The following is a 55840-nucleotide window of genomic DNA, read 5'->3' on the forward strand; positions in this document are numbered from 1 at the left end:
GAACTAAAGAGAAGACCTTGATGAATCTTGCACATACGTCATTCATCTGATGGAGATTGAGCGAGGTCTAAGAAAACTCATTGGCGGCCATATAAACGAAATGCCAAATTCCTACAAATTTTCTACCTGTGGAGAACTCAAATTATTCTTGCGTCAAAGGCACAATATTCTATATCCTACAATTTTGCGTTAGACCCTGTCAGAAACCAAAATTTCAGATTGGTACAAACTTTGCACTTTTTGTGGTAATTGGCGGAATGAGATATTCCCACCACTTTGTAAGTAAACAGCGACGCAGATGCGAAGTGCACAGTCTCCCCATCTTCTCTTCGTTTGTTAAGAGATGCAAGTAAGTAAGTAATTTATTTAATGTCAAATACACAGGGGGTGGTCTCCCAGACCCCCAAGCCACAGGCTCATGAAAAAAGGGTTTGACAATATAAAAAAGCTAATAGCTACTAATGAAATTAGTTGTTAACTTAGATATTTTCGCAAATTCAATAAGGATAAGTAGTACTTGTATTCTCGGTATTGAGCTTTAACTAACTTGCATACGAGGCTTAAGCGGAGAAACTTTTCATATGAAAATATATTTTTAAGATATTCCCAGCAAGAGCCTCCATTGCAAGCCAGGGCCACTGAATTCAATATGGTCTATTGGTAGCATTTGTCGTTACGGTAGATAAGCGGTGGTCAGGCGTCGTTTTCTCCCTAGCAAAAGTAGGCAGAAGCGCTTCCGCCGAATTTCGCTCGAAAATATTGATGACACCTGATCGCAAGCTGTTGTCTAGAGGACTGAGTAATAATGAATTATAATTAATCAACCCTATCCTTGGAGAAAGACCGGCGTGCAGTGTAAAAGCGTCGCTATTAAAGTTTCCATTAGGCCTCTACACACAAGCATTAGTGAGCCAAAATGCCCAGTGGCACTTAGTCTGCACTTCCTCCAAGTTACACTTTTTAACACTACACAGAAATAAAGACAAGGAAACATGACATATTAAAATTATAGAAAGTGTTCAAATCTTGACTATAACGTGAACTAGCAACAGCGCTTTGGTCGTGTTTTGCTGACTAAAGGTATCTTCCTATGCAACTTAATTTAATACATCCTCGCGGTGGTTGGTGGCGATGAAGGAAACCAAGTGATACAAACGAATTTTCATGGTGACGTTCATAGACGACGAAGTTTAGACTTGAAATTTGCGAGCAAAAAATCTCGTGGGTCGATTTTGAGGTCGAACGTTTTTGGTTCCCTGTATGATGAATTGAGAATTCGGAAAATTTTGGTCAAAATTTGTTTTGAAGGCGTCAAGTGCCCTTTTAACAGTGTTTAATATAAAACAAAAACGTAACTTTATACACTTGACTGAGCAGCCATTCGACCCAAAACTAACCCGCGAGGCACTTTATATTTTCGTTCCGCTTAGTAAACCTATCCCGCGGGAAACGCAAATTGAGTTATAGAGGGCATAAAACAAGAGGAAATGGGAGCGCTGCCAAAATAATGGCCCTGATCGTAGGTAACAACACCGGAACTGAGCATCAAAAACCGAAATATTAAATTTGGCAAGAAGACAAGTTTTCAACGATAATATTTTTTAAAAGTTGTTGAACGTAAGGAACACTTGGATTTCGCGATCGTAAAATGAGTGCGGTAAAAGTCGACGAAAAGACCCAGGGATTAAACAACGTTATCAAATTTCTAGGAAAGCGAGGAAAAGAATCTCAGAGATGGAAACAACATGAAGGAAATTTTTGGAACATCATGTTTAATCCATCCTTAGAGATTTGGAACGAAAAATCTGGAACTTGTGTAATATTTAGACCTTACGGAAGCGCAGCGGAGGATCTTAAATCCGAAGAAACCGGTGATGTCGGAGATCTGGATATCATGATCTTTCCATTTTCAGATAATTTGGTACTTTACGACGAAATGATCGAATATTTACCCGAGAATTCACTGCACGTCAGAATCAAGGCAGCCGATCATCCCTTGTTAAGGCTGTGCTGTGTGAAAGACACGGGCTACCTATCAACCGCAGCCTTGAAGAACGCCGATAAATTGATTTATGGAGATTTAAGCAATGCACTTCCCGTCGCATTTCAGATAATTTCACGCGAAAGGCCTTCGTTTACGCTACCTATCAATTGTCATTTGGTAAACAGCATCAGCAGTCCAGCTTTAAAAGCTAACTTTGATCTGCCTGCGGAGGGCTTAAACTCTATCGCACGTCAAAAATTTATGATAGAATGGCAACAGAATTCTCCATTCCAGGTCCAGGAGAACATTTTGCATAAGCACGTAAGTAAAGAACCCAAGAATGGTGGAGCCAGGAAGGAGGAGGAACAGAATAGAGGCTCTAGTGAGAACCAAACTGAATCCAAAGGGCAACTTGTGCCTCAAAAAATGGAGCTGACTCCTGAAGACTCAACACAAAGTCTTGAGGATGCAGAGGAAAATATAGAAAAGAGGCTGGAAAATGTTCGTCACGAAAAAGCAGTGGAGCACTTGTTGAAACAACTGTTTAGAAAGGAAAATAAAGAAGAGGAAGACCTCTTTCAGGAACAAACCTTGAAAGAAAGTGAGATCGACACAGTGCCATTTTGGCAAAATCAAGTTGTAGCTGGGATTGATTTTGTCCCTGCATTAAAATCCCGAGGATGGCCCAAGGTGGCGCAAGAATGGGCTACGCGACAGCGCAAATGGCCTTCATGTGAAATTGTCGACAATATTATTCAGGAGGGTATCCACTTGGTGGTGAAATCCCCAAAGAATGGTGGCAATCCCGATTTCGACTTCAGAATCTCATTTTCTCATGCAGAATACCTGTTAAGTCTACAGATGAATGACATTCAACGCGAGTGTTACCGCTGCTTTAAGAAATATCACCGAACCTACCTTTCAGGTCCAAAGGGTTTGGTGACATTTCATCTGAAGAACATTCTTCTAAAAACGATTGAGGAAACCGGTACCGATATATGGACCGAAAGCAACAGAAGCGAGTGCCTGATGAAACTCTTTGGGAGCCTTCGGGAAGCTCTTACAAAGAGGCATTTGTCACACTTTTTTGTGAGATCATACAACCTGTTTTCCATTGACTACATTGAAGACCCCGAGATTCTGGAGTCATTGGCTGCAACAGTCAAGCGGATTATGGAAAATACCTTGGAATTTGGCAGTAAGCTGATCCAGAACGGACGCTATTAAAACATAAGAGAAAAGGAGAAAATTGTTCTGGGCAATGAATTGGTTTTGTCTATCGAGGATGCTACTACTCATTGTAAAAGCCATACTAATGGAAAATCTGAACAGGCAGCAGCCCTAAAGCTACAGTGTTGTCTTTTAAAATATCAAGCAATAAGTTCACAATGACTGACTCTGTTATGATGATTGAGTCCAAGCCAGACAATAGCTATTATTGTATTGTATATATTGCTGATATCTGTCCCAGTTACGACTTAAAGGTGAAACGTTTCTAGGAACTTGAACTTTTGGTTTCCGAGGATTACTTTGAAGTGTTGTCACTCTGTTATGATAATTGAGTCCCAGTGAGACAATACCTATAATACCTATTTAAATTAACTCATATATTAGCTGATATCTGTCCCAGTTACGACTTAAAGGTGAAACGTTTCTAGGAACTTGAACTTTTGGTTTCCGAGGATGACTTTGAAGTGTTATCGAATGCTCTATCAATCAGACACACGATTGTCGACAAATGAGACAAGGCCGCAGTTTATTTAGGAAACGGAAATCAATTTTTTCTTTAGCGAAAGTCACTGAACTAAGGCAAAGAATCTCCAGAAATTTCAGTTTCTGAGACTGTCTTAAAGTTTACTTCCGCTCTGATTTTATAAACATCTCATGTTTCCGGCACGTGCTTCTCTCGTACATATGCTCTCGCAACACGGCATAAGCAACGGAAATCAGAGATTAAAATTCTTTTGGTTCTTTAACGACAATTTTTTTTCTCAACTTGTCATGGCTATGGTTGGTGATTTGACAAAAATAAAAATTTTATACACCTCATTAATTAGCACCGAGGAGACGCAATTAGCAAATCTCCTGTTTAACTCACCATCACTTCGGTCAGAACCTGATATCGTTATAAATTCTGGTAAAGATAAAGGTGAAAGAAGAAAACGTATATACGTAGCTTGTCACTGGGCTGATTGCAGCTGGACTAAAGGGAAAAATGTTCAGTCCCAGACTGTTGTTTGGAAGGTCTTTAACTGGTTCGTCTGCTGAGGGCACCTAGGAATTTTTCTTTCTCTTGTGAGATGCTTGGAAAAAGAACGGATCGCATCGTAAAAATGCAGCTTATTACTGTGAAGATTCTATTAAGCGCCCTGGGGCCCGTTTCCCGAAAGTCCCGGTAACTTACCGGGCCCGATAAGTATATATTTTTATTTTATTATTATTTTTTTTTGCCGATTACACAGTGATTACAGACATGGTTCTTGGCCAATGTTTTCATAGAATTATAAGATTTAAAAATTTAGTATTCAGAGTTAACAAAAATTGACTTATGCTAAAAAACTTTTATCACCAAAAACACTTACCGGGTGCGGTAAGTTACCGGGACTTTCGAGAAACAGGTCTCAGGGCTCTAATTTTATTTTGAGAGTTTAGGTTGCTTATAGGAGAAGCGATACCTATTTTAAAAGGAGAAGGTTCGTATCTCTGTTTTGATTTAAGAATCTGAAATTGTAAAAATAATTCATGAGTAATAACAGGAACTGTTTCAGAAAGAATAACGTGAAATAACGTGAAGGTTCATTAAAACCTCTGTACATGCGAAACGAATACCAAACTAAACGCCCAATCTACGTCAATAGTTTCGCTGTCATTCTCTTTAAACAGTAAGCCTCAGGATAGGAGCGCTTATTGAAATTCTAAGTGTCTACACCTGAAGATGCTTTTTGCTTTAAGTTTGGTGCTAAGTAGCCATAAATAACTATGGCGGCTAGAGGCGTAAATTAAAAATATTGCGTATTTGAAAAAGGGCACCAAATAGACCATTACGTTTTACATCCAAAGTCTAAACTGTTTTAAAGGGTACTTACAACTTTTATACAGAGATACCGTGGATTTCAAGCATTTAAACATCTAGTGTCATAATCACTTAACTGCGCAGAAATACAAATACATATTATTATCAAATTGAAGTTTATCTAGCTTGCTGTGTAACGTAGGGTCAGTGTTATAATGACACGGTTTGGTTTAAATCGAATTACTTCAAATAAACTTGGATCAGTTACACTGCATTTTCTGTCGGTTGTTGGTTAATCAGCACTGGATTTGCAGTGCCTTAGACTACTATTTTAGATTGCTGTATTTCACTGATCAAGGATCGATTAAGTAAATCGTAATACTTTGATCCTCAAAGTAATAATGGTAATTTATAACTATGAGATGCCAGTGCTGCATTCGCTTTCTTATGCAAACATTGTCTGAATTATCATTCTCCTGAACAACGGTCAGTCTAATGGGATCTCCGTGGTAACCTCCTCTGGTTGCACTGGGCTTGTCTGAGGACCGTTGAACAACCTGAGGATAAACTGGGTCCCTGCCCCAGCGGGCATTATGTGATTTATGTCAAAGGGATTTTCAGAGGTAGGATCAAGAGCTCTTCGAATTATAGCGTCTTCATTCCCTGCTGCAAAGTCGTCTTGCTTAAACACGTATTTGCAAAATTCAACTGCACAGTGGATCCCTTCAAGCACACGGCGCCTCACGTTAGGTTCAGTGCTGGTTAACATTCTGAGGTAGGCCAAGTTCCAACAAATGTCAAACATTCTAGGGAATTCTTCGACACGGATGATACCGGTGTTTTCAATTTCCTTGAGGCCATCCACCAACGACCTTTCCAAAGGTTCAAGAGCTTCAAGTCGGGAATCAGTCGCCTGGTCGCTAAACGCCATTGCGGTCAATTCTTTGCTTATGGAGAAGTAGATATCTTTCATGTCATGGTATCGAAAACGTGATCCGAGAGAATTTCTTTCTTGACGAACCGATTCTTTTCGCTTACATTGGGTGTCAGTGCTGCCTCTAGGTGGAGATTCTGTAGCTTCTCCACCCGTAAACTCCTCTGTTTTAAGAATGTTTCTGGACAGAGTTGCCTGGCTGCTTTGAATGCGTTCTTTTCCTTTAGATGCTGTTTTCTCTTTGCAGTCTACGTTCTGAATCAACGGTGTTGCAAAATAAAATGGATTGTTCCTGATTTGTGCAGCTTTTTCAGCCAAGCATTCCAGAGTTTTGGAATTCTCTATGTAATTTGCACCGAAGATGTTATATGATCTCACAAAGAAATGGCGTAAATCCTTCCTCCTGAGAGCTTCCAAAAGTTTACCGAGGAGTCTCATTACGCAGTCCGCTCTGTTGCTGTCGGTCCACATATCAGCACCGGTTTCTTCAATCGTTTGCAGAAGAATGTTCTTCAGATGAAACGTTACCAAACCTTTTGGGTCTTTAGAAAGATAAGCTCGATGAAATTTCTTCAGACAGCGGTAACACTCGCGCTGGATGTCATTCATCTCTTGGCTTAACAGGTATACTGCATGAGAAAATGAGATTCTGAAGTCACGGTCTGGTTTGCCACTATTCTTTGGAGACTTTGCCACCAAGTGAAACCCCTCTTGAGTAACCCTGTTCACCATGTGAGGTGACGGCCACTTACGCTTCCTTGTGATCCATTCCCGCGCAACTTCGGGCCATCCCGAGGCTCTAAAGGCAGGCACAAAATCGAATCCTCCTACACGCTGTGGTCCTTTTTTGTCTTTAAAATTCGTTCCTGTTGAAGAATCTCTTTGGGCTTCGGTTATTGCTCCAAACATGTGATCGTAGATGCGGTTTTGTGTTCGTCTGTCAAATTCTCTCTTTTCCTCTTGTTCATTGCCATTTCGGAATCGACTCATACGCGGTAGATCAGCGGAGGTGAATTCTTCTTTGTTCCCTATGGACCGCTGTTCTGCGTTTGGTTTATTTACTACCTTCTCAGTGACGTCTTCGTTTGGTTTCGTTTCGCTCTTTTTGTTCATAGCGTTGGTTTCAAAGATCTCTTTAGATACGTTTGTTAGAAGGAACTGGTCAGAGGTACCTGGTGGGTATGTCACTGTTGGTCTGTGAGATACAGAGTCCAAGCCTTCAAGAGACAACTTTTCCCCATTACCACTTGTGGCACATTGGTCTTTCAACCAATATTCCTTGCTCGATTCACTCTTGTACTCCTCACAAAATGATGACGTATCGAATTGATGTTCTTTCTTTTGGCCACTTACGTCTTCCACTAATTCTGTTTCTCTACGGTTCCCGTTTTGGTCTGGATTCTCAACATCGTGCATTCGGTCTCGTAGGTGTTTAGCTCGGTCGCTATTATAAAACTCTAATAGAGCTGGCAGTATTTCAGCAGGACTGTTAAGATTTTTTGTTTGACAAACCATTCCAATCTCGTTCATTAACTGTGTAACGCTTTCGAGGTCTTTGGCGTTGTCTCTCGTATGTGGTATTCCCATTTTCCTTTTCAGAAGAACCACCAACCATTCCCATTCCGCCGTGCAGATATCCGGCGCCTCTTTCAGATGATTTGTATCCTCCAAGTGCCTAGGCTGCGAAAAGTTTAGAGTTATAGCCGGGCTATTGGGGTTATTCCTCATTTGGGTAGTACTTTGCAGAATGGGTGAAAAATCGTCTGGAGACAATATCAGCTGCTGCATCGCACGTGTAATATCATCAGCTATTCCAGGGGCTGATTTCCCATAAATTGCAGGATGAAAATTCTTCAAGGACGAAGTGGCCACGTACTCCGTGCCTTCAACGAGGCAGGACTTTAGCACCGGATGATGGACTCCTTTGATTCTTACGTGCCGGGGATTTTCTGGTAAGTGTTCAATCATTTCGTTGTCGATCATCAGATTTCGTGAATTTGGGAAGATCATGACATCCACATCTCCAACATCATCAGGTTCTACGAGTTTTAAGTCCTCAGCCGCGCTACCAGTTGGTTGAAACATAATGCGATGGTCAGAATGTTTGTCTAAAAGCTCGGAAAGTTGCTGTAAAATGGAAAACAGCACCATTTTGGTGTGTTGTTTCCATTTTTCACCATCCTCTCCTCGCTTTCCCAGAGACTTAAAGACAAAGTTCAGCTCTTGGATTTCCTCGTCATCTACTCCCGAAGACATTTTTGCAAATTCAAATGTGTACTAAAGATTACATATTTATGTCTCTAACGCATTGAAATTGGATGCTTCGAAGAAATACGTCACTTCAATTTCCAAAACTTTGTTTGGGTTGTTATGGAATATTTGTGTAGTACGTCTGAAACCCTTTTCGTTTTCCAAATGTTTTGTAAAATTAATTCTTGTGGTCACTTTTACGAGAAACCGTATATTTGGAAGGCCCCCGAACGTTGAAACGGAAGAAAACGTTATGCAACTAGTAAGTATGGCACTTTTTAACTCGATATTTGTGTCGGATTCCCAGAACATTTTGATGATATTATCGAATTCTTTGCTAATCACTGGTGTGATAGAATCAAGGAAACTGAAACATCACAACATGTCAGTAATATTTTGCCCTGGGGATGACGCATCCTATTCCCATATCATATATGGATTAATAAACAAACTCAAAATGTCATGACTGTCAAGTTCACACAGATCGACCATGCAAGTATTTTACAATAACTATCAGAAGTCTCGCGCAGTGAATTACTCGTCTGACTCGTAGCTGTTGTCTTTAAGAGTACAGACAATAAGAATGACGTCAGATGTAATGGAAACTGAAACATCAGTGGTGCTGTGACCGTGCACAATCCTTTGTTTTAACGTTCACACTACGGTTGAAAATCTTAACAGGAACGCTTCGATTGGTCAGTTCCTCAGACATAGTTCTAAATCTATTCTAGTTTGTACACGGTCAACTGAGGCCAAACACGCGAACATTGAACGTTGCCTCTTGGCAACTATAAGGAAAGAAAGCACGGTGCAAGACTCGGGGATACTTTCTTTCAGTAATAAATAATGATGGTCAGAAAATTACGCATCCTATCACCAATGAAATCTCTCTTTTTATAAGGGAAGCTTGACATTAAAAAAGTGAGAACACTTCACCTCACTGTTTCTTCATCCGCATAATTTATTAGGGACCGTTTGACAAACGGCAGAATTAACCACGTCATCATTTTTATCCTACATTTGTCGCCATTTGCTGTTTTCAGTTTCTCGATAAAATTGAGTAGTTTTGCGTTAACAACAAAGGCCAGAATAAGTTTGCACTATTCTTGTCTATCTACTCATTTTATCAAGAAAACATCTCACGTTTGTCGTTTGCCATATACGCAATTCTAGATCTCTTTAAAATTAAATACAGCCATTCAAAAGTTTATATAAATAAAGTTATATCAAGCAAACTTGAAATGTCTTTTCTCGATCGAGAGGATAAAAGTTTCAGATGCATTGAGAGGTCTTCTTAGCTGATGTGTCCGCTTTTTTCTATTCAGCGGACTTCGAATGACAGTGCGTTTATCCTATTATCTAGAAATACGGCCGAGGAACACTAGGAACGAGCATCCGAGTCGACTGATTGTCGGAAATGCTTGACAACTCCAGTATGGCGGAACGTTTCTTTTACAAGATGTGTGTTCATAAAGAGGAAAAGCAGAGCCTCCTTTCAGTATTTTTGTATTTCAAATCTGTCTTTCCGTTATTGATCTTAAAAATAATGGAATAAAGTTGTTTTATACGCAGCTTTTCACTTTCACCTTTTGAGCAGCCAAGTTAATCTGCACCCTCCTGCTGTGGTACAAAGTTAACTGTTTCGATGCTTCCGTGCAGATGTGACAGGCGCTAATTGTTTGAACGTAAAAGAGCGCTGGGGATTGGGGCTTAGTATAAAGTTGTTCCATCTTCCTTTGCTTTCTCTCGTACAGACGTGAAAGGAGCGTAAGTAAATTTTATTTTATTTTAATTTTTTTTTTGGCATTGGCGCCAACTCAACTTATTTTACGAAAATGAAATTTTTATGGTTGCAAACAAGTAAAGAGTCTTTTTTGGGCGGTTGGGTCTTATTACGTTGCATTTTCGGAGGATGACTTTAGACACTTATCAAGTGTTGGAACTTGGAAACCGAAGGTGAAATCCTGACGTTTTCCGTCAACATAATGAGTTATTATTTTGACTCGTTCACCTGAAACTCAAAGTAATGTAAACACTTCAGCAGTGCACATTCAAATTTTGTAAAATGGCTGAAAACGTTGATGTAAACACCGAGGAACTAAACTTCATCTTTGAGGCTCTAGGAGAGAGAGGACAGGAAACTCAAACAGGTTTTGAATACTTTAATCTCTTAAATAAGGTTTACCAGCATATCTGTGGGCGTGTAATGGAAAAGGGCTTCCAGTTTCAATTTTATGGAAGCACGGCTGAAGGATTGCAGTGTACAAAGATCGGTGAGCTTGGAGATGTGGATATCATGATCTTTCCGATTTCAGACAGTCTGATGATCCACCACGAACTGATCGAATATTTGCCTGGACATCCACTGCACGTCAGAATCAAGGGAGTCGATCACCCCGTGTTAAGATCCTGTCTTGTAGATGACACCGAGTACGTCGCCACTGCAGACTTAAAAAAATTTCTTCCTGTAATTTTTCCTGAGCGTTCCGAAAGACAGGCCCTGAAAATGTTTGAGGTTATCAGATCCATTTTTCCAATTCATTCCCAGATAACGAATCAAATGACTTCAGCAGCTGCAACCCTTGATATTGGTAGGCTGGCTCAGTGCCCTGAATTATTGATGGACAAATTCAGTTTTATGACCAAAGCCGCAAACTGCACTAAGGAAAATGTGCCTTCAGAGAAGCAGATCGGATCGCAAATGGAGGCAAAAGGAAATACTTCAATCAAGACCAAAGCAACAGATGCCAAGAAAGAACAGCTTGAAGCAACATTCGATTTTGTTCCTGCATTTAGATCTCGAGAATGGCCGATGGTTGCACAAGAATGGATCAAAAGAGAGCGAAAATGGCCTTCGGTTGACGTGGTTGAGAAAATTGTTCACGAAGGTTTTCATTTGGTAGTAAAATCCCCAAAGAATGGTGGTAATCCAGATATCGACTTCAGAATTTCCTTTTCTCATGCAGAATTCCTGTTAAGCCAAGAAATGAATAAAGTTCAGCGAGAGTGTTATATCTGTCTGAAAAAGTATCATAAGGCTTTTTTTGCCTCTAACCCAAAGGGGTTGGTGACATTTCATTTAAAGAATCTTTTTCTATGGACGATTGAAGAAACCGCTGTCGAGATGTGGACTGAAAGCAACAGAACTGAGTGCATGATGAAACTCTTCGGGAACCTTTTGGATGCTCTCAGACAAAAGAGGTTACCACATTTTTTTGTAAGATCATACAACCTGTTTTGTATTGATTACATTGAGAGTTTCGAGATTCTTGAATCCCTGGCAGAAAAAGTTGAGCAGATCATTGCAAGCCCGATGCACTTCGCAAAGAAACTGATCCCAGCTGAAGCCTCCAAATATTCAAGGCAACACAAAAAAGCATCTGGAAAGCCAGCCTCAGATCAAGAACGGGATGAGCAGAGTCTATCGACTAAAAAGGAGGAAATGCTACCAACAACAGCAACTGGTCGTCAAGGAAGCGTTTCAATCACAAGGTTAACAGAACTGATCAACATGGCTTTCAGTGACACTGATCCTAGTCAGCTTGAAGGTCTCAATCCCTCTGAAAGATCGCTAGCGGAAGACCTTAGAGAAATTGGAAGGGCTTATAACTTGCCGGGGTCAGAAAGCTATGGAACATCTACGGAAATTGTGATCGAGTATCTGTCCTTCATGGGAAAGCTTATCACTGGTTCGAACGTGACGCGCAGTATACTTGGTGAAATCCCGGGTTTAGTCAAAATGTTGAAGTGTTTAGTAAAGCAACAGGACGTACCACAAGAAAGTGGCACAGGTATCAGGAATCACTCGGCCAGCACGTCAGGTCAAACACTTGATCCTGCTCCTGGAGTTCCTTTGGATCCCAGAGACTTGTTCCGCAGGATGGCTCGGCGGGAGCACAGAGATATTGATTGGAGTCTCTTTCTGGGACAGAGGACAGCAGAACAAGAAAAGGCAGACATGGATGATGACATTCCATTAGACTAACAGGAGTCTTGTACAAAATACTTTGACATCAGTTGCGTGGCACTATTTTTGTTTTCCAGTGGAAATTGTGCTTTCCTTATCGTCGTACAAAGTTTAAAATAAAACAGTGTAAATAACCTGAGCCATGCAAGAAAACTCAAAAAATACGGTGACAATTTTACGGAAGACTTGGGGCCTGTCAAGAATGGAGCGCAGGTATCGATTACCGCTTCACTATTTTAACCCTTTAAGCCGTAACAGTATTTCAGTCATGAAAATTACAACTTCCAGCCGTAACAGCATTTCAGTCATGAAAATCACAATGATTAGTAATTTTGGTGGTAGGCATGTGACCACAAGTGCCGTGACTTAAATGCTTCATTAAAATCCTTATTTTACACTCAGATGCAAATGCATTAATTTATTAAGTACACTATTATACTATGGTAACCAGCACGCTTGTTTACATGGAAAGTTCACTAGCCTTAGAGCTAAAAAGACAGGAAACTACCAGAAAACTGATAAATATTAATGCTTTTTTTCTGTCTTTGGAAATTTACCATTTTCTTTTAATTTAGTCCTTCTAAGGTCGCCTTTTGTGCACGAGAGAAGGTACAGCACTTTAATTGCAGTAACTGTAGCACAGTTTTGACTGCAAATCTATCAAAATGTATCCCTGTCACACATTCCCCTTGACTCCCCTGTGTATAAATCATTTATCTTCACTGTTTGACTTGGACAAATAGCAACTCAAGAACCATAAATAATCTGAAAGAATACAACAAAACAGAACTATGCATGAGAGTGCTGCAATTTATGTTTATTACAAAGTACTCGGTTAAGCAGTTAATTTAATCTACTCAATTTATTACAAGTATTTCAATAAGTCATATAATTGACATGTAATTCAGTTTATTCCTAAGAGCGACCATCAAAATGTAAGCTACTGAGCAGTACTTTCCTGTGGTGCTGTTTATTATGCCGTATAAGGTGGTTCTAACTTTTGGGTCTGTGGATGAAATCCTAACGTGTGACCATTCAAATGAAAGCTACTGAGCAGTACTTTCCTGTGGTGCTGTTTATTATGCCGTATAAGGTGGTTCTAACTTTTGGGTCTGTGGATGAAATCCTAACGTGTGACCATTCAAATGAAAGCTACTGAGCAGTACTTTCCTGTGGTGCAGTTTATTATGCTGTACAAGATGGCTCTGACTTTTGAGGTCAGTGGATGAAATCCTAACGGGCCATAAAAAGGTAAAAATGTAACTTGGCAATGTAGAAGAAGGTAACAAGGGTTATAAAGTAGATAAACTAGTTCTAATGAGAACATTTTGGTGATATTATCGAATTCTTTGCTGACCACCGCTGTGATAATTAATCAAGGAAACTGAAACATCACAACATGTAAGTAAATATTTTGCCCCGGGAAAAACCCTTTCAGTGTGATTAGAGGATGACAAATGCTATTGCTATATTATTATCTTTATCAACAATAACACTCTCAAGATTAATAAACAAACTTAAAATTTCATGACCCCAGATCACAGATCGACCAAGTATTTTACAATAACTATCAGAACTCTCTCGCAGTGAATTACTCGTCTGACTCGTAGCTGTTGTCTTTAAGAGTACAGACAATAAAAATGACGTCAGATGTAATGGAAATAAATATTGCAGGATATGAGGAAAGCATAGTTAATTGGCGGACTGGTAATGAAACCTTACTATAAAAACAATGGTGCTGCAATTTATGTTGGAAGGGCCGCGACCGTGTACAATCCTTTGCTTTAACGTCCACACTACAGTTGAATATCTGTACAGGAACGCTTCGATTGGTCAGTTCCTCCAACACATTTCAAAATCTATTGTGGTTTGTACACAGTCAAGGCCAAAAACGCTAACAAAAATATAGAACAAAGAAGTTTGTTAGGCTTCATAACCATTGCCTTTTATTAACTATGAGGAAAGGAAACACGGTGAAAGACTCGAGGCTACTTCCTTTCAGTAATAAATGATGATGGATCAGACAATTACGTATCCTATCACCAATTAAATTCTTCTTTTTAATAAGGGAAGCCTGACATTAAAAACGTAATAACACTTTCCCTCACTGTTACTTCATCCACATAATTTATTAGGGAACTATTGACAAACGGCAGAATTAACCACGTGATCATTTTTATCCCACATTTGCCATTTGCTGTTTTCAGTTTCTTGGTAAAATTGAGTAGTTTCGGGTTAACATCAAAGGCCAGAATTAGTTCGCACTATTCTCGTCTATGTAGTCATTTTATCAAGAAAACATCGCACGTTTGTCGTTTGTCATCAACGCGATTCTAGATCTCTTTAATATTTAACATAGCCATTCGAAACTTTATATAAAAAAAGTTATCTCAAGAAATCTTGAAACGTCTTTTCACGATCAAGAGATAAAAGTTGCAATGCATTAGCATATGTCCGCTTTTTTTTCTATTCAGCGGACTTCCAATGGCAGTACCTTAATCCTATTATCTTGCAAGACGGCCGAGGAGCACTAGGAACGAGAATCCAAGTTGACTAGTCGTCGGAAATTCTCGACAACTCCAATATGGCCGAACGTTTCTTTTACAAGATGTGTGTTCATAATGAGAAAAAGAAGAGCCTCCTTTCAGTATTTTTGTATTTCAAATCTGTCTTTCCGTTATTGATCTTAAAAATAATGGAATAAAGTTTTTTTATACGCAGCTTTTCACCTTCACCTTTTGAGCAGCCAAGTTAATCTGCACCCTCCGGCTGTGGTACAAAGTTAACTGTTTCGATGCTTCCGTGCAGATGTGACAGGCGTAAATTGTTTGAACGCAAAAGAGCGCTGGGGATTGGGGCTTAGTATACAGTTGTTCCATCTTCCTTTGCTTTCTCTCGTACAGACGTGAAAGGAGCGTGAGTGAATTTTATTTTATTTTATTTTATTTTTTTTTTGCCATTGCCGCCAACTCAACTTATTTTACGAAAATGAAATTTTTATGGTTGCAAACAAGTAAAGAATCTTTTTTAGGCGGTTGGGTCTTATTACGTTGCATTTTCGGAGGATGACTTTAGACACTTATCAAGTGTTGGAACTTGGAAACCGAAGGTGAAACCCTGACGTTTCCACTCAACACAACGAGTGCACGTTCAAATTTTGTAAAATGGCTGAAAACGTAGATATTAACACCGAGGAATTAAACTTCATTTTTGAGGCTCAAGGAGGGGGAGGACAGGAAACTCAAACGCTGAAAGAGCATTTTGAATTCTTTAATATCTTTAATAAGGCTTCTCAGCATATTCTTGGGTCACTAGAAAATGGCGTCCGGTTTCAAGTTTATGGAAGCACGGCTGAACAACTGCAGTGTGAAAAGGTCGGTGAGATTGGAGATGTGGATATCATGATCTTTCCGAGTTCAAACAGTCTGATGATCCACCACGAACTGATCGAATATTTGCCTGAACATCCACTGCACGTCAGAATCAAGGGAGTCGATCACCCCGTCTTAAAATCCTGTCTTGTAGATGACACCGAGTATGTTGCCACTGCAGCCTTAAAAAAATTTCATCCAACAATTTTTCCTGACCGTTCCGAATTACAGAAAGTGTTAGAGGTTAGCAGATTTATTCTTCCACATCATTCGCACATAACGAACCAAGTGACTTCACCAGCTGCAACCATAGATCTTCGCGGTAGGCTGAATTTTCATGAATATTTGTCTAAAATATTCAGGTTTATAACCAAACCCGAAGACTTTATTAAGGAAAATGTGCCTTCAGAACACCAGATCGGATCACAAATCGAGACAAAAGGAAATACTTCAATCGAGGCCAAAGTAACAGATGCCGAGAAAGAACAGCTTGAAGCGAAAGTTGAACTAAAAATCGATTTTGTTCCTGCATTTAGATCTCGAGAATGGCCGATGGTTGCACGAGAATGGATCAAAAGAGAGCGAAAATGGCCTTCTCTTGACGTGGTTGAGAAAGTTATTCACGAAGGTTTCCATTTGGTTGTAAAACCCCCAAAGAATGGTGGTAATCCAGATTGCGACTTCAGAATTTCCTTTTCTCATGCAGAATACCTGTTAAGCCAAGAAATGAATAAAGTTCAGCGAGAGTGTTACGTCTGTCTGAAAAAGTATCATGCAGCTTTTTTTGCCTCTAACCCAAAGGGCTTGGTGACATTTCATTTGAAGAATCTTTTTCTACGGACGATTGAAGAAACCGGTGCCGAGATGTGGACCGAAAGCAACAGAACTGAGTGCATGATGAAACTCTTTGGGAACCTTTTGGACGCTGTTAGACAAAAGAAGTTGCCACATTTTTTTGTGAGATCATACAACCTGTTTTGTATTGATTACATTGAAAGCTCCAAGATTCTTGAATCCCTGGCAGAAAAAGTTGAGCAGATCATTGCAAGCCCGATGCAATTCGCAAAGAAACTGCTCAAAGCTGAAGGCTCCAAATATTCAAGGCAACACAAAAGAGCATCTGGAAATCCAGCCTCATATCAAGAACAGGATGAGCAGAGCTTATCCACTAAAATGGGGGAATTGCTACCAACAACAGCAACTGATCGTCAAAGAAGCGTTTCAATCACAAGGTTAACAGAACTGATCAAAATTGCTTTCAGTGACACTAATCCTAGTCAGCTTGAAGGTCTCGATCTCTCAGAAAGATCCCTAGCGGAAGACCTTAGAGAAATTGGAAGGGCTTATAACATCCCGTAGTCAGAAAGCTATGGAACATCTACGGAAATTGTGATCGAGTATCTGTCCTTCATGGTAAAGCTTATCACTGGTTCGAACTTGAGACGCCGTACATCTCGTGAAATCTCAGGTTTAGTCAAAATGGTTAAGTGTTTAGTCAAGCAACAGGACGTTCCACAAGAAAGTTGCACAGATATCAGGAATCACGCGGCCAGCATGTTAGAACGAACACTTGATCCTGCTGCTGGAGATTCTTTGGACCCCAGAGACTTGTTCCGCAGGATTGTTCAGGAGCACAGAGATATTGATTGGAGTCTTTTTCTGGGACAGAGGACAACAGAACAACAAAAGGCAGACATAGATGATGACATTCCATTAGACTAACAAGAGTTTTGTACGTCACTTGCCTGACACTACTTTTGTTTCCCAGTGGAAATTGTGCTTTCCATATCGTCGTGCAAATTTCTAAAATAAAACAGGGTAAATAACCTTAGCCATGCAAGAAAACACAAAGAGACGTTAGATTTGAGTACGGTGACAATTTTATGGAAGACTTGGGGCCTGTCAAGACTGACGCGCAGGTATCGGTTACCTCGTCACTATTTTAACCCTTTAAGCCATAACAGTGATCAGTAACAAATTACTCCTTGTAATGTTAATGTTTTTTTAACCCCTGAGGTCATAAGAATTAAGGATTTGATCACCCAAGGTGGATTTTCTTGAAATTTTAATAACTTCTCCCCAGTACTTTTATGAGAAAAGTATGGGGTCAAGATAGGAGAATTTGTTCGTTGATATTAGGGGTTAAAGGGTTAACTAAAAATAACGGGATAAGGTTCTGGCAATTGATGCGACTGGGTACGTAAAAAACCTTTTCATTTAATCCAGTATCTTACTCATACTCCCATTCCGATTCCAAATTAAAGCAGTTAGTGCGCAGGAAAAATTTGTTCAGATTGGATCTATTTTTGCTTTGGTCCCTGTCTGAAAATGATTCTCCCGGGTTTTCTTGTGACCCCAAGGGAGATTTGCTTTAATGTTTGTAATAAAGAACAACAATATTTTATGGCTTCTGAAAGGCAGGGCCCAGTTGTTCAAAGCCCGATAAAGCTAATCGTGGGTTAACGTGAACTTTGATTCAAGTTTAATTACTAATGAATAAAGTTTTGCCAAAACACTTTTGTTCCTCAGTTTTGACAAAAACTTTTTTTTTACCATTAGCTTACAATTAGCGAGCTGAAGAGTAGACCTCGGTTAACTTTTAAACGTGGATTAGCGTTAATCAGCTTTCGAACAACCAGGCCCAGATCTGCCTGCACGAACGACATGCAGGCAGATCTGCCTTTCAGAAGCCAAAATCGACAAATATAGTGAGTGTGCGCAAAAGGAACACAGTTGATAAAGTATTGAAACTGTTAATGTTTCTGCAACATTGCTTGTTTTTGGATGGCGAAGAACGGCATTCATCCCAGGCGTGTTGTTGTGAAAAGAATTTAGTTTTTAAGATTAACTGACTAAGAATATCGAGACCTCGTGGTCAAAACTGAATTTTTGGAATAAAGCTAAAATAAGGGGTACTTTTAAGGTCTTTTAACAGGTTGTACCGTTTCTATGGTAACCTATCAACGACTATAAATAGACAAGGGGGTTAGTTCCTAAAGAGACTGTGATGCCGCATCGATGGGGGAGTGGAAACGAATGTTTGGTTTATGAACAGAGTTGATAACTAAAGGTGAATTGGCCACCGTAAAGAGATTCGAGTGCTGACGATTTGAGCGTTAGCCCTTCGCCAGAGCGAATCGGGGCTCGAGACGTCAGGACTCTAATCTCTTTATGGTGGCGAGTTTACCTTTAGTTATCAACTCTGTTCATAAACCAAACATTCGTATTAAAGACCATAATTTGTTCATCAACTATCAGTGGGTATTTGTGTGATACAATTAATTTTGTATCAGCTGATAAACAATGGTGGTATTGATCCGTCAAAGTAAAAGTTCTGGAAAGGGCTGAAAACCGTTTGCCAGCCACCTTAAATGTCCGTCGTAGGGATTGAGGAATCAAGAATTTTATGATTGGACCGATCTATCAATGTGTGAACAGGAGAAACATCTGAAAGCCAGCGGTTGATCATCTCTTTATTGATATTATAATGTTAACATCATTTCAGCGTGATGAAAATCACAATAATTAGTAATTTTGGCGGTAAGCACGTGACCACTAGTGCCCTGCATGTGACTTAAATGCTTTATTAATTAAAATCCTTATTTTACACTCAGATGCGAATGCATTAATTTATTTTAAGTTCCGACTATTATATAACCAGCACACTTGTGTACATGTAAAGTTCACTAGCCTCAGAGCTAAAAAGACAGAAAACTACTGGCAGAAAACTAATAAATATTAATGCTTTTCTCTGTCTTTGGGAATTTACCATTTTCTTTTAGCCCTTCTAAGGTAGCCTTTAGTGGACGAGAGAAGGTACGGCAATTTAATTGCAGTAACTGTAGCATAGTTTTGACTGCAAATCTATCAAAATGTATCCCTGTCAAACATTCCCCTTGACTCCCCTGTGTATAAATCACTTATCTTCAATGTTTGACTTGGACATATAACAACTCAAGAACCATAAATAATCTGAAAGGATACAACAAAACAGAACTATGGGTGAGAAAGATGCAATTTATGTTTATTGTAGAGTACTCAGTTGAGCAATTAATTTAATCTACTCAATTTATGACAAGTATTTCAATAAATCATATAATTTACATGTATTTCAATTTATTCCTCAGAGAAACCGTTACTGAATGTAAGCTACTGAGCAGTACTTTTCTGTGATGCAGTACTTCATTATGCTGTACAAGGTGGTTCTAACTTTTGAGTCTGTGGATGAAATCCTAAAGTGTGACCATTCAAATGAAAGCTACTGAGCAGTACTTTCCTGTGGTGCTGTTTATTATGCTGTACAAGGTGGTTCTAACTTTTGGATCTGTGGATGAAATCTTATAAGTGTGACCATTCAAATGAAAGCTACTGAGCAGTACTTTCCTTTAAAGCTGTTCATTATGCTGTACAAGGTGGTTCTATAAACTTTTGAGTCTGTAGGTGAAATCCTAAAGTGTGGACATTCACATGGAAGCTACTGAGCAGCACTTTCCTGTGGTGCTGTTTATTATGCTGTACAAGGTGGCTCTAACTTTTGAGTCTGTAAGTGAAATCCTAAAGTGTGGACATTCACATGAAAGCTACTGGGTAGAACTTGCCTGTTCATGTGGTGCTGTTTATTATGCTATACAGGATGAGTCTGACTTTTAAGTCAGTGGATGAAATCCTGAAGGGTCATGAAAACATGAAAATGTAACTTGGCGATGTATAAAGAAGGTAACAAGGGTTAACAAGTAGATAAAGGAGTTCTAATGAGAACATTTTGTTGGTATTATCGAATTCTTTGCTAATCACCAGTGTGATAATTAATCAAGGAAACTGAAACATTATCATGTCAGTAATATTTTGCCCGGGAAAAACCCTTTTAGTCTGATTAGAGGATGACACATCCTACTGCCATATCATTATCTTTATCAACAATAACACTCTCAAGATTAATAAACAAACTCAATTGTCATGACTGTCAAGTTCACACAGATCGACCAAGTATTTGACAATAACTATCGGAATTCTCGGGCAGTGAATTACTCGTCTGATTTTTAGCTGTTGTCTTTAAGAGTGCAGACAATAAAAATGACGTCAGATGTAATGGAAATAAATATTGGATATGAGGAAAGCATAGTTAATTGCCGGACTGGTAATGAAACCTTACTATATCAACAATGGTGCTGCAATTTATGTTGGAAGGGCCGCAACCGTGCTTAATCCTTTGTTTTAACGTTCACTCTACAGTTGAATATATTAACAGGGACGCTTCGATTGGTCAGCTCCTCCGACACATTTCAAAATCTATTGTAGTTTGTACACGGTCAACTGAGGCCAAAAACGCTAACAAAAATATAGAACACAGAAATTTATCAGGCTTCATAACTGTTTCCTTTTATTAACTATGAGGAAAGGAAGCACGGTGAAAGACTCGGGGCTACTGTCTTTCAGTAATAAATAATGATGGTCAGTGAGACAATTACGCATCCTATCGCCAATGAAATCTCTCTTTTTAATAAGGGAAGCCTGACTTTGAAAACGTGATAACACTTTCCTCCACTGTTATTTCATCCGCATACTTTATTTGGGACCTTTTTGACAAACGGCAGAATTAACCACGTCATCATTTTTATTCTACATTTGCCATTTGCTGTTTTCAGTTTCTCGGTAAAATTGAGTAGTTTCGCGTTAAACATCAACGGCCAGAATTAGTTCGCACTATTCTTGTCTATGTAGTCATTTTATCAAGAAAACGCCTCACGTTTGTCGTTTCCCGTAAACGCGATTCTAGATCTCTTTAACATTTAACATAGCCATTCGCAACTTTATATATAAAAAGTTATATCAAGCAAACTTAAGACGTCTTTTCTCGATCGAGAGATAAAAGTTTCAATACATTAGCAAGAGTCCGCTTTTTTTCTATTCAGCGGACTTCCAATGGCAGTACCTTAATCTTATTATCCAGAAAGATGGCCGAGGAACACTAGGAACCAGAATCCGAGTCGACCGGTCGTCGGAAATTCTCGACAACAAAACTGATATGACCGAGCGTTTCTTTTACACGATGTGTGTTCATAATGACGAAAAGCAGAGCCTCCTTTCAGTTTTTTTGAATTTCAAATCTGTCTTTCCGTTATTGATCATAAAAATAATGGAATAAAGTTGTTTTATACGCAGCTTTTTACTTTCACCTTTTGAGCGATTGTCAATTGGGCTAAGTTAATCTACACCCTCCGGCTGTGGTACGAAGTTACTTTTTTGTTGTTTGCGTACAGATGTGACAGGCATTAATTGTTTGGACGTAAAGGAGCGCCGAGGATTGGGACTTAGCGTACTTGTTCCAGTCGCGTTTTTTTTTTTTTTTTGTTTCTCTTGCAGAGGCGCGAAAGTGGATTTTATTTCGTTTATACATTGCCGCCAAACTCATTCTATGAAAATGAAAATTTTATGGTTGCAAACAAGTAAAGAACCTTTTTTGGGCGTTTGGGGACTTATTACATTGCATTTTCAGAGGATAATTTTAGACACTTATCAAGTGTTAGACCTTGGAAACCGAAAGTGAAACCCTGACGTTTTCAGTCAACAGAACGACTTATTGTTTGACTCGTTCACCTGAAACTAAAAGTAATTTAAACATTTCAGCTTCAGTAGTGCACGTTTAAATTTAGTAAAATGGCTGAAAACTTAGATGGTAACATCGAGGAGTTAAACTTCATTTTTGAGGCTCTAGGAGAGGGAGAACAGGAACCTCAAACACTGAAAGTACATTTTGAATTGCTTAATTTCGTCAGTAAGCATTTCTTTAGGTTTACAACTGAAGATGGAGTCCGGTTTCAAATTTATGGAAGCGCGGCTGAGCAATTGCGGTGTAAAAAGGTCGGTGAGGTTGGAGATGTGGATGTCATGATTTTTCCGAGTTCAGACAATCTGATGATCCACCACGAACTGATGGAATATTTGCCTGAACATCCACTGCACGTCAGAATCAAGGGAGTCGATCACCCCGTGTTAAAATCCTGCCTTGTAGATGACACCGAGTATGTTGCCACTGCAGCCTTAAAAAAATTTCATCCAACAATTTTTCCTGAGCGTTCCGAATTACAGAAATTTGTAGAGTTTTCTTTACCCATTGCTCCACTTCATTTGCACGTAAAGAACCAAGTGACTTCACCAGCTGCAACCCTTGGTCTTGGTGACACGACTTTTCGCGAAACTTTGCCTGAATTATTGGTGGACATTTTCAGTTTTTGGATCAAAGCCGCAGACTTTCTTGAGGAAAATGTGCCTTCAGAACACCAGATCGGATCACAAATGGAGACAAAAGGAAATACTTCAATCGAGACTAAAGTAACACATGCCCAGAAAGAACAGCTTGAAGCGAAAGTTCACGCCAAAGTCGATCTTGTTCCTGCATTTAGATCTCGAGAATGGCCGATGGTTGCACAAGAATGGATAAAAAGAGAGCGAAAATGGCCCTCCCTTGACGTGGTTGAGAAAGTTATTCACGAAGGTTTCCATTTGGTTGTAAAACCCCCAAAGAATGGTGGTAATCCAGATTGCGACTTCAGAATTTCCTTTTCTCATGCAGAATACCTGTTAAGCCAAGAAATGAATAAAGTTCAGCGAGAGTGTTATATCTGTCTGAAAAAGTATCATGCAGCTTTTTTTGCCTCTAACCCAAAGGGATTGGTGACTTTTCATTTGAAGAATCTTTTTCTACAAACGATTGAAGAAATCGGTGCCGAGATGTGGACCGAAGGCAACAGAACCGAGTGCATGATGAAACTCTTCGGGAACCTTTTGGACGCTCTCAGACAAAAGAAGTTGCCACATTTTTTTGTGAGATCATACAACCTGTTTTGTATTGATTACATTGAAAGTTCCGAGATTCTTGAATCCCTAGCAGAAAAAGTTGCGCAGATCATTGCAAGCCCGATGCAATTCGCAAAGAAACTGATCCCAGCTGAAGCCTCCAAATATTCAAGGAAAGATAAAAGAGCATCTGGAAATACAGCTTCAGATCAAGAACTGGATGAGGAGAGCTTATCCACTAAAAAGGAGGAATTGCTACCAACAACAGCAACTGATCGTCAAAGAAGCGTTTCAATCACAAGGTTACCAGAACTGGTCAGCATGGCTTTCAGTGACACTAATCCTAGTCAGCTTGAAGGTCTCGGTCCCTCTGAAAGATCCCTAGTGGAAGACCTCAGAGAGATTGGAAGGGCTTATAACTTCCAGCGGTCAGAAAGCTATGGAACATCTACTGAAATTGTGATCGAGTTTCTGTCCTTCTTGGTACAGCATATCACTGGTTCGAACGTGAGACGCAGTATACCTCGTGAAATCTCAGGTTTAGTCAAACTGGTGAAGTGTTTAGTCAAGCAACAGGGCGAACCACAGGAAAGTGGCACAGATATCAGGAATCACGCGGCCAGCATGTTAGGACAAACACTTGATCCTGCGCCTGTAGGTCCTTTGGATCCCAGAGACTTGTTCCGCAGGATTGTTCATGATCACATTGATTGGAGTCTTTTTCTGGGACAGAGGGCAGCAGAACAACAAAAGGCAGTCATGGATGATGACATTCCATTAGACTAACAAGAGTTTTGTACAAAATACTTTGGCATCGCTTGCGTGACACTACTTTTGTTTTCCAGTGGAAATTGTGCTTTCCTTATCGTCGTACAAAGTTTAAAATAAAGCAGTGTAAATAACCTTAGCCATGCAAGAAAACACAAAAGAGCGTTAGATCGATTTGAGTACGGTGAGAATTTTACGAAGGACTTAAACCTGTCAAAACTGGGGCGCAGGTATAGGAATACCTCGTCACCGTGATTTAAGTCAGGGATAATTTTTAGGTTTTTTCCCCCTTTTTATTATTATTATTATTATTATTATTATTATTATTATTATTATTATTATTATTATTAGTGATCAGTGATCAGTATCAAATTTCTGCGTGTAATATTAATGTTTTTTCAACCCCTGAGGTCATGAGAATTAAGGATTTGATCACCCTCTGTGAATTTTCTTGATATTTTAATAACTTCACCCCATTAATTTTATGACAAAAGTATGGGGACAAGATAGGAGAATTTGTTCTTTGATATTAGGGGTTAAAGTGTTAATGATTTTTATGAAGAACAAAAATAGTTTTTTGGCTTCTAAAAGGCAGATCTAACCGCACGAAATCGACAAAAATAGCAGTGTGCGCAAATGGGAACACTTTTGCTGAAATATTGAAATTCTTAAATGTTTCTGCAACATTGAGGGACCAAAGATTTTCTGATTGGCCCATCTATCAATGTGTGAACAGGAGAAGCATCTGAAAGCCAGCGGTTGATCGTCTCTTTATTGATGTTATAATATTAACAGCACTTCAGTCATGAAAGTACTTTTATAAGAAAAGTATGGGGACAAGATAGGAGAATTTGTTAGTTGATGTTAGAGATTTAAAGTGTTAAATGGCTGCTGTACAGGTCCACTGCCTTGGTGGTGCCTCTTACTGCAGAGATTTTTTTGTTCCATTATGACTATGTGGGAAAAGCAGATCTTAGCAAAGGCTGCTGAAATTCAAGAAGAAATCTGAAAGTAACCGTGCATTTTTTAGAAATAATTTAGAAAAAAAACAATAATTCTCAAGAGCTTTAAAATACGAAACAACTGAATGTATGGCATATTTTCCAGACCGAAACTTAATTATGTCTAAAAAATGAGTGGTTACCGCTAATTTTGTTTTTAGAAATTTATAGCCCTTGCTACTTGTAAGATCTGCTTTCCCCGGTGGATACAAGTCATAAACCGTGCAAAGATACCTTTGAATTAGTAGGCGCCGCCCTTAATTAGGTCAAAATCAAAATCAATGATCAAAACAATCTGAATCACAAACAGAACTCACAATAGTAGAACTGTAAACTATCTCAAAGCTGACACCTACAGTCTGTACCTAAATAATGCATTGTCAGATTGCTTAGTCCTGGGCAAATTCCAGATGTTTATCAGCTTTAACACAAATTTATGATATCTCTTAATTAGTGATTGGTCATTGGTCAATTTTGCGGGCCGTATTTCACTGTGCGGGTTACTAAACTTCAACTAGTTTCCTTTCCCATGCGCCGGGCCGATTCATCTCAGAGATCTATATAATAAATATCTTACTAACCTCGTTTTCTCGGTCTGTAATGTAAGTTACAGATCCTCGTTTATTCCCATTGATTTATGGCCTGCGCACTTCGCGCTTAGGCTATAAACCGATAGGATAAGACTCCTTCCGTAACTTACAGTACGGACCTTGAACTCAGTTGGTAAGGCGTATATTTAAGGCAAATAAAGCTACTAACAACGGGTTCATGTAATTAGATACTACACTCTGTTTTTTTTCATAAGAACGTCTAATTTTGGAGCTGAGGCTGAACGTTCTTATATTTTTTTGCGATTTGAGGCTGAAAACGGTATTCAGATGTTCTTAAATTACATGGTATACACTACATGTATTTCAGTAAATCAAGCATTGCCTGCTGAAATATGGTATCAAGAACTGCTGATTATGACAAACCGAGATGTGTGTCACCATTGTTAATGTTATACGAAACATGCCCTTAAGTATTTTGGTTAATTTACATTTTGATTTTATATACAGACTAGCAAAATAAAAACGTTCTTAACCGACTCTCAGCCTGAGGAATGTTCTTAATACGTTCTTAAAATTTTGGTTAATCTCAGCCTCAACCTTCTTATAAAAAATGTTCTTATAAAAAAAAAAAACAGAGTGCAGTAGAGTGTCTGTTTTGTTCAAATGCTATTATGGGTAATAAAATTATAATATTGTAATGGTAGATTCGTAAGGTAAAATGAATTCATGTCCTTTTGCATTGGAAACAAAAAGCTAAAAACTAATAAATATTTATGCTTTTCTCTGTCTTTGGGAATTAACTGTTTTCTTTTAACCCTATAAGGTAGCCTTTTGTGCACTAGAGAAGGTACAGCACTTTAATAATAGTAGCTGTACAGTGTTACAGTCAATCCAGGTCACGCGTAAACAGTAATTCCAAGAATGAAATGAACATTCGAATTTCTCTTTGTAATGTCCGACGTGTGAATGAAATGTTGGACATCTCTCTGGAAATCGTTCCGAAAAAGACGCATTAACTGAAAAAAAGATTCCGAAATACTTGGGAAACAATTCTTATTCTTGAAATATTCAATTTTGCAATGTAAAGAAAAACTCATAGCTTTATACTGTCAATAAGCTAGGGAAATTTATACGGGAACTCTGAAATCTCGTTGGCGATTTTGAAAACTGACATGTAAATTTCAAAACTCCGTTCAAATTTCAAAAATATCGTTCACGCGTGACCTGGGTTGACTGTAACTACAAATCTATCAAAATGTAGCTAAATGTATCCCTGTCAAACATTCCCTTTGAGTCCCCTGTGAATAAATCATTTACGTTCACTGGTTGACTTGGAGAGATAGCAATCCGACAAGAGCCATTAATAATCTGAAAGAATACAGCAAAACAAAACTATGCTTGAGAGTGCTGCAATAATGTTTATAACAAAGTACTCGATATAAGAATTTAATTTAATCTACTCAATTATGAATTCATTACAAGTATTTCAATAAATCATGTAATTTACATGTATTTTAATTTATTCCTAAGAGTGACCATTCAAATGTAAGCTACGTACTGAGTAGTACTTTCCTGTGATGCTGTTTATTATGCTGTACAAGATGGCTCTGACTTTTGAGTCAGTGGATGAAATCCTGAAGGCTCATAAAAACATGAAAATGTAACTTGGCAATATAAAAGAAAGTAACATGGGTTAATGAGTAGATTAAGGAGTTCTAATGAGAAAATTTTGGTAGTATTATCGAATTCTTTGCTAATCACGGGTGTGATAATTAATCAAGGAAACTGAAACATCACAACATGTCAGTAAAATTTTGCCCTGGGAAAAACCCTTTTAGTGTGATTAGAGGATGACACATGCTACTGCCATATCATTATCTTTATCAACAATAACACTTTCAAGATTAATAAGCAAACTCAAAATTTCATGCCCCCAGATCACAGATCGATCAAGTTTTTTACAATAACTATCAGAAGTCTCTCGCAATGAATTACTCGTCTGACTCGTAGCTGTTGTCTTTAAGAGTACAGACAATAAAAATGACGTCAGATGTAATGGAAATAAACGCGATTCTAGATCTCTTTAATATTTAACATAGCCATTCAAAACTTCATATAAAAAAGTTATGTCAAGCAAAATTGAAACGTCTTTTCTCGATCGAGAGGTAAAAGTTTCAATGTATTAGCATATGTCCGCTTTTGTCCTATTCAGCGGACTGCCAATGGCAGTACCTTAATCTTATTATCCAGAAAGATGGCCGAGGAACACTAGGAACGAGAGTCCGAGTCGACTGGTCGTCGGAAATTCTCCACAACTCCAATATGGCCGAACGTTTCCTTTACAAGATGTGTGTTCATAAAGAGGAAAAGCAGGGCCTCCTTTCAGTATTTTTGTATTTCAAATCGAAATAATAAAATAAAATTGTTTTATGCGCAGCTTTTTACTTTCACCTTTTGAGCGATTGTGAATTTGGCGAAGTTAATCTACACTCTCCGGCTGTGGTGCGAAGTTAACTGTTTCGGCGTTTCCGTACAGATGTGACAGGCGTTAATTATTTCAACGCAAAAGAGCTAGATTGAGACCTAGCGTACTTGTTGCAGTCGCGTTTTACCATCGCCTCAGTGGATTATTTCCTTTGTTTCTCTCGCAGAGGCGCGAAAGTTAATTTTATTTCGTTTATGCATTGCCACCAAAGTCATTCTATAAAAATGAAATTTTTATGGTTGCAAACAAGCAAAGAATCTTTTTTTGGGTTGTTGGTGTCTTATAACATTGCATTTTCAGAGGATGATTTTAGACACTTATCAAGTGTTTGAAACCAAAGGTGAAACCCTGACGTTTCCAGTCAACATAACGAGTTATTTCTTTAACTTGTCACACCCGAAACTAAAAGTAATTTAACCACTTCAGCAGTGCACATTCAAATTTTGTAAAATGGCTGAAAACGTAAATATGAACACCGAAGAACTAAACTTCATCTTCGAGTCTCTAGAAAAGGGAGGACAGGACACTCAAACACTGAAAGAGCATTTTGAATTCTTTAATTTCTTCAATAAGGCTTACCAGCATTTTCTTTCAACTGAAAATGCCCCGGGCGTCCGGTTTCAAATTTGTGGAAGCACGGCTGAACGATTGTTGTGCAAAAAGGTCGGTAAGGTTGGAGATGTAGATATCATGATCTTCCCGAGTTCAGACAGTCTGCTGATCCACCACGAACTGATCGAATATTTGCCTGAACATCCACTGCACGTCAGAATCAAAGGAGTCGATCACCCCGTGTTAAAATCCTGCCTTGTAGATGACACCGAGTATGTTGCCACTGCAGCCTTAAAAAAATTTCATCCAACAATTTTTCCTGACCGTTCCGAATTACAGAAAGTGTTAGAGGTTAGCAGATCCATTCTTCCACTTCATTCACACGTAACGAACCAAGTGACTTCACCAGCTGCAACCCTTGATCTCAGTGCTTCTCTTGAAAAATTGCGTAAATTGCAATTGGTGGACGTTTTCAGTTTTATGACCCAAGCCCGAGACTGCACTAAGGAAAATGTGCCTTCAGAACACCAGATCGGATCACAAATCGAGACAAAAGGAAATACTTCAGTCGAGACCAAAGTAACAGATGCCGAGAAAGGACAGCTTGAAGCGAAAGTTGAACTAAAAATCGATTTTGTTCCTGCATTTAGATCTCGAGAATGGCCGATGGTTGCACGAGAATGGATCGAAAGAGAGCGAAAATGGCCTTCGCTTGACGTGGTTGAGAAAGTTATTCACGAAGGTTTCCATTTGGTGGTAAAACCCGCAAAGATAGGTGGTAATCCAGATTTCGACTTCAGAATTTCCTTTTCTCATGCAGAATACCTGTTAAGCCAAGAAATGAATAAAGTTCAGCGAGAGTGTTATGTCTGTCTGAAAAAGTATCATGCAGCTTTTTTTGCCTCTAACCCAAAGGGCTTGGTGACATTTCATTTGAAGAATCTTTTCCTACAAACAATTGAAGAAACCGGTGCCGAGATGTGGACCGAAAGCAACAGAACTGAGTGCATGTTGAAACTCTTCGGGAACCTTTTGGACGCTCTCAGACAAAAGAAGTTGCCACATTTTTTTGTGAGATCATACAACCTGTTTTGTATTGATTACATTGAAAGTTCCGAGATTCTTGAATCCCTGGCAGAAAAAGTTGCGCAGATCATTGCAAGCCCGATGCAGTTCGCTAAGAAACTGATCCCAACTGAAGCCTCCAAATATTCATTGCGAGATAAAAGAGCTTCTAAAAATCCAGCCTCAGATCAAGAAATAGAAGAACAGAGCTTATCCACTAAAAAGGAGGAGTTACTTCCAACAACAGCTATTGATTGTCAAAGAAGCGTTTCAATCACAAGGTTAACAGAACTGGTTAAAATTGCTTTCAGTGACACTGATCCTAGTCAGCTTGAAGGTCTCAATCCCTCTGAAAGATCCCTAGCGGAAGACCTTAGAGAAATTGGAAGGGCTTATAACATCCCGCGGTCAGAAAGCTATGGAACATCTACGGAAATTGGGATCGCGTTTCTGTCCCTCGTGGTACACACCGTACAGAAAAGCATTCGCCCCAACGTAAGACGCCGTATACTTGATGAAGTCCCGGGTTTAATCAAAATTGTGAAGTATTTAGTCAAGCAACCGGACGCGCCCATTGCACAAGAAAATGGCACAGATGTCAAGAATGCCTCGGCCAGCATGTTAGGACGAACACTTGATCCTGCTCCTGTAGGTCCATTGGATCCCAGAGAGTTGTTCCGCAGGATTGTTCAGGAGCACAGAGATATTGATTGGAGTCTTTTTCAGGGACAGAGGACAGCAGAACAACAAAAGGCAGACATGGATGATGACATTCCATTAGACTAACAAGAATTTTGTACAAAATACTTTGACATTGCTTGCGTGACACTACTTTTGTTTTCCAGTGGAAATTGTGCTTTCCTTACCATCGTACAAAGTTTAAAATGAAACAGAGTAAATAACCTTAGCCATGCAAGAAAACACAAAAGAGCGTTAGATCGATTTGAGTACGGTGAGAATTTTACGAAGGACGTAGGCCCGTCAAGACTGGGGCGCAGGTATAGGAATACCTCGTCACTATTTAAGTCAGGGATATTTTTTTGATTTTTCCCCCTTTTTATTATTATTATTATTATTATTATTATTATTATTATTATTATTATTATTATTAGTGATCAGTGATCAGTATCAAATTTCTGCGTGTAATATTAATGTTTTTTCAACCTCTGAGGTCATGAGAATTAAAGATTTGATCACCCTCTGTGAATTTTCTTGATATTCTAATAACTTCTCCCCAGTAATGTTATGACAAAAGTATGGGGACAAGTTAGGAGAATTTGTTCTTTGATATTAGGGGTTAAAGTGTTAATGATTTTTATGAAGAACAACAATAGTTTTTTGGCTTCTAAAAGGCAGATCTAACCGCACGTAATCGACAAAAATAGCAGTGTGCGCAAATGGGAACACATTTGATGAAATATTGAAATTCTTAAATGTTTTTGCAACATCGAGGGACCAAAGATTTTCTGATTGGCCCATCTATCAATGTGTGAACAGGAGAAGCATCTGAAAGCCAGCGGCTGATCGTCTCTTTATTGATGTTATAATATTAAAAGCATTTCAGTCATGAAAGTACTTTTATAAGAAAAGTATGGGGACAAGATACGAGAATTTGTTAGTTGATGTTAGAGGTTTAAAGGGTTAAATGACTGCTCTACAGGTCCGCTGCCTTGGTGGTGCCTCTTACTGCAGAGATTTTTTTGTTCCATTATGACTATGTGGGAAAAGCAGATCTTAGCAAAGGCTGCTGAAATTCAAGAAGAAATCTGAAAGTAACCGTGCATTTTTTAGAAATAATTTAGAAAAAAAACAATAATTCTCAAGAGCTTTAAAACACGAAACAACTGAATGTATGGCATATTTTCCAGACTGAAACTTAATTATGTTAAAAAAGAAACCGGTTGTTAACACTGATTTTCTTTTCATGCTGGATTTCTATAGCCCTTCCTTCTTGTAACTAAGATCTGCTTTTCCCCAATATATACAAGTCATAAACCGCGCAAAAAAATTCTTTGAATTAGTAGGCACCGCCCTTGAGAAATAGTTTCTATCCCCAAAAACGCAGAACGCATGCGCAGTAGCAAAAGGAGGCACTGCACTTCAAATTTATTTGAATCATTTGTGATCAAAACAATCTGAACCACAAACAGAACTCACAGTGGTAGAACAGTAAACTATCTCAAAGCTGACACCTACAGTCTGTACCTAATGAATGCATTGTCAGGTTGCTTAATCCTGGGCAAATTCCAGATGTTTATCAGCTTTAACACAAATTTATGATATCTCTCAATCAGTGATTGGTCAATTTTGCGGGCCGTATTTCACTGCGCGGGTTAGTAAACTTCAACTAGTTTCCTTTCCCATGGGCCCGATTCACCTCAGAGATCTATATAATAAATATCTTACTAGCCTCGTTTTCTCGGTCCATAATGTAAGTTACGGATCCTCGTTTATTCCCATTAATTTATGGCCTGCGCACTTCGCGCTTAGGCTACAAACCAATAGGATAAAACTTCTTCCGTAACTTACAGCACATACCTTGAACTCAGTTGGTAAGAGGTATTTAATTAAGGAAAATAAAGCTACTAACAACGGGTTCATGTACTTTGATACTAGTACAGTAGTATGTTTTGTTTAAATGCTACAGATAAACTAATGGGTAATAAAATTTTAATATTATTGTAATGTTAGATTTTTAAGGTAAAATGAATTCATCGCCTTTTTTCATTGGAAACAAAAAGTTTAAAAGTAATAAATATTAATGCTTTCCTCTGCATTTTGGAAATTATCATTTTTTTTAAGCTCTTCTAAGGTAGCCTTTTGTGCACGAGGGAAGGTACAGCACTTTAAAAGTAGTAGCTGAAGCACAGTTTTGACTGTAAATCTATCAAAATGTAGCCAAATGTATCCCTGTCACGCATTCCCTTTGACTCCCCTATGTATAAATCATTCATCTTTACTGCTTGACTTGGAGAAAAAGCAATCTGTGAAGAACCATAAATAATCTGAAAGAATACAACAAAACAGAACCATAAATGAGAGTGGTGCAGTTTCTTAAAACGTACTCGGTTGAGCAGTTAATTTAATCTACTCAATTTATTACAATGGTTAGATGCTGTTTATTATCCTGTACAAGGTGGTCCTAACTTTTGAGTCGTGGATCCTCAAGTGTGGCGATTCAAATGAAAGCTACTGAGCAGTACTTTCCTGTGATGCTGTTTATTATGGCGTACAAGGTGGTCCTAACTTTTGAGTCTGTGGATGAAATCCTAAAGTGCGACCATTCAAATGAAGTAGTACTTGCCTGTACATGTGGTGCTGTCTATTACACTGTACAAGATGGTTCTGATTTTTGAGTCAGTGGATAAAATCCTGAAGGGTCATAAAAACATGAAAATGTAACTTGGCAATGTATAAAGAAGGTAACAAGGGTTAAAAAGTCGATAAAAGAGGTCTAATGAGGACATTTTGGTGGTATTATCGAATTCTTTGCTTATCAAGGGTATGATAATTAATCAACGAAACTGAAACATCACAACATGTCAGTAATAATTTGCTTTGGGAAAAACCCTTTTAGTGTGATTAGAGGATGACGCATCCTATTGCCATATCATTATCTTTATCAAAAATAATACTCTCAAGATTAATAAACAAACTCTCTCGCGCAGTGAATTACTCGTCTGACTCGTAGCTGTTGTCTTTAAGAGTACAGACAATAAAAATGATGTCAGATGTAATGGAAATAAATATTGGATATGAGGAAAGCATAGTTAATTGACGGACTGGTAATGAAACCTTACTACAACAGCAGTGGTACTGCAATTTATGTTGGAAGGGCCGTGACAGTTCACAATCCTTTGTTTTAACGTTCATACTACAGTTGAATATCTGTGCAGGAACGCTTCGATTGGTCAGTTCCTCCGACAAATTTTAAAATCGATTGTAGTTTGTGCGCGGTCAAGGCCAAAACGCTAACAAAAACATAGAACAAAGAAGTTTGTTAGGCTTCATAACCATTGCCTTTTATTAACTATGAGGAAAGAAAGCACGGTGAAAGACTCGGGGCTACTTCCTTTCAGTAATAAATAATGATGGATCAGACAATTACGCATCTTATCACCAATGAAATCTCTCTTTTTAATAAGAAAAGTCTGACGTTGAAAACGTGATAACACTTTCCTTCACTGTTGCTTCATCCGCATGCTTGATAAAGGAACTTTTGACAAACGGCAGAATTCACCACGTGATCATTTTTATCCCACATTTGTCGCCATTTGCTGTTTTCAGTTTCTCGGTAAAATTGAGTAGCCTCGTGTTAACATCAACGGCCAGAATTAGTTCGCGCTATTCCCGTCTATAATATTTAAACATAGCCATTCAAAACTCTATATAAAAAAAGTTATATTAAGCAAACTTGAAACGTCTTTTCTCGATCGAGAGATAAAAGTCCTAATGCATTAGCATATGTCCGCTTTTTTTCTATTCAGCGGACTTCCAATGGCAGTACCTTAATCCAATTATCCAGAAAGATGGCCGAGGAACACTAGGAACGAGAATCCGAGTCGACTGGTCGTCGGAAATTCTCGACAACTCCAATATGGCCGAACGTTTCTTTTACAAGATGTGTGTTCATAAAGAGGAAAAGCAGAGCCTCCTTTCAGTATTTTTGTATTTCAAATCTGTCTTTCCGTTATTGATCTTAAAAATAATGGAATAAAGTTTTTTTATACGCAGCTTTTCACCTTCACCTTTTGAGCAGCCAAGTTAATCTGCACCCTCCTGCTGTGGTACAAAGTTAACTGTTTCGATGCTTCCGTGCAGATGTGACAGGCGTAAATTGTTTGAACGCAAAAGAGCGCTGGGGATTGGGGCTTAGTATAGAGTTGTTCCATCTTCCTTTGCTTTCTCTCGTACAGACGTGAAAGGAGCGTGAGTGAATTTTATTTTATTTTATTTATTTATTTTTTTTGCCATTGCCGCCAACTCAACTTATTTTACGAAAATGAAATTTTTATGGTTGCAAACAAGTAAAGAATCTTTTTTGGGCGGTTGGGTCTTATTACGTTGCAGTTTCGGAGGATGACTTTAGACACATATCAAGTGTTGGAACTTGGAAACCGAAGGTGAAACCCTGACGTTTCCACTCAACATAACGAGTGCACGTTCAAATTTTGTAAAATGGCTGAAAACGTAGATATTAACACCGAGGAACTAAACTTCATTTTTGAGGCTCAAGGAGGGGGAGGACAGGAAACTCAAACGCTGAAAGAGCATTTTGAACTCTTTAATATCTTTAATAAGGCTTCTCAGCATATTCTTGGGTCACTTGAAAATGGCGTCCGGTTTCAAGTTTATGGAAGCACGGCTGAACAACTGCAGTGTGAAAAGGTCGGTGAGATTGGAGATGTGGATGTCATGATCTTTCCGAGTTCAGATAGTCTGATGATCCACCACGAACTGATCGAATATTTGCCTGAACATCCACTGCACGTCAGAATCAAGGGAGTCGATCACCCCGTCCTAAAATCCTGTCTTGTAGATGACACCGAGTATGTTGCCACTGCAGCCTTAAAAAAATTTCATCCAACAATTTTTCCTGACCGTTCCGAATTACAGAAAGTGTTAGAGGTTAGCAGATCCATTCTTCCACTTCATTCACACGTAACGAACCAAGTGACTTCACCAGCTGCAACCCTTGATCTCAGTGCTTCTCCTGAAAAAATGCATAAATTGCAATTGGTGGACGTTTTCAGTTTTATGACCCAAGCCCGAGACTGCACTAAGGAAAATGTGCCTTCAGAACACCAGATCGGATCACAAATCGAGACAAAAGGAAATACTTTAATCGAGACCAAGGTAACAGATGCCGAGAAAGAACAGCTTGAAGCGAAAGTTGAACTAAAAATCGATTTTGTTCCTGCATTTAGATCTCGAGAATGGCCGATGGTTGCACGAGAATGGATCGAAAGAGAGCGAAAATGGCCTTCGCTTGACGTGGTTGAGAAAGTTATTCAAGAAGGTTTCCATTTGGTTGTAAAACCTCCAAAGAATGGTGGTAATCCAGATTCTGACTTCAGAATTTCCTTTTCTCATGCAGAATACCTGTTAAGCCAAGAAATGAATAAAGTTCAGCGAGAGTGTTATATCTGTCTGAAAAAGTATCATGCAGCTTTTCTTGCCTCTAACCCAAAGGGATTGGTGACATTTCATTTGAAGAATCTTTTTCTACAAACGATTGAAGAAATCGGTGCCGAGATGTGGACTGAAAGCAACAGAACTGAGTGCATGATGAAACTCTTTGGGAACCTTTTGGACGCTCTCAGACAAAAGAAGTTGCCACATTTTTTTGTAAGATCATACAACCTGTTTTGTATCGATTACATTGAAAGTTCCGAGATCCTTGAATCCCTGGCAGAAAAAGTTGAGCAGATCATTGCAAGCCCAATGCAATTCGCAAAGAAACTGATCCCAGCTGAAGCCTCCAAATATTCAAGGCAAGATAAAAGAGCATCTGAAAATGTAGCCTCAGATACTGAAGAACTGGATGAGCAGAGCTTATCCACTAAAAAGGAGGAATTGCTACCAACAACAGCAACTGATCGTCAAAGAAGCGTTTCAATCACAAGGTTAAGAGAAGTGATTTACATGGCTTTCAGTGTCACTGATCCTAGTCAGCTTGAAGGTCTCAATCCCTCTGAAAGATCCCTAGCGGAAGACCTCAGAGAGATTGGAAGGGCTTATAACCTCCCACGGTCAGAAAGCTATGGAACATCTACGGAAATTGGGATCGCGTTTCTGTCCCTCTGGGTACACACCGCACAGAAAAGCATTCGCCCCAACGCGAGACGCCGTATACTTGATGAAGTCCCGGGTTTAATCAAAATTGTGAAGTATTTTATAGTAAAGCAACCGGACGCGCGCGTTGCACAAGAAAATGGCACAGATGTCAAGAATGCCTCGGCCAGCATGTTAGGACGAACACTTGATCCTGCTCCTGTAGGTCCATTGGATCCCAGAGAGTTGTTCCGCAGGATTGTTCAGGAGCACAGAGATATTGATTGGAGTCTTTTTCTGGGACAGAGGACAGCAGAACAACAAAAGGCAGACATGGATTGACTAACAAGAATTTTGTACAAAATACTTTGACATCGCTTGCGTGACACTACTTTTGTTTTCCAGTGGAAATTGTGCTTTCCTTAGCGTCGTACAAAGTTTAAAATAAAGCAGTGTAAATAACCTTAGCCATGCAAGAAACCACAAAAGAGCGTTAGATCGATTTGAGTACAGTGAGAATTTTACGAAGGACTTGGCCATGGGCTTTTCAAGACTGGGGCGCAGGTATAATATTTAGGTTTTTCCCCCCTTATTATTATAATTATTATTATTATTATTATTATTATTATTATTATTATTATTATTATTATTATTATTATTATTATTATTATTATTATTATTATTAGTGATCAGTGATCAGTATCAAATTTCTGCGTGTAATATTAATGTTTTTTCAACCCCTGAGGTCATGAGAATTAAGGATTTGATCACCCTCTGTGAATTTTCTTGATATTTTAATAACTTCTCCCCAGTACTTTTATGACAAAAGTATGGGGACAAGATAGGAGAATTTGTTCTTTGATATTAGGGGTTAAAGTGTTTATGTTTTTTATGAAGAACAATTACAATATTTTTTGGCTTCTAAAAGGCAGATCTAACCACACGAAATCGACAAAAATAGCAGTGCAGTGAGCGCAAATGAGAACACTTTTGATGAAATATTGAAATTCTTAAATGTTTCTCCAACATTGAGGGACCAAAGATTTTCTGATTGGCCCATCGATCAATGTGTGAACAGGAGAAGCATCTGAAAGCCAGCCATCTGAATGTATGTCATATTTCCCAGACTGAAACTTAATTATGTTTAAAAAAGAAAACAGTGGTTACCACTGATTTTCTTTTCATGTTGGATTTCTATAGCCCTTCCTTTTTGTAAGATCTGCTTTTCCCCAATATATACAAGTCATAAACTGCGCAAAAATTTCTTTGAATTAGTAGGCACCGCCCTTGAGAAATAGTTTCTCTCCCAAAAAACGCAGAACCTATGCGCAGTAACAAAAGGAGGCACTGTACTTCAAATTTATTTGAATCATTTGTGATCAAAACAATCTGAACCACAAACAGAGCTCACAATGGTAGACCAGTAGACTATCTCAAAGCTGACACCGACAGTCTGTACCTAATGAATGCATTGTCAGGTTGCTTAATCCTGGGCAAATTCCAGATGTTTTAGTTTATCAGCTTTAACACAAATTTATGATATTTCTCAATTAGTGATTGGTCAATTTTGCGGGCCGTATTTCACTGTGCGGGTTACTAAACTTCAACTAGTTTCCTTTCCCATGCGCCCGATTCACCTCAGAGATCTATATTATAAATATCTTACTAACCTCGTTTTCTCGGTCCTTACTGTAAGGTACGGATCCTCGTTTATTCCCATTGATTTATGGCCTGCGCACTTCGCGCTTAGGCTACAAACCAATAGGATAAAACTCCCTCCGTAACTTACAGTACGGACCTTGAACTCAGTTGGTAAGAGGTATTTAATTAAGGAAAATAAAGCTACTAACAACGGGTTCATGTACTTTGATACTAGTACAGTAGAATGTATGTTTTGTTTAAATGCTACAGATAAACTAATGGGTAATAAAATTTTCATATTATTGTTATGTTAGATTTTTAAGGTAAAATGAATTCATCACCTTTTTGCATTGGAAACAAAAAGTTTAAAAGTAATAAATATTAATGCTTTCCTCTGCATTTTGGAAATTATCATTTTTTTAAGCTCTTCTAAGGTAGCCTTTTGTGCACGAGAGAAGGTACAGCACTTTAAAAGTAGTAGCTGAAGCACAGTTCAGTTGACTGTAAATCTATCAAAATGTAGCCAAATGTTTCCCTGTCACGCATTCCCTTTGACTCCCCTATGTATAAATTATTCATCTTTACTGCTTGACTTGGAGAAAAAGCAATCTGTGAAGAACCATAAATAATCTGAAAGAATACAACAAAACAGAACTATAAATGAGAGTGGTGCAGTTTCTTAAAACGTACTCGGTTGAGCAGTTAATTTAATCTACTCAATTTATTACAAGTATTTCAATCTATTCCTAAGAGTGACCATTCAAACGTAAGCTACTGAACAGTACCTTCCTGTGATACTGTTTATTATTCTGTACAAGGTGGTCCTAACTTTTGAGTCTGTGGATAAAATCCTCAAGTGTGGCCATTCAAATGAAAGCTACTGAGCTGTACTTTCCTGTGATGCTGTTTATTATGTTGCACAAGGTGGTCCTAACTTTTGAGTCTGTGGATAAAATCCTCAAGTGTGGCCATTCAAAATAAAAGCTACTGAGCAGTACTTTCCTGTGATGCTGTTTATTATTCTGTACAAGGTGGTCCTAACTTTTGAGTCTGTGGATGAAATCCTAAAGTGTGACCATTCAAAATAAAAGCTACTGAGCAGTACTTTCCTGTGATGCTGTTTATTAGGCTGTACAAGGTGGTCCTAACTTTTGAGTCTGTGGATAAAAACCTCAACTGTGAGCATTCAAATGAACGTTACTGAGCAGTACTTTCCTGTGGTGCTGTTTATTATGCTGTACAAGGTGGTCCTAACTTTTGTGTCTGTGGATGAAATCCTAAAGTCGACCATTCAAATGAAGTAGTGCTCGCCTGTACATGTGGTGCTGTTTATTATACTGTACAAGATGGTTCTGACTTTTGAGTCAGTGGATAAAATCCTGAAGGGTCATAAAAACATGAAAATGTAACTTGGCAATGTATAAAGAAGGTAACAAGGGTTAAAAAGTCGATAAAGGAGTTCTAATGAGGACATTTTGGTGGTATTATCGAATTCTTTGCTTATCAGGGTATGATAATTAATCAACGAAACTGAAACATCACAACATGTCAGTAATAATTTGCCTTGGGTCAGCGAAATCTGCGAGCCAGCGAGCCATGCGAGCCACCGTGCGAGCCATGCGAGTCACGCGAGTCATGCGAGTCATGCGAGCCACAGTGCAAATGTTAAGAATTTTTATTTGTTTTATTTACATTCGCGTGAGTAAATTTTGGACGAATTTTTATTATTTTTTTTTCTTCGTTCTTGTTATAATTTTGGGGAGAATTTTGCCTATTCAAAATCGCCCAAGATGCGCAAAAAAATAAAAACAATACGCAAAAATTTATTAAGGTTCAAGACTTCAGAGAAAAAAATCGGAGAAAAACATACGGCTGCACCGACACCCAAATGAATTGACGGCTTGATTTCTTTGGGTTTAAGATCTTGCCCCAATTTCTTGCTCACGAGAAGTGGCAAAGTTTTCATGGGCAAGATTTTGGGGCAAGATCTTAAACCCAAAGAAATCAAGCCGTCAACTGTGAATAAGCAGTGTGTTGTTTACCGTTTTTCATGTGATCTGTGCGATCCAGATTATGTCGGCTGCACAGCCCGACAACTTCATCAACGCATTGCTGAGCACAAAAATTCGGCAATAGGTAGACATTTCTCAGAAGCTCACGGTAACAGTAACCTTTTGAAAGAAAACCAATTTAGAGTCTTAAGAAAGTGCCAGGGCAAATTTGATTATTTGGTTTTATAAAACTATGTACTTTTCTTTACATTACAGCACAAGTATTTCAAGAATAACAATTGTCTCTTAAGTATTTTGAATCTTTTTCTTTTGTCAGTTAATGCGTCTTTTTCGGAAAGATTTCCAGATAAATGTTCTACATTGTATTCAAAAGCCAAGCTTTACAAAGGAATTCGAACGTATGTTTATTTCATTCTCGGAAATAATAGTCACGCGTGACATGGATTGACTGTAACAAACGAGCACGACCATGGAAAGCGGCGGGGCCAGTTTTCATAGTAAGTTCATGCACATTCTAGTTCACAAATTTGTGAGTTCAAGGAAATATATTGTCTCGTACCTTGTATTTTTGCCTCATTTCGTTTCTTCGAGGAATAAAAGGTAGTCAATTCACGGAACCAATGTCCGCCAGAATACGGAACTGCATCGAGTGTTGTCACCGATGACCTATCCTAAGCAAGTAAGCTTTAGAGACTAAACTTTTTTATATTGGCTTTAATCCTTATTTGACCCACAAAATGACCTGTGATGTTGAAAAAAAAAAATAAAAAAAAAAGGAAAAAAAATAGACCCCGGCACCCTGGAACTTCATTCAAGAACTATAAAAAAAAAAAAAAAAACAAGAAAAGAACAGCACTTCGATCTCCGTGTGTTGGCGTCAAGAATGGTGAGTAAATCGCGCCATTTTAACAGGTTTGGTCTTTAGTGAATCCGACTTATCAGAACTCTGTCGGTTGGCTGACTGCTGCATGTGGTTGTCCTTAATTTCCCTTACACAAGTCTTTCTTCAAAACTCGCCACTAGAGTGGCAGAGGCTGGTTTCGAGATAGCATTCGACCCACCAGCTGACGGCAAATGCTTCTGTTACGCTGCTTCTTTTCAAATTGGATTTAGTGCGACAATATCGACTTCGCTCATCTTTGAGTACTCATTTATCATACCTTACAAGATTGGAATGACACTGACAATCAGTCCTGGCGTGTCAATTAACAAAAAACTAAATTTGATGGTTTGCGTTGTCCCACTGTAAGAATTAAATATTGCCATGTTATTCATCTTGTTCCGATGCTCTTGTTCTTGTTATTATGTAAATGTAAATACAACAAATAAAAATTCTTAACATTTATACTGTGGCTCGCATGACTCGCGTGACTCGCATGGCTCGCATGGCTCGCATGGCTCGCACTGCTCGCATGGCTCGCTGACTCGCAGATTTTTATCACTCGCCTTGCCTTGGGAAAAACCCTTTTAGAGTGATTAGAGGATGACGCATCCTATTGCCATATCATTATCTTTATCAACAATAATACTCTCAAGATTAATAAAGTCAAACTCAAAATGTCATGACTAAGTATTTTACAATAACTATCACAAGTCTCGTGCAGTAAATTACTTGACTGACTCAAAACTCAAAATGTCATGACTGTCAAGTTCACACATATCGACCAAGTATTTTACAATAACTATCGGAAGTCGCGCAGTGAACTCGTAGCTGTTGTCTTTAAGAGTACAGACAATAAAAATGGTGTCAGATGCAATGAAGATAAATATTGGATATGAGGAAAGCATAGTTAATTGAGAGGCTGATAATAAAACCTTGCCATAACAGCAATTGTGCTGCAATTTATGTTGGAAGGGCCGCGACCGTGCACAATCCTTTGTTTTAACGTTCACACTATAGTTGAATATCATAACAGGGACGCTTCGATTGGTCAGTTTCTTCCTACACATTTCAAAATCTATTGTAGTTTGTGCGCGGTCAAGGCCAAAAACGCAAACAGAAACATATAACAAAGAAGTTTGTTAGGCTTCATAACCATTGCCTTTTAGTAACTATGAGGAAAGGAAGCACGGTGAAAGACTCGGGGATACTTCCTTTCAGTAATAAATAATGATGGTCAGTGAGGCAATTACGCATCCTATCACCAATAAAATCCCTCTTTTAAATAAGGGAAGCCTGACATTGAAAACGTGACAATGTTGTGGTTCAATTTTATCCTTGGTTTAATTTTTATTTCCCATTGTTTTAAACTCATTATCATACATTACCATACCCCAAAATAAAGGGAAATAAAATTTAAACCAAGGATAAAATTGAACCACAACAACAACACTTTCCTTCACTGTTACTTCATCTGCATAATTTATTAGGGCCCTTTTAACAAACGGCAGAATTAACCACGTCATCATTTTAATCCTACATTTGCCATTTGATGTTTTCAGTTTCTCGGTAAAACTGAGTAGTTTTGCGTTAGCACCAAAGGCCAGAATTAGTTTGCACTATTCTCATCTATGTACTCATTTTATCAAGAAAACATCGCACGTTTTTTTTATGAATATAGCCATTCAAAACTCTATATAAAAAAAGTTATTTCAAGCAAACTTGAAACGTCTTTTCTCGATCGAAGGATAAAAGTTTCAGATGCATTGAGCGGTCTACTTAGCATGTGTCCGCCGCTTCTTTTCCTATAGACCTTTTTACCGATACGGCGGCCATTTTGAATAACTTAATTTTACAGTATATTATGGGATGCCCAGGGGGCAAAGAATGCTCGACAGCGCTGTTTATACTTTCTAATCACCATTTAGTCATGGCTGATCAACCGGATGAAAACCCAAAAGAGTTCAGTATGGAAGAGCTACATGTATGGAATGTCGAGAAACTGCGAAAATATTTGAGAAATCGTGGCATTGCTATCGCGAATGATACTCGTAAGCCCGACTTGTTATTGAAAGTTTACTATATGCTTCTCGGCTACATTTGCAATTGTGTAGCACTAAAGAACAACGACGATGTCCAAATTGTAGCAAGAAGAAAGGAAAAGCTCTTTATTGATGGAATTTTGCTTCCTTTCGCGGGGAAACTGGACAATTGGCTGAAGGGAAGCTATTATTTTCCTGACATGATGATGTGACGTGGAAGCGTACTTGTCGAAAAACAATGACATGAAATCCGCGAAGGAGGGAAAAAATATATGTGAAAGCGGACATTGTCTTACAGTCAATCCAGGTCACGCGTGAACAGTATTTCCAAGAATGAAATGAACATTCGAATTTCTCTTTGTATTAAATATCCGACGTGTGAATGGAATGTTGGACATTTCTCTGGAAATCGTTCCGAAAAAGACGCGTTAACTGAAAAAAAGATTCAAAATACTTGGGAAACAATTGTTATTCTTGAAATATTCAGTTTTGCAATGTAATGAAAAATTCATAGCTTTATACCGTCAATAAGCTAGGGAAATTTATACGGGAACTCTGAAATTTTGTTGGCGATTTTCAAAACTGACATGTAAATTTCAAAACTTCGTTCAAATTTCAAAAATATCGTTCAGGCGTGACCTGGGTTGACTGTAAGTTTTGTTATGTACGTGGAAAAGTTGTCCCGCAAACGAGAATCGGAGAAGACCCGTACACTAACCAAGATAACGCGTTGTTTCGCTTCAGTTTTCGCCCCCTGGGCACCCCATAATATTCAGGAAAACTAAGTTATTCAAAATGGCCGCCGTATCGGTAAAAAGGTCTATTCAGCGGACTTCCAATGGCAGTGTCTTAATCCTATTATCGAGAAAGATGGCCGAGGAACACTAGGAACGAGAATCCGAGTCGACTGGTCGTCGGAAATTCTTGACAACTCCAATATGGCCGAACGTTTTTTTCACACGATGTGTGTTCATAAAGAGGAACAGCAGGGCCTACTCTCAGTATTTTTGTATTTCAAATCTGTCTTTGCGTTGTTGATCATAAAAACTAATAGAACAAAATTTTTTTTATACGCAGCTTTTCACTTTCACCTTTTGCATGAGCGATTGTCAATTTGCAGAATTTGGCGAAGTTAATCTACACCCTCCGGCTGTGGTGCGGAGTTAACTGCTTCCGGGTGTTTCCGTACAGATGTGACAGGCGTTAATTGTTTGGACGCAAAAGAGCAGGATTCGGACCTAGAGTACTTCAATCTGCAACTCGCGTTTTTCCATCGTCTCAGTGGATTGTTTTCTTTGCTTTCTCTCGCAGAGACGAGAAAGTTAATTTTATTTTGTTTATGCATTGCCGCCAAACTCATTCTATAAAAATGAAATTTTTTATGGTTGGAAACAGGCTAACTAAAGATTCTTTTTTGGGGGTCTTATTTACATTTCATTTTCAGAGGATGATTTTAGACACTTATTAAGTGTTGGAACTTGGAAACTGAAGGTCAAACCCTGACGTTTTCAGTCATCATAACGAGTTATTATTTAACTCGTCTATCCGAAACTAAAAGTAATTTAAACACTTCAGCAGTGGACATTCAAATTTTGTAAAATGGCTGAAAACGTAGATATTCACACCGAGGAACTAAACTTCATCTTTGAGTCTCTAGGAGAGGAAGGACAGGAAACTGATACAGTGAAAGATCATTTTGAATTCTTTAATTTCTTCAATAAGGTTTCCCAGCATATCTGTGGGCTTTCAACTGAAAATGCCCCGGCCGTCGGGTTTCAAATTTGTGGAAGCATGGCTGAACAACTGCAGTGTGAAAAGGTCGGTGCGGGTGGAGATCTGGATATCATGATCTTTCCGAGTTCAAACAGTCTGATGATCCACCACGAACTGATCGAATATTTGCCTGAACATCCACTGCACGTCAGAATCAAGGGCGTCGATCACCCCGTGTTAAAATCCTGCCTTGTAGATGACACCGAGTATGTTGCCACTGCAGTTTTAAAAAAATTTCATCCAACAATTTTTCCTGAGGGTCCCGAACCACAGGAAATGTTAGAGGTTTTATCCATTGCTCCATTTCATTCGCACGTAAAGAACCAAGTGACTTCACCAGCTGTAACCCTTGGTCTTGGTAGGCTGACTTTTCCTGAAAATTTGCCTAAATTACTCAGGTTTATAACCAAAGTCCTAGACTTGACTGAGGAAAATGTGCCTTCAGAACACCAGTTCGGATCACAAATCGAGACAAAAGGAAATACTTCAATCGAGGCCAAAGTAACAGATGCCGAGAAAGAAAACCTTGAAGCGAAAGTTGAACTAAAAATCGATTTTGTTCCTGCATTTAGATCTCGAGAATGGCCGATGGTTGCACGAGAATGGATTGAAAGAGAGCGAAAATGGCCTTCGCTTGACGTGGTTAAGAAAGTTATTCACGAAGGTTTCTATTTGGTGGTAAAACCTCCAAAGAATGGTGGTAATCCAGATTGCGACTTCAGAATTTCCTTTTCTCATGCAGAATACCTGTTAAGCCAAGAAATGAATGACGTTCAGCGAGAGTGTTATATCTGTCTAAAAAAGTATCATGCAGCTTATTTTGCCTCTAACCCAAAGGGATTGGTGACATTTCATTTGAAGAATCTTTTCCTACAAACGATTGAAGAAACCGGTGCTGAGATGTGGACTGAAAGCAACAGAACTGAGTGCATGATGAAACTCTTTGGGAACCTTTTGAATGCTCTCAGACAAAAGAAGTTACCACATTTTTTTGTAAGATCATACAACCTGTTTTGTATCGATTACATTGAAAGTTCTGAAATTCTTGAATCCCTGGCAGAAAAAGTTGAGCAGATCATTGCAAGCCCGATGCACTTCGCAAAGAAACTGCTCCCGGCTGAAGCCTCCAAATATTCAAGGCAAGATAAAAGAGCATCTAGAAATCCAGCCTCAGATCAAGAAATGGAAGAAAAGAGCTTATCCACAAAAAAGGAGGAGTTGCTACAAACAACAGCAATTGATTGTGAAAGAAGCGTTTCAATCACAAGGTTAACAGAACTGGTCAAAATTGCTTTCAGTGACACTGATCCTAGTCAGCTTGAAGGTCTCGACCCCTTAGAAAGATCCATAGCGGAAGACCTTAGAGAAATTGGAAGGGCTTATAACTTCCCGGGGTCAGAAGGCTATGGAACATCTAATGAACTTGTGATCGCTTTTCTGACCCTCGTGGTAAACATCGTACAGAGAAGAATTCGCCCCAACGCGAGACGCCGTATACTTGATGAAGTCCCGGGTTTAATCAAAATTTTGAAGTATTTAGTCAAGCAACCGGACGCGCCCGTTGCACAAGAAAATGGCACAGATGTCAAGAATGCCTCGGCCAACATGTTAGGACGAACACTTGATCCTGCTCCTGTAGGTCCTTTCGACCCCAGAGACTTGTTCCGCAGGATTGTTCAGGAGTACGTTGATTGGAGTCTTTTTCTGGGACAGAGGACAGCAGAACAACAAAAGGCAGACATAGATGATGACATTCCATTAGACTAACAAGAGTTTTGTACATCACTTGCCTGACACTACTTTTGTTTCCCAGTGGAAATTGTGCTTTCCATATCGTCGTACAAATTTCTAAAATAAAACAGGGTAAATAACCTTAGCCATGCAAGAAAACACAAAGAGACGTTAGATTTGAGTACGGTGACAATTTTATGGAAGACTTGGGGCCTGTCAAGATTGGCGCGCAGGTATCGATTACCTCTTCACTATTTTAACCCTTTAAGCCATAACAGTGATCAGTAACAAATTACTCCTTGTAATGTTAATGTTTTTTTAACCCCTGAGGTCATAAGAATTAAGGATTTGATCACCCAAGGTGGATTTTCTTGAAATTTTAATAACTTCTCCCCAGTACTTTTATGAGAAAAGTATGGGGTCAAGATAGGAGAATTTGTTCGTTGATATTAGGGGTTAAAGGGTTAACTAAAAATAATGGGATAAGGTTCTGGCAATTGATGCGACTGGGTACGTAAAAAACCTTTTCATTTAAACCAGTATCTTACTCATACTCCCACTCCGATTCCAAATTAAAACAGTTAGTGCGCAGGAAAAATTTGTTCAGATTGGATCTATTTTTGCTTTGGTCCCTGTCTGAAAATGATTCTCTCGGGTTTTCTTGTGACCCCAAGCGAGACTTGCTTTAATGTTTGTAATAAACAACAGCAATGTTTTTTGGCTTCTGGAAAACAGGGCCAAGTTGTTCAAAGCCCGATAAAGCTAATCGTGGGTTAACGTGAACTTTGATTCAAGTTTAATTACAATGAATAAAGTTTTGCCAAAACACTTTTGTTCCTCAGTTTTGACAAAAACCCTTTTTTTCTACCATTAGCTTACAATTAGCCTTTAAGAACCTTCTTAACAAGCGAGCTGAAGAGTAGACCTCGGTTAAGTTTTAAACGTGGATTAGCGTTAATCAGCTTTCGAACAACCGGGCCCAGATCTGCCTTTCAGAAGCCAAAATCGACAAATATAGTGAGTGTGCGCAAAAGGAACACAGTTGATAAAATATTGAAACTGTTACTGTTTCTGGTGAACATTGCTTTGCCTTTGGATGCATGGTGAAGAACGGCATTCATCCCAGGCGTATTGTTGTGAAAAGAATTAAGTTTTTAAGATTAGCTGACTAAGAATATCGAGACCTCGTGGTCAAACCTGAATTTTTAAATTAAAGCTAAAATAAGGGGTACTTTTAACAGGCTGTACCGTTTCTATGGTAACCTATCAACGACTATAAATGGACACGGGGGTTAGTTCCTAAAGAGACTGTGATGCCGCGTCGGTGGGGGAGTGGAAACGAATGTTTAGTTTATCAACAGAGTTGATAACTAAAGGGAAATTGGCCACCGTAAAGAGATTCGAGTGCTGACGATTTGAGCCGTTAGCCCTTCGCCAGAGCGAATCGGGGCTCGAAACGTCAGCACTCCAATCTCTTTACAGTTGCCAGTTTACCTTTTGTTATCAACTCTGTTCATAAACCAAACATTCGTACAAACGACCATAATTTGTTCATCAACTATTGGGTATTTGTGTAATACAATTATTGTTGTATCAGTTGATAAACAATGGTGCTATTGATCCGTTAAAGTAAAAGTTCTGGAAAGGGCTCCAAACCGGTTGCCAGCCACCTTAAATGTCCGTCGTAGGGATTAAGGAATCAAGGATTTTCTGATTGGCCCATCTATCAATGTGTGAACAGGAGAAACATCTGAAAGCCAGCGGTTGATCATCTTTTTATCGATATTGTAATGTTAACAGCATTTTAGCGTGATGAAAATCACACTAATTAGTAATTTTGGCGGTAAGCATGTGACCGCTAGTGCCGTGACTCAAATGCTTTATTAAAATCCTTATTTTACACCCAGATGCAAATGCATTAATTTATTTTAAGTTCCGACTATTATATAACCAGCACACTTGTGTACATGTAAAGTTCACTAGCCTCAGAGCTAAAAAGACAGAAAACTACCAGAAAACTAATAAATATGAATGCTTTTTTCCGTCTTTGGGAATTTACCATTTTCTTTTAGCCTTTTTTGTGCACGAGAGAAGGTACAGCACTTTAATTGCAGTAACTGTAGCACAGTTTTGACTGTAAATCTATCAAAATGTATCCCTGTCAAACATTCCCTTTGACTCCCCTGTGTATAAATCATTTATCTTCACTGTTTGACTTGGAGAAATAACAACTCCAAAAAAAAAAAACCATAAATAATCTGAAAGAATACAACAAAACAGAACTATGCACGAGAGTGCTGCAATTTATGTTTATTACAAAGTACTCGGTTAAGCAGTTAATTTAATCTACTCAATTTATTACAAGTATTTCAATAAATCATATAATTGACATGTAATTCAATTTATTCCTAAGAGCGACCATCAAAATGTAAGCTACTGAGCAGTACTTTCCTGTGGTGCTGTTTATTATGCCGTATAAGGTGGTTCTAACTTTTGGGTCTGTGGATGAAATCCTAAAGTGTGACCATTCAAATGAAAGCTACTGAGCAGTACTTTCCTGTGGTGCTGTTTATTATGCCGTATAAGGTGGTTCTAACTTTTGGGTCTGTGGATGAAATCCTAACGTGTGACCATTCAAATGAAAGCTACTGAGCAGTACTTTCCTGTGGTGCTGTTTATTATGCTGTACAAGATGGCTCTAACTTTTGGGTCTGTGGATGAAATCCTAACGTGTGACCATTCAAATGAAAGCTACTGAGCAGTACTTTCCTGTGGTGCTGTTTATTATGCTGTACAAGATGGCTCTGACTTTTGAGGTCAGTGGATGAAATCCTAAAGGGCCATAAAAAGGTAAAAATGTAACTTGGCAATGTATCAAGAAGGTAACAAGGGTTATAAAGTAGAGAAACTAGTTCTAATGAGAACATTTTGGTGATATTATCGAATTCTTTGCTGACCACCGCTGTGATAATTAATCAAGGAAACTGAAACATCACAACATGTAAGTAAATATTTTGCCCCGGGAAAAACCCTTTCAGTGTGATTAGAGGATGACAAATGCTATTGCTATATTATTATCTTTATCAACAATAACACTCTCAAGATTAATAAACAAACTTAAAATTTCATGACCCCAGATCACAGATCGACCAAGTATTTTACAATAACTATCAGAACTCTCTCGCAGTGAATTACTCGTCTGACTCGTAGCTGTTGTCTTTAAGAGTACAGACAATAAAAATGACGTCAGATGTAATGGAAATAAATATTGCAGGATATGAGGAAAGCATAGTTAATTGGCGGACTGGTAATGAAACCATACTATAAAAACAATGGTGCTGCAATTTATGTTGGAAGGGCCGCGACCGTGTACAATCCTTTGCTTTAACGTCCACACTACAGTTGAATATCTGTACAGGAACGCTTCGATTGGTCAGTTCCTCCAACACATTTCAAAATCTATTGTGGTTTGTACACAGTCAAGGCCAAAAACGCTAACAAAAATATAGAACAAAGAAGTTTGTTAGGCTTCATAACCATTGCCTTTTATTAACTATGAGGAAAGGAAACACGGTGAAAGACTCGAGGCTACTTCCTTTCAGTAATAAATGATGATGGATCAGACAATTACGTATCCTATCACCAATTAAATTCTTCTTTTTAATAAGGGAAGCCTGACATTAAAAACGTAATAACACTTTCCCTCACTGTTACTTCATCCACATAATTTATTAGGGAACTATTGACAAACGGCAGAATTAACCACGTGATCATTTTTATCCCACATTTGCCATTTGCTGTTTTCAGTTTCTTGGTAAAATTGAGTAGTTTCGGGTTAACATCAAAGGCCAGAATTAGTTCGCACTATTCTCGTCTATGTAGTCATTTTATCAAGAAAACATCGCACGTTTGTCGTTTGTCATCAACGCGATTCTAGATCTCTTTAATATTTAACATAGCCATTCGAAACTTTATATAAAAAAAGTTATCTCAAGAAATCTTGAAACGTCTTTTCACGATCAAGAGATAAAAGTTGCAATGCATTAGCATATGTCCGCTTTTTTTTCTATTCAGCGGACTTTCAATGGCAGTACCTTAATCCTATTATCTTGCAAGACGGCCGAAGAGCACTAGGAACGAGAATCCAAGTCGACTAGTCGTCGGAAATTCTCGACAACTCCAATATGGCCGAACGTTTCTTTTACACGATGTGTGTTCATAAAGCGAGGAAAAGCAGAGCCTCCTTTCAGTATTTTTGTATTTCAAATCTGTCTTTGCGTTGTTGATCATAAAAATAATAGAATAAAATTGTTTTATACGCAGCTTTTCACCTTCACCTTTTGAGCAGCCAAGTTAATCTGCACCCTCCTGCTGTGGTACAAAGTTAGCTGTTTCGATGCTTCCGTGCAGACGTGACAGGTGTTAATTGTTTGAACGCAAAAGAGCGCTGGGGATTGGGGCTTAGTGTACAGTTGTTCCATCTTCCTTTGCTTTCTCTCGTACAGACGTGAAAGGAGCGTGAGTGAATTTTATTTTATTTTAATTTTTTTTTGCCATTGCCGCCAACTCAACTTATTTTACGAAAATGAAATTTTTATGGTTGCAAACAAGTAAAGAATCTTTTTTGGGTGGTTGGGTCTTATTACGTTGCATTTTCGGAGGATGACTTTAGACACTTATCAAGTGTTGGAACTTGGAAACCGAAGGTGAAACCCTGACGTTTCCTCTCAACATAACGAGTGCACGTTCAAATTTTGTAAAATGGCTGAAAACGTAGATATTAACACCGAGGAACTAAACTTCATTTTTGAGGCTCAAGGAGGGGGAGGACAGGAAACTCAAACGCTGAAAGAGCATTTTGAACTCTTTAATATCTTTAATAAGGCTTCTCAGCATATTCTTGGGTCACTTGAAAATGGCGTCCGGTTTCAAGTTTATGGAAGCACGGCTGAACAACTGCAGTGTGAAAAGGTCGGTGAGATTGGAGATGTGGATATCATGATCTTTCCGAGTTCAAACAGTCTGATGATCCACCACGAACTGATCGAATATTTGCCTGAACATCCACTGCACGTCAGAATCAAGGGAGTCGATCACCCCGTCTTAAAATCCTGCCTTGTAGATGACACCGAGTATGTTGCCACTGCAGCCTTAAAAACATTTCATCCAACAATTTTTCCTGACCGTTCCGAATTACAGAAAGAGTTAGAGGTTATCAGATCCATTCTTCCACTTCATTGGCACATAACGAACCAAGTGACTTCACCAGCTGCAACCCTTGATCTTGGCCGTTGGCTGAGTTTTCCTGAAAATTTGCCTAAAATATTCAGGTTTATAACCGAAGCCACAGACTTTACTAAGGAAAATGTGCCTTCAGAACACCAGATCGGATTACAAATGGAGACAAAAGGAAATACTTCAATCGAGACCAAAGTAACAGATGCCAAGAAAGAACAGCTTAAAGCGAAAGTTCAAGCAAAAATCGATTTTGTTCCTGCATTTAGATCTCGAGGATGGCCGATGGTTGCACGAGAATGGATCGAAAGAGAGCGAAAATGGCCTTCGCTTGACGTGGTTGAGAAAGTTATTCACGAAGGTTTCCATTTGGTTGTAAAACCCCCAAAGAATGGTGGTAATCCAGTTTGCGACTTCAGAATTTCCTTTTCTCATGCAGAATACCTGTTAAGCCAAGAAATGAATAAAGTTCAGCGAGAGTGTTATATCTGTCTGAAAAAGTATCATGCAGCTTTTCTTGCCTCTAACCCAAAGGGCTTGGTGACATTTCATTTGAAGAATCTTTTCCTAGAAACAGTTGAAGAAACCGGTGCCGAGATGTGGACCGAAAGCAACAGAACTGAGTGCATGATGAAACTCTTTGGGAAACTTTTGGACGCTCTCAGACAAAAGAAGTTGCCACATTTTTTTGTAAGATCATACAACCTGTTTTGTATCGATTACATTGAAAGTTCTGAGATCCTTGAATCCCTGGCGGAAAAAGTTGAGCAGATCATTGCAAGCCCGATGCAATTCGCAAAGAAACTGATCCTAGCGGAAGGCTCCAAATATTCATTGCGAATTAAAGAAGCATCTAGAAATCCAGCCTCAGATCAAGTAATGGAGGAACAGAGCTTATCCACTAAAAAGGAGGAATTGCTACCAACAACAGCAACTGATCGTCAAAGAAGAGTTTCAATCACAAGGTTGACAGAACTGATCAAAATTGCTTTCAGTGTCACTGATCCTAGTCAGCTTGAAGGTCTCGACCCCTTAGAAAGATCCCTAGCGGAAGACCTTAGAGAAATTGGAAGGGCTTATAACATCCCGGGGTCAGAAGGCTATGGAACATCTAATGAACTTGTGATCGCGTTTCTGTCCCTCATGGTGCACACCGTACAGAGAAGCATTCGCCCCAACGCGAGACGCCGTATACTTGATGAAGTCCCGGGTTTAATCAGAATTGTGAAGTATTTAGTCAAGCAGCCGGACGCGCCGGTTGCACAAGAAAATGGCACAGATGTCGAGAATGCCTCAGCCGGCATGTTAGGACGAACACTTCATCCTACTCCTGTAGGTCCATTGGATCCCAGAGAGTTGTTCCGCAGGATTGTTCAGGAGCACAGAGATATTGATTGGGGTCTTTTTCTGGGACAGAGGACAGCAGAACAACAAAAGGCAGACATGGATGATGACATTCCTTTAGACTAACAAGAATTTTTTACAAAATACTTTGACATCGCTTGCGTGACGCTACTTTTGTTTTCCAGTGGAAATTGTGCTTTCCTTATCGTCGTACAGAGTTTAAAATAAAGCAGTGTAAGTAACCGTAGCCATGCAAGAAATTACAAAAGAGCGTTAGATCGATTTGAGTACTGTGAGAATTTTACGAAGGACTTAGGCCTGTCAAGACTGGGGCGCAGGTATAGGAATACCTCGTCACTATTTAAGTTAGGGATAATATTTAGGTTTTTTCCCCCCTTATTATTATTATTATTATTAGTATTAGTATTAGTATTATTATTATTATTATTATTATTATTATTATTTTATTATTATTATTATTAGTGATCAGTGATCAAATTTCTGCGTGTAATATTAATGTTTTTTCAACCAAAGAGGTCATGAGAATTAAGGATTTGATCACCCTCTGTGAATTTTCTTGATATTTTAATAACTTCTCCCCAGTAATGTTATGACAAAAGTATGGGGACAAGATAGGAGAATTTGTTCTTTGATATTAGGGGTTAAAGTGTTAATGATTTTTATGAAGAACAACAATAGTTTTTTGGCTTCTAAAAGGCAGATCTAACCGCACGAAATCGACAAAAACAGCAGTGTGCGCAAATGGGAACACTTTTGCTGAAATATTGAAATTCTTAAATGTTTCTGCAACATCGAGGGACCAAAGATTTTTTGATTGGCCCATCTATCAATGTGTGAACAGGAGAAGCATCTGAAAGCCAGAGGTTGATCGTCTCTTTATTGATATTATTATATTAACAGCATTTCAGTCATGAAAGTACTTTTATAAGAAAAGTATGGGGACAAGATAGGAGAATTTGTTAGTTGATGTTAGAGGTTTAAAGGGTTAAATGACTGCTGTACAGGTCCACTGCCTTGGTGGTGCCTCTTACTGCAGAGATTTTTTTGTTCCATTATGACTATGTGGGAAAAGCAGATCTTAGCAAAGGCTGTTGAAATTCAAGAAGAAATCTGAAAGTAACCGTGCATTTTTTAGAGATAATTTAGAAAAAAACAATAATTCTGAAGAGCTTTAAAATACGAAACAACTGAATGTATGGCATATTTTCCAGACTGAAACTTAATTATGTTTAAAAAAAAAACAGTGGTTACCACTGATTTTCTTTTCATGCTGGATTTCTATAGCCCTTCCTTCTTGTAAGATCTGCTTTTCCCCAATATATACAAGTCATAAACCGCGCAAAAATTTCTTTGAATTAGTAGGCACCGCCCTTGAGAAATAGTTTCTCTCCCAAAAAACGCAGAACCTATGCGCAGTAACAAAAGGAGGCACTGTACTTCATATTTATTTGAATCATTTGTGATCAAAACGATCTGAATCACAAACAGAACTCACAATGGTAGAACAGTAAACTATCTCAAAGCTGACACCTACAGTCTGTACCTAATGAATGCATTGTCAGGTTGCTTAATCCTGGGCAAATTCCAGATGTTTATCAGCTTTAACACAAATTTATGATATCTCTCAATCAGTGATTGGTCAATTTTGCGGGCCGTATTTCACTGCGCGGGTTACTAAACTTCAAGTAGTTTCCTTTCCCATGGGCCCGATTCATCTCAGAGATCTATATAATAAATATCTTACTAGCCTCGTTTTCTCGGTCCGTACTGTAAGTTACGGATCCTCGTTTCTTCCCACTGATTTATGGCCTGCGCACTTCGCGCTTAGGCTACAAACCAATAGGATAAAACTCCTTCCGTAACTTAGAGTACGGACCTTGAACTCAGTTGGTAAGAGGTATTTAATTGAGGAAAATAAAGCTACTAACAACGGGTTCATGTACTTTGATACTAGTACAGTAGAATGTATTTTTTGTTTAAATGCTACAGATAAACTAATGGGTAATAAAATTTTAATATTATTGTAATGTTAGATTTTAAAGGTAAAATGAATTGCATTGGAAACAAAAAGTTTAAAAGAAATAAATATTAATGCTTTCCTCTGCATTTTGGAATTTATCATTTTTTTTTAAGCTCTTCTAAGGTAGCCTTTTGTGCACAAGAGAAGGTACAGCACTTTAAAAGTAGTAGCTGAAGCACAGTTTTGACTGTAAATCTATCAAAATGTAGCCAAATGTATCCCTGTCACACATTCCCTTTGACTCCCCCTATGTATAAATCATTCATCTTTACTGCTTGACTTGGAGAAAAAGCAATCTGTGAAGAACCATAAATAATCTGAAAGAATACAGCAAAACAGAACTATAAATGAGAGTGGTGCAGTTTCTTAAAAGGTACTCGGTTGAGCAGTTAATTTAATCTACTCAATTTATTACAAGTATTTTAATCTATTCCTAAGAGTGACCATTCAAATGTAAGCTACTGAGCAGTACTTTCCTGTGATGCTGTTTATTATGCTGTACAAGGTGGTCCTAACTTTTGAGTCTGTGGATGAAATCCTAAAATGCGACCATTCAAATAAAGTAGTACTCGCCTGTACATGTGGTGCTGTCTATTACACTGTACAAGATGGTTCTGACTTTTGAGTCA

At 38.6% G+C, this 55840-nt stretch overlaps 9 protein-coding genes across 9 annotated transcripts in view; 8 read left to right on the forward strand and 1 right to left on the reverse strand.

The window, feature by feature from the left end:
- The window catches only part of LOC146468664 (uncharacterized), a 3583-nt gene extending 2920 nt beyond the window's left edge, over nt 1-663 (forward strand). Inside the window, exons 1-2 of the mRNA XM_085124434.1 lie at nt 1-353; nt 472-663. The exon at nt 1-353 is cut by the window's left edge and continues 2920 nt beyond it. The gene's annotated coding sequence lies outside the window, so the exon portion shown is untranslated. The remainder of the gene's footprint in view (nt 354-471) is intronic.
- Nucleotides 664-1434: 771 nt separating this feature from the next.
- Nucleotides 1435-3303, forward strand: LOC146468665 (uncharacterized). The gene has a single exon (XM_085124449.1). The coding sequence runs from the start codon at nt 1649-1651 to the stop codon at nt 3209-3211; it is 1563 nt and encodes a 520-aa protein (XP_084980575.1). The 5' UTR covers nt 1435-1648; the 3' UTR covers nt 3212-3303.
- Nucleotides 3304-3430: 127 nt separating this feature from the next.
- On the reverse strand, nt 3431-8467 carry LOC146468666 (uncharacterized). Its single transcript, XM_085124431.1, has 2 exons — nt 7104-8467; nt 3431-7064 (listed from the first exon to the last, which is right to left on the reverse strand). The coding sequence occupies exons 1-2, from the start codon at nt 8185-8187 to the stop codon at nt 5485-5487; spliced, it is 2664 nt and encodes an 887-aa protein (XP_084980557.1). The 5' UTR covers nt 8188-8467; the 3' UTR covers nt 3431-5484.
- A 1673-nt stretch (nt 8468-10140) lies between these two features.
- LOC146468667 (uncharacterized) lies at nt 10141-13374 on the forward strand. Its single transcript, XM_085124440.1, has one exon. The coding sequence runs from the start codon at nt 10247-10249 to the stop codon at nt 12164-12166; it is 1920 nt and encodes a 639-aa protein (XP_084980566.1). The 5' UTR covers nt 10141-10246; the 3' UTR covers nt 12167-13374.
- Nucleotides 13375-15297: 1923 nt separating this feature from the next.
- LOC146468668 (protein mab-21-like 3) lies at nt 15298-17565 on the forward strand. Its single transcript, XM_085124448.1, has one exon. It carries the CDS (start codon nt 15313-15315, stop codon nt 16876-16878), a length of 1566 nt encoding a protein of 521 aa, XP_084980574.1. The 5' UTR covers nt 15298-15312; the 3' UTR covers nt 16879-17565.
- Nucleotides 17566-22161: 4596 nt separating this feature from the next.
- Nucleotides 22162-24201, forward strand: LOC146468669 (uncharacterized). The gene has a single exon (XM_085124439.1). It carries the CDS (start codon nt 22177-22179, stop codon nt 24100-24102), a length of 1926 nt encoding a protein of 641 aa, XP_084980565.1. The 5' UTR covers nt 22162-22176; the 3' UTR covers nt 24103-24201.
- A 4152-nt stretch (nt 24202-28353) lies between these two features.
- Nucleotides 28354-30967, forward strand: LOC146468670 (uncharacterized). The gene has a single exon (XM_085124338.1). The coding sequence runs from the start codon at nt 28572-28574 to the stop codon at nt 30522-30524; it is 1953 nt and encodes a 650-aa protein (XP_084980464.1). The 5' UTR covers nt 28354-28571; the 3' UTR covers nt 30525-30967.
- A 3932-nt stretch (nt 30968-34899) lies between these two features.
- On the forward strand, nt 34900-47511 carry LOC146468671 (uncharacterized). The gene is made up of 2 exons (XM_085124437.1): nt 34900-36364; nt 46129-47511. Exons 1-2 carry the CDS (start codon nt 34917-34919, stop codon nt 46625-46627), a joined length of 1947 nt encoding a protein of 648 aa, XP_084980563.1. The 5' UTR covers nt 34900-34916; the 3' UTR covers nt 46628-47511.
- A 3827-nt stretch (nt 47512-51338) lies between these two features.
- Nucleotides 51339-55291, forward strand: LOC146468672 (uncharacterized). The gene has a single exon (XM_085124438.1). It carries the CDS (start codon nt 51353-51355, stop codon nt 53294-53296), a length of 1944 nt encoding a protein of 647 aa, XP_084980564.1. The 5' UTR covers nt 51339-51352; the 3' UTR covers nt 53297-55291.
- The last annotated feature ends 549 nt before the right edge of the window (nt 55292-55840 follow it).

The sequence above is a fragment of the Pavona decussata genome, unplaced genomic scaffold (genome assembly GCF_977016875.1).
Source record: "Pavona decussata unplaced genomic scaffold, jaPavDecu1.1 SCAFFOLD_130, whole genome shotgun sequence".
Classification (NCBI taxonomy): Eukaryota; Metazoa; Cnidaria; class Anthozoa; order Scleractinia; family Agariciidae; genus Pavona; species Pavona decussata.

What these genes read in the sequence shown, in the direction of transcription:
- LOC146468665 (XM_085124449.1), top strand. Translation starts at nt 1,649, where the DNA reads ATGAGTGCGGTAAAAGTCGACGAAAAGACCCAGGGATTAAACAACGTT.
- LOC146468666 (XM_085124431.1), bottom strand. Translation starts at nt 8,187, where the DNA reads ATGTCTTCGGGAGTAGATGACGAGGAAATCCAAGAGCTGAACTTTGTC. An exon ending in AACAGTGACATACCCACCAG is followed by an intron (nt 7,065 to 7,103) that starts GTACCTCTGACC and finishes ACGTATCTAAAG; the next exon opens with AGATCTTTGAAACCAACGCT.
- LOC146468667 (XM_085124440.1), top strand. Translation starts at nt 10,247, where the DNA reads ATGGCTGAAAACGTTGATGTAAACACCGAGGAACTAAACTTCATCTTT.
- LOC146468668 (XM_085124448.1), top strand. Translation starts at nt 15,313, where the DNA reads ATGGCTGAAAACGTAGATATTAACACCGAGGAATTAAACTTCATTTTT.
- LOC146468669 (XM_085124439.1), top strand. Translation starts at nt 22,177, where the DNA reads ATGGCTGAAAACTTAGATGGTAACATCGAGGAGTTAAACTTCATTTTT.
- LOC146468670 (XM_085124338.1), top strand. Translation starts at nt 28,572, where the DNA reads ATGGCTGAAAACGTAAATATGAACACCGAAGAACTAAACTTCATCTTC.
- LOC146468671 (XM_085124437.1), top strand. Translation starts at nt 34,917, where the DNA reads ATGGCTGAAAACGTAGATATTAACACCGAGGAACTAAACTTCATTTTT. An exon ending in AGAAGCGTTTCAATCACAAG is followed by an intron (nt 36,365 to 46,128) that starts GTTAAGAGAAGT and finishes TTCAATCACAAG; the next exon opens with GTTAACAGAACTGGTCAAAA.
- LOC146468672 (XM_085124438.1), top strand. Translation starts at nt 51,353, where the DNA reads ATGGCTGAAAACGTAGATATTAACACCGAGGAACTAAACTTCATTTTT.